Genomic DNA, 69,841 nt, shown 5'->3' with positions numbered 1-69,841 from the left:
TCAGAGACATTTGGTACTACCTAAGGCCACCTGGAAGCCAGTGACAAAGCCAAACCCCATCCCATGTGGAAGAAAGGGGTCCTGGAGGACAGGAATGCCCCCCACCTTCCTACCCTGGAGTGAAGGATCAGAGATAAGTGGCCTCCATGGAGCTGAGAGTTAATACAGGAGAGCACTAGAGACAAGAGTAGACCTGAGTCTGCTCTGCTCTCACACCCTCTGTGGGCCTCGGTTTCCCCATCTGGAAAGGAGCCTGGCCTTGCAGACACCAGCACTTTGGAATTCCTGACTCCTGGGCCCCAGTCATTCCCACAAGGCTGCCATGCCCAGAAGGTCTTGTCCTGGGCCTAGATCTGGGTACTTACATCAAAATTGCCCACATTTGAGGTTCTAAGGTTGAGGTTGGTCCTGCAGAGAAAGAAGACAGCTGCTTGGAAGTAGCAATTATATGAAAACATTGATTTTTCAAGAAACTAGCAGAAGTCTCATCAATAACTACACCTTCAGGAAGACTTCTCTTGAGCCTGGAGGGATTAATAAGAACAGCACTGATCCCCATGTATTGAGCACTAGCTGTTTACCAGAGGAGACACTAAGACTTTCTATAGCAGACACCATCATACATTCAGATACAAGTTTTGCCCCTGCTAGCTGGGTATTCTTGGCTAAAATGCTTAACTTCTCTGTGTCTCTGTTTCCTGCACTACAAACTGGGTACACAGGGCTAGACTAGGTAATTCAGGAGAAGCTGGTAGAAATAAGCCTGACTTGTGGCAAGTGCTTCATTCTTCCTGCATCCCCCAGGAAGGAGCCTGGGCCCACATTGCTGGGAAGATAGTGGTGGGAGAGGTGGTGAGGCTGAGGCCCTGAGTCTTTGAATGACATCCATACATAGATGGCTCTGCCTGACGGTCCAGATTCTGCTCTGCCCTCAGTAGGGAAGAACCCAGAGCCACATCAGGAACCCAGGCTGCAAACACCCTTACTTGTCCAGCTTGGCATCAATCATCAGCTTATCTCCCTCCACAGAGAACATGGCCAGGAGGTCTGTGTCCTACAGGAAAGAGGAAGACAGTAAAACATCACTGCAGACCAGGTGGTGTCAGGTTGATGACATCTTTCACATGCTTCCGGTAACACCTACCAGGTGGCTAATGGACTTGCTCCCTCTGAGGGAGCAAACCTCTACTGTCACTGCTGCTGTCAGTCACAGTAAAGGGTGAGGATTTCTCAAAAAACAGTTCCTCAAAATCACAAATGGCATGGGGGTGCTTGTGAAGGCTCTGAGCTATCTGGAGAGGGGACCAGGTTGACCTGCAGCCTGTGAAACCTCCTTAGCAGACCCAATTATATGGGATTAGACAGCATCACTGCCAGTCACACTGCCCTGCCACCAGAAGTTATTACTCAACGCCCTCTCCTGAAGGTGCCTTGTGGTAAATGTTCAGGGACAGAAAAGACAGAATAACGGTCATGCAAAAAAGACTTTCATGCCTGAGGCTTTGAGATCTCAGGTTCAATCCCTAGCTCCACCAAAAGCCAGAGTTGAGCAGTGCTCTGGTTAAAAATAATAGTAAATAGAGACCAGGAGGTGGCACATCCAGGTTCAAACCCCCGATCCCCACCTGCGGGGGGAGGGGGGCTTCACAAGCAGTGAAGCAGTGTCTCTTTTTCTTTTCCCCTTTCTATGTCCCTCTTCCCTCTCAACTTCTCTCTGTCTCTATCAAAATGAAAAAGATAAAAAAGAGGGGACAGTAGTATCAATGGATTCATCATGCAGACATTAATCCCCAGAAATAACCCTGGTGACAATTATAACAATAATAATATAGAAGAAGATATAGAAGAGAGAAAAAAACATTCTTCCTTTGCTTCCTTACTTCCCTCCAAAATAAAATAGGATAAGTTGCTCTTGTGATAAAAAGTGAACTCTCAACAAATTCACAGATATGACTAGTAATAGTAACATGAGGAATTGGGGTGATGGAGAAGATCTGGAGGTCCTGATCATGACCTGAGGATGGAGGATACGCAGGAGATGGTCAGATGAAGGGAGATGTGAGAATGACCCAGGAATCAGTGGGACAGGCACATGCACATGCATCAGCAGGTAGGCAGAAGAGAGGCTGACAGGAGAGACGCAGCAAGCCTAATGCATTGTGGGTGCTCATTTAACCACCTAGAGACACACACCTGGTGCCCAGGCTGTGAGGATAACAGCCAGCCCATATGAGGTTCTGACAGCAGGTCAGGGACTGAACATCTTACTACCTCCCTGCTGCCTTCCCCACATGCTAGAGGAAACTGAGCCCAGAGACGGGGAGCAAGTCACTCGAGGTCACACTGCTCTAAGAGCTAAAGACTGGATTGGACCATATCACAGTCAGCACAGTGGGGCCTGCAGCCCACAGGAGACCCCAGGGCCATCTATACCCCATCCACTTACCACATCGATGAGGCAGATGGTAGTCTCTACATCATTGGGCTGGGACACAGTGACCTCAGCGGTGGCAAATACCTTCACCAATGCCTCATCCTTCTGCAGCGTCACAGTGGGTGGGTTGGGAACCTGAATCCTGATGGTGAGTGGGCGGGACTCAGGGTATTGCTGGAACACCTGTGGGTGGGCATTAGGTGGGGTGAAGGGCCTGGTGGTGCATTTCCTGATGCCAACAGCCAAGTCCTGAACACACAGTGTGGGGGTCTTGTAGTGAGTGACACCTTCAGTTCAGAGCTATGGCCTAAACATGCAGACCCTATGCAAACAGGCATCCCCGGCAGGAGTCAGGCAGGGGCTGCTCACAGTGAGCCTCGCAGAGGGGTTGTGAGAATGAATGTGCTGGCATTTAGTCCCTCAGCATCCTTTTTTGACAAATGAGAAAAGTAAGGCTCAGAGCTATTACCACTCAAGGAAGAAGTCAGCAGGAGATTGGACCTTGGGGTGGCCCCACCATGGGCCCACCATGGGCACCCCTCTGTGATCCCACTCCTTCTGGCCTCCAGGTCTTTGCTATTACATTACTATGCAGGGAGTAGGAGGGGAAGCCCACCCCAGTGCTGAGCAGCTTCCCTTCCCATTGGAAGGAGGGTGAGGCTGAAGGTAAGGGCATGCAGTCCTCACATACCTTGGGAATCAGGGCTCCCAGTGTGGAAGTGGTGAGAGGAGGCAGCTCTTCAAACTACAGGACAAGGAAAAAGGAGGGTCATGTTAGTCCCAGAGTCCTCTTGTCCAATTCACACCCCACTGCCCACAAAGTGGGTGACTGCCGGTCCCTGTTCAGGGTGCCAGATGCCGGGCTAGCTCCGCGGGCGGGAGACCAACAGGTGACTACACCATGCCTCTGAGTCATCTGCACTACTATTTCTTTAATATCATCTTCAGACTGACTTTTTTTTCTAGACTTCAAATACTAGACATTGGAAAGCCTGTAGCACTGGGCAGGAAGAGGGGGCAACTGTGACTCTAAAGGCAATGAAAACAAGATGGTGCCACTATTTCTGCATGGATTCAACTGTCTTTGCAGTCTGTCGTATGCTTTACATTGGCTTGTTCTAGCCCTCCCCCTCCAAGAGAATTGGATGAGTCCTGTTAATTTCGGGCCTGCTTGGCCCCGCCCCAAGGGACCCTGGGAGAGGGTTCCGGAGTCCGAGAGTTCCTGAGTTCCCCAGTGACAGAGTTCCTGAGTTCCGGAGTTCGAGAGTGCGAGAGTGCGAGAGTTTCTGAGTTCGAGAGTAAGGGAGAGGGTTCCTGAGTTCCAGAGTAAAAGAGAGAGTGCTTGCGCCGCCGCAAAGAGACAGCAGAGTTCTGTTTGGTGATTAGTTTGTCTTAGTTTGTGAATCGTTGTTCCTGAATAAAGAAATACAGCTTCCCTGCCCAGCCGTTGTCTCCGCGTCTCTGTTCACCACCGTGAAGCTAGCCGGCCCGGCAAGAGCCCCGGAAATTTTAACAACAGCAGTCATGTTCTAAGTTGAGAATAAGACACTTAAAAGTGCAAGGGGGTTAACAATGCACTGGCACCAGGTAGACTCTCTTCCGGATGGAATCAAGACTGACTTCATTTACAACGGGAGAACATCCTGTTCTTATGAGACACACACTGAAGTTTATGGAGCAAAATATCGTGATGATTCAAACAGTCACGTTTTTAAAAAGAGATGATGGTAATAGATGATAGACGGATGGATGGACGACAGAAATAGATAAAGATGGAAGGAAGGAATGGTGGGTGGGTGGATGGATGGATGGATGGATTTATGGATGGATGGACAGGCTGATAAGTAGGCAGATAGATGGGTGAGCAGATAGCTACAAAACAAATGTGGTGAAATATTAACTAGTAAGTCTGGGGTATGATATTTAGATATTAACTAGACTGTTGTGTAATTTCTCTAAAATCTTTAATTTTTCAAAAGAAAAAATGGAGGAGAAATTATTTTAGAGCCTACCTAAGAGGGTAATTTATTGTGTATTCAAACATGTATTCTTAGTTGCCATCTGTGTTTTCCATATAAGTGATATATATATGATGCTTTTGTAAAGGACTGGAATAAAATTGGACTGGATGTAACTTTCTCTCCTCATGATCTGATGTTGTTTCATGTCTGTCAGAATCAGTTTTCCTCTAAACACAAAACTTCAGTCAACCCTAACATGGCCCACACTTGTCCATTTGCCTGGAGGTGAGGGGTATGAACCTCCTCTTAGGCTCCCTTTATAACAGTTTGCCCAAGGCCATGCAGGTTGGGAAGGACCATCAGAAGCTCCCGGCCCTAGCCTGCCTTCCCACCCTGGGGGCCCAGGACTCACTGTGCCATCTGTGATGTCGATGTTCAGTGCCCCCTGCTTCTGCAGGAGCGTCAGTACTGAGCCCAGGAAGTTGGCAGAGATGGCCAGCTGAGAGTTGGTGTTGTCACCCATGGGTGGCAGTTCTGGCATCTTCTGCCTGGGGTTCACAGCTGGCCGCCCCAAGGGGTAGTCAATGAGATCCCCTCCAGCCTCTCCAACTAGGGTCTGGGGAGGCAGAGAGAAGAGGGGTCACAGGAGGGCTGCCAGAAGACCAGTGGGACTGAGCTGAAGGCTTGGGAGAGGCCTCAAAGCTGCCTCCAGGTGGTCTTCTCGAATTCCACTAGGTCTGAGCTGGTGTTTCTAGACAGCCCCAGCTCAGCTTCAGATGGAACCTCTTTCAGTTCCCACCTTGTGACCACATTTAACTATGACTGCGGTCTGTCGCCATAAGCCTGCAATGTATGTTGGCCATCAATTCTCTCCCAGACTCAGTGTGTCCATGCACCTACTCCTAAAAAAGCTAATTCCTCTCTTCGACCTATACACCCAGGAGAGCGTGTGTGTGTGTGTGTGTGTGTGTGTGTGTGTGTGTGTGTGTGTACATGCACTCGCACAAAGGCCAGACTCAGTAGTATGCTGCAGCCAGCCCACACCAACACACAAGAGCAAACTCATTGCATCTCCTCTCAGCTCCACACTCAGTGACATGGCACCAGACACTTCAAAGGGGCTATAGTGGGGGGACTCCACCTGGGGAGTCTGCAAATCTGCAAGCAGCCAGAGCTGTTTTTCAATGGAGGAGGGCAGACGATGTCCACAGCAGAAACGAGGCTGTCAGGGGTCACGTCCCAGGCTTACTCACACCCACTAGCTGTGTGGCTCTGGATAAGTGACTTAATCTCTCTGTGCCCTATTTTCCTCAACAAGAGCACCTGTGGGGACAGAGTCAGTCTGCATGAGCACTCAGAATGTGCTTGGTGCACAGGAAGTATTCGCTGAGTGGGCTTGATCTTGCTTCCTAACATTTCCTAGGAGGGTTTCATACAGTCAGGAAAGGTTCTCTGCTCAAATGCTGCTTCTCAGGCACTTTGCAGAAACCCCAGGAAATCTGGCCCCAAGCCCTGACTTGGGCTGCTACCTCTTCATGCCCCAAAGCCCCAGCACTCACATTGAGGTCCAGCTCCAGGAATTCTCCAGTCACAAGCGGAAGGCTGGAGAAGGTGTACTGCACACTGCCCAGTATCCCCAGAGGAATCAGTGCTGCAGATAGAGGCAGGGTCAGAGGAGAGCCCCTCACCCACCCGGATGCTATCCTCCTGCCCCTGCTGCCTCTGGCTTCACAAGGCTGGGGTTCTAGACTTCACAGAAAAAGCAAGAGTTCTGGATTCTCATCTTAGCTCTGTCTCTTGCTTCCTGTGTGACCTCAGGTAAGACTCTCCACCTTTCAGAACCCTGGCATCCTACTCTGTAAAATGGGCTTAATGTAACTCCTTGTCTGATCTGGGGGAAGCAATTAGCACCTGTATCTTGCTAAGCTTTGGAGACTGTGGAAATGCTGTGCACTAGGAAAGATGTTCTAGAGCCTCATGGCTTGGTGCATCACTGATCTTGTATAACCCTGACAGCTGACACTGATCTTGTATGACCTGATCTTGTATGACACTGATCTTGTATAACCCTGACAGCCCTTGAGGGCTCTCTTTCCCTTTTATTCCCTCCCAAAGGGAAATGATTTTACCTGCCTGTGAAAGCCATCTCTAAATCTTTCCAAAATCCCCAGAAAAATGGGAGCACCATCACAGAGGGATGCCCTGTTGGGCTGTATAAACTGCATTGTACAACTCTGGTGCCGCCAGTATCCTGTGGTCTTTGTGGAAAGGGTTCCCTGCATGTACACAGTGCAGAAACTGCTCAGGCATGGGAGGCGAGCTTGCCTCAGAAGTGCTCTCACAGACTTTCTGAGTCAGGGCTGATGTTAGAGCCCAATTCTGAGGATTTAAACTCTCCCCCAGTGTTCCCTGCTCTTTGTTCTACAGCACCTCTGTGGGCAGAGGCCACGCCCTCACTGTATATGCAGGGTCTGGGAAAAGTCCCCCTAGATGATGGCTGCCATTACAGAGTCTGGGCTGGGACTTGGCCTCTGGACTCCCACTTTAGAGCAAAGCTCCTGGGCTCAGAGGGGAGGCTTTTCCTCTGCAGCTTGGTTGGATATCTGGGGACAAAAGAGGTGGGGTAGCCCCCCTCATAGTAGAGAAAGGCAGGAGGGACTTACAGTCCACGAGACCCAGCTGGTCGTTGACAAGTCCCAGCACCACATCCACAATGGGACAGAGCTGCGGGAAGAGACAACATGGAGTCCAGGGGAGGAGACAGCCTGAGCTTCCTGGCCACTCACCCCTATCAGACACTGTCCTCCCCACAGCCCAGAGGGGAAAGCAGGGCTCATTGAGAACCCCCACTTTACAGGTGGGAAAGCTGAGACTTGGGGTGGTGATGTGTCAAGTCACCCAGCGTGGCAATGACTGAGCAGAGGTTCAAGCCCAGACATGGTGACTCAAGCTCCATTCTGAATCTGCTCCTCTGTGTCCCTTGGAGTCCTGTCCATACTCCCAAGAGAATGTTGCAGCCCCTTGGTCTGGGGAAAGTCTGTTCCCCGCTCCCCATCCTGGAGGAGGCTCTTACCAAGTCAGGGAGGACATTGGCCAAGACTCTGTTCACTAAGTTGTCCACGAGGTTGGGGAGAAGCCTGAAGAGAGAGAAGAAAGGAAGGTGTCACCCTGTGTGCACACTTAGGGGTCCACCTCAGGCTGTCTGCCAGGTGAGAACCCCTGAGTGTCCTGGAAAACTGGTCTTCATGCTAGAAGGACAGGGCACATTCACCCCAGATATGATTGGGCAAGTTACCTGGGTAATATGCTTCCTCGTTAATTTATTCATTCATTTGTCCAGTCACTCATCCATCCATCCACCCATTCATGCTTTCATTCACTTATTTCATAAAAAAAGAAAAAAAAAGTTTTTCCAGCTTACAACTGGCCAGGCCCAGGCTGAGATACTCAATTACACAAATTGTTCCCTCATGTGGAGATGTAAATTTGTACACCTGAGGTAAGAACAGTCTTATAAAGTAAGTCCTTATTAAAGATCAAGTGAAAACAGAGAGATACAGCTTTTAAACACCCCCCCCCCAAAGAAGCCATTCCCTCTTGCTCATATGCCCCCTGGCTGTTTGCTACAGGTTCATGTGAGCTCCCGACAGAGAAAATGAATGGATCACTTTATCGGAGTCTGACACGGTCTCCAGTACACAGTTAGCTCAGCAATGTTTGTGGAAGGGAGGGAAGGAGAAACACTGGTGGGTAAAGTGTGTTCATGTGGCCCAGATATTGGTGAAAAAATAAGTTAATAAATAAAGACTGGGAGAGGCGATCCATGCTCCTGACAAGGAAAACAAGGCCCAGAAAAGAGACCTAGAGTAAATTCTAAGAGTGTCATCCAGCTCTGAGCCAACTTCCTCGAGCAGTTAGTTAAAGATGAGGAACAGCTGGGGGAGGAGAAGATACACAGATGGACAGAACAGGCTTATAATCCAAGAATTTGCTTCTCAGAGACCTGAAATAGTGAGGAGAGGAAGGGAAACATGATGTTCCTGACCTAAAAGCATCACTGACAACTTGACCTCTAAAAAGTCAGTTCTGTGAGCAGGGGTGTGGTGCAGTGATAGAGCAGACCCTTCACATGCATGAGGCCCCGAGTTCAATTCCTAGCACCACCTGAACCACAGTGGAGGACTGTCTTCTGGTCTGTCTGTATCTCTCACACAAATATTGCTTCCTCCACTGAACGCTGCCCTGTGGGTGCCTCCTATCCTCGGCTGTAGCCAGCAAATGCTGAGTCCACCAGACAAAGCAAAGAGTTTCTGGAGATCAAGCCCTAGTGAGAGCATTCTTCCTGGGCCTACTATGCATCTCAGTCCCTTTTTAAATGGACTGTCACACAGCGATAAGAAATGAAGTCATACAGGGAAGTCAAATAGAGGGGATAAAGACTATAAGCAGAGAAGCAGTTACAGAAGCCAGACCTTCCACCTTCTGCAACCCATAATGATCTTGGGTCCAAATTCCCAAGGGATAAAGAATAGGGAAGCTATCAGGGGAGGGGATGGGATATGGAGATCTGGGGGTGGGAATTGTGTGGAGTTGTACCCCTCTTACCCTATGGTCTTGTCAACATTTCCATTTTATAAAAGAAGGAGAAGAAGAAAAAGAAGGAGGAGGAGGAGCAGGAAGAGGAGGAGGAGAAATACATATCATAAAAGAAGAAAATGAAAAAAAAAAAGACTAGGGACCCTTCCAGTGGAGAGGAGGGTGTATGGAATTCGGGTGGCGGGAATTGTATGGAATTGTATCCCTCGTATCCCACAATCTTGTCGATCATTATTAAGTCACTAATAAGAAAAAGAAATGAAATGAAGGTCACACCGTGAGAAACTGGTGCTGAGGTTGAGTCCAAGCTGCTCCCTTCTCTGTGATCTGAGCCACAGGTAGGCCAGTCCCGCTCTGCCCCACCCCCCCACAGGCCACTGCCCTCAGGCACTCACCCACGAAGCAGCTTGACCTTGATGCCCCCCAGGAGGGTGTCACACCGCTCAATGACTAGCCTAGGGTAGCCCGTGCGGTCCATGGTGAGCCGGACCTTGGCTGTGATGTTTACCTCCACCGCGATGTCCAGGAAGCCAATAAGACTGGAAAGGGCATGTGGCAGGGACAGTCACATCCCAGCTCAGGCAGCAACTCCTCACCCAGGCCACCTGACACCTCTCCTTCTGCCATCCCAGCTGCCTGCTTGCCCCCAGCTCAAGACCCAGCAGGCATCTTAAGAGAAAACCCTCTCCCCTCAGCCTGTGAGTGCTTCCTTGACTGAGTCCAGAGGCCAGTGGATGCAGGCTGTGGGCAGGTCTGCTTCCCAAGGTGAAAGCGCACCAGCACCTGTCTATGTAGATGTGGCCTTGCCCAATGGGGACTAAGGACAAACACCATTCAGGGAGGTGGCTGTGGACCCTCTCCTGCTTGTAGCCACTACCTCTCAGAAAAGGTTCAGCAACGCCAGGAGGCTGGCCCTGGCCACAGATTGAAAAGAGTCAGGGAGATGGAGGCACAGCTTGCCTGGTAGGAAGCCTACAGTGCTGTGCATGCAGCCCAGGGTTGACTCCCAGTAAGCACTGTATGGAAGTGCTACGGTGCTGTGGTGTCTCTCTGTGTCCCCATTTAGCTCTCTGGAAAAGCAGCCCTTGAGCAGTGAAATCACCCATGGGCAGGGTCTCAGCTCACTAAAAATAAATAAAGTCAGGATTGGAGCCTAAACTGTTAACCTGCCTTCAGTGTCCTGGACCCACTACACAGGCTGCCTTCACTGCCCACGGGGACCCCGGGAAGATCAGGGGAGGCCCTACACACATCAGGGCCACATAAGGTCTTCTCTGTCCTCAAAGGGAGGACAGAGGCTGGGGTGCAGAGGGGGCACAGCCTACCCCAGATCTCCCCCGCAGGACATGGGGAGCAGGGCTCTGGCAAGGGCATGCACCTCTTTCCATTGATGGCCACACGGGTGTAGAGACTCAGATACACACCCACGCCTGGCAAAAGCCGCACCGACACGCGGGGGAGTGTCAGCTCCACGATGCGCAACCTGCATAGAGGGGTGAGGTGAGAGGGCAGCCGCCTGTCCACCCTCCGGACACCCCTCCTACTGCCCTACCAGTGCCTCTGCTTCACAGAGACCTGAGGTTGAAAGCCCAGCCTCCAGCAGCACAGAGAAGTCCAGGCACAGAAAACGCCACAGCCCACACTCCTGCTGCCTAGAAACCTACAGTTGAGAGTCGGGCTGTAGCGCAGCGGGTTAAGTGCACGTGGCGCAAAGCACAAGGACCGGTGTAAGGATCCCGGTTCAAGCCCCCGGCTCCCCACCTGCAGGGGAGTCGCTTCACAGGCGGTGAAGCAGGTCTGCAGGTGTCTGTCTTTCCTTCCCCATCTCTGTCTTCCCCTCCTCTCTCCATTTCTCTCTGTCCTATAGAACAATGATGACATCAATAACAACAATAATAGCTACAACAGTAAAACAAGGGCAACAAAAAGGAAAATAAATAATTATTTTTAAAAAACTAAAAAGAAAAGAGAGAGAGAGAGAGAAAGAAACCTACAGTTGGCATCTCTTTCCTTCCGATTTTTTCTTCTGTAGAAGATATTCCCTCAGCTTGTCCCCTGCCCCTCTGGCTGGTCCCCCCTGAGGCATTCTTCAGATTTCAGCTCAAGGTCCCCTTCCTCCAAGAAGCCTTTCCCAGGCTCCCCATTTCTCCCTGCACGTCTCTCTGCTGTGGGAATAGCTTGGCACTCTCCATCTACTTAATCATCGCTCCAGCCTGCAAGCTCAATGACCAAGTAAAACATGAGTTATCTTAGCCAGCGAGAGCTCACTTTTTTCTTGCTTGATGCCAACACACAGCAAGGGTTGTACATATTCAGTTGAATACTGACTATGAGGAGGAAGACGGTAAAGCATGGTTGAAATGATGATGGGTATATAGGATTTTAAACTCTTGGACTTTTTCTGTGTAAACTGTTTCATTATGACCATTCTATAAGGGAACCCAAGGCTCAGAGCAAAGCAAAGAATGACCCAAAGTCACACACACAAATATTGGGCTGTGGAAAAAATCATGACATGTTCTTCTGTTTTCCTGTTAAAATGTGTCATGACTTTGCCAACAACCTAGCTGAAGAGGTTAAGCTTGGGAGAAGTGTTTAGTGACAAGACCTTAAATCCTACAAGTGGGGGTAACCCCCAGCACCCAGAATCAAGCCCCAGGGTGAACGGGGCTCTGCAGAGTGTCCCTCCTCCCACACTACAGCTCAGGGCAAGTCAGCCCTGTTTGTAGGATCCTTAGGGAGCATGATGGGGGAGCCAGGCCCCACCTTACCCTGTGATGCCCTGCACGGTGCTGAGGATGCCGCCCTCGCCGAGAACACCCAGGACTCCCCCTCCTCCAAGAAGTCCTCCGTCACCGAGGAGACCGCCTCCACCAAGCAGGCCCCCTTGGCCTGACAAGACGCCTTCGTTGGCCAGAATGCCACCTGTGCCCAGCAGGCCGCCGGGGCCCAGTGCCCCTGTGGCCACCCCGGGGGGGAGCTCTCCGGGCCGCAGCTGCTGCCGCAGGTCCCGCCGGTGCAGCCTGCCCACGACGCCAGAGCCTTCCGCTGAGCGGTATCGTCCATGGCCCCTGCTCCCACCATAGGTGTCCACGTCACTGCCACTGCGGAGGTCCCTGACGCTGCCATCGGACTCCAGGATCTCGCCATAGCGGTACTTGCCGCCCAGCTGAGCCGTGTTTTCGTTGGTCTGGATGTGACCGTACTTGTAATTGCCACCCAGCTGGTAGCCGTTGGTATACTTTGGGGGGGGGTCTCGGATGTGGAAGTCATTGTAGCGGACTCCACCGACACCTCGGGGCAATTCAGCACGTCTGTAGTCGTCGTATCGATGTCGGCCGCCACCCAGAAGGCCACCACCCAGGAGGCCACCACCACCACCACCATCACCACCCAGCAGCCCCCCGCCATGGCTTCCACCACCCAGCAGCCCTCCCCCACCACCACCACCCAGCAGCCCCCCGCCATGGCTTCCACCACCCAGCAGCCCCCCGCCATGGCTTCCACCACCCAGCAGCCCTCCACCACTGCTCCCACCACCCAAGAGTCCACCTCCACTACCGCCCAGCAGCCCCCCACCACTGCTCCCACCACCCAAGAGTCCACCTCCACTACCGCCCAGCAGCCCCCCACCACTGCTCCCACCACCCCACGTCCCCCCACTGCTGCCGCCACCCAGTAAGCCACCACCAACCCCACCGAGCAGGTCATCACCCCCTCCACCCCCACCACCAAGCAGGCCCCCCAGAAGACCACCACCTCCTCCACCTCCACCTCCACCTCCACCAAGCAGACCACCCAGGAGAGGCCCACCACCATCACCACCAGCTTTACCCACGGGCACCTCTCTCAGGGCCGAGCGGAGGGCATCGCTCTGCTGCAGGGTGCCGGAAATGGCTGCAGAGAACCAAGACGTCAGTCAGCAGCTCAGGAACAGTTTCCACCCCAGCCCCAGGCACCACCCCAGGGCACTGCTCTGCTCCCCAGGCCCCATTTCCCTGTTTGTAAGAGGCAAAGGTCAGACGGTAAGACTCCTCCAGACCCATGGCCTAGATCTCCTGGGGAGCTCACTGGCTGCTGACTGGGGGCTGCTGACACTAAAATGATTGTTCTAGATGCAGTTAGATGTGTTTTCTTCCTCAACCTCCCTTCCAGCTGCTCTCCACCTTACAGTTTGAAAACCCACTTCCTCACACATTATCACAACTGCTTCTGTGCAGAAAGCCAAGGTCAGAATTATTGCCCCTGTTTGATGGATGAAGAAACCGAGGTCTTTGGTCCTCGGAAAATGATCTCAATCTTCATTTTCATGGCAGTTCTGGTCAGGAATGGAGATAGGGTGTATCCACATTTGTCAGGTCCCAAGAATCAGAGACAGGGGTAATCATAGTTCAAATTTTTTTAGGACATTTTACTGTGCTAAGATTTCAAAAGATGATCTCATGTGATGCTCAGATCAGTGTTCTAAGATGGGAACCATTATTATACCCATTTTGAAGATAAGGAAACTGAGATCCAGAGAATTTGTCATGGACTTAGGGTCACATGTCAGGACTGAACCCCAGGAAGACTGAGACCAAGGCCCAAGCTGACTTTTTTTTTTTTTAACTAGGTTTATGGTTCAATGTCTGTACAATGAATCCACAACTTCCAGTGGCCATTTTTTTCCTGGTTTTTATTTATTTATTTTTATTTAATAAGACAGAGATGGGGAAGATAAATAGAGAGGGAGACCTGCAGCACTACTTCACAGCTCGTGAACCTTCCCCCCTACAGGTAGGGGCCAGGGCCTTGAACATGGGTTGCTCCATATAGTAATACATGGACTCAATCAGGTGCACCACCACACAGCTCCTCCAAGCTGACTCCTAGTCTCTTCTCTCTACCGCTTCAAGTATAACACCCCCCAACACGGTTCTAGCACTTAGTAGGTGTTCATGCAACAGTAGCCAAAACGAAAAGGGGAAACCAAGTAGAAAAGCATCCACACATTCAGCTGCCATGGACTCTTCCAGTAAGGAAGAGGGTCAGAGTCAGCTAAACCCCACCTTCCCAGCCGCCACATGGCCCCACACCCAGCAGACCTTCACTCACCATTGCTCAGCACGTCTTTGGTGACTCTGAGGACCGTGTTCGTCTCTCCGTGCATGCCACATACAGCTGCCACTAACAGAGCAGCTACAATCCACTCTGTCCACATCCTGGCACTGCTTCTCTGTGAGGACACAAGACATCAGGTATCTGTGGCTGCACCAGCCTGGCCAATGAAAGGCATGAGACAGACACACACAGAGAGAGAGAGAGAGAGAGAGAGAGAGGGAAAGAGATCCAGGAATCACAGCAGGGCACTAAGGCCCAGAGACAGGGAGCATGGACCTTAGATCACACCATGGGGTGGGAGGCAGAGTTTCTGGTACCATTTCCTGAATCATTTCAAACTGAAATGCATCTGGAGATACACACCATTAACCAAAGTTTTCTAGAAGCTGATGTTTGGTTATCTTCTAACATCAAGTTCCAAAAAGAAAGAGGGGAAATTGGGGAGTGAAGGGAAGGCATCCAAAACAGCAAACCAGCAGCACACAGGCTCTGGGGATATCGCTCCACTATCTACCTGTCTGTTCATCCACAGGCCCAGCCAACCAGCCAGCCTTCATTTACCTTTCTTCTCATCTATCCATCATCCATCTCTGGTTCAGGAAACCAGGAAACCCCCTGCCCCACACCAATCTTCAGTGGAGACAGTATAACACCATGTGCTAAGATGGAAAGCTCTGGATCAACGTGACCTGGGTTCTGATCCTTAAGCAAGAGGACCTTCTTTGAACCTCTGCTCCCTGGTCACTAGCACGCTGCATCCAGTGCACACTGGGTAACAGACAGCAGCTTCTGGTATTGTCTGTGGGCTGTATTTCAGGTCTTAAGACGTGGATGTGAAGTGTTATGAGCTTGGCAGGGTGAAGCATGCATTCAGGATGCTCTATCAGCATATAGGGAGACTATGTCTTGCAGCCTGCATGCCTTCACCCTGCATCTCTCACTCCATCTGCCCAGTCCACCTAGTCACCAGCCTCTGAGAAACAGTGCCTGACACAACTTCCATCGGACCATGCTGAAAACGCTGGGTTTCAGCCCCACCTCATTTACGCGCCCTCTTCCTCTCCACCACCCCACCACACACACCTGACACTTCTCTGGAAGTTCACAAAACCTCTGAGTTTTTTCTTACTCCCATATACTCTGAAGATAGTATCAGAGGCATTTGTACTAGGCACTGCTATATACCATCTCCACTAGAATATGAAGTACTGACATGTGCAAGAATTTTTCTCTGGCCCCCAGAAACAGCCCTCTGGTAGTGTGTACCCTACCATGTACAAGGCCCTGGGTTTGAGCCCCAACACTGTGTGAGAGCACTAGGGCACAGAAGGGAACGCCATGGACAATGTGGTAATGCCATGGTGTGTGTGTGTCTCTCTCTCTGTGTCTCTCTAGAATAGAAAAAAATGGGGAAGCTAGCCTAAAAATGGTGGTATGGCCCATGCACAAGGATAGCTGCAAAAAGAAAAAAAAAAAAAAAACTCACATCTTCACCTCATTCTAACCACCCTGCCAGAGGGTTCTGGGATTGAAGCTTGGCCATCACCTTCACTCAAGACATGAGCCCCCAGGAAGGGCTTCTGGAATCGGCAAGTAGGTAAGTCACCTCCGACGGAGCAAAGGCCCTCAGTCACCAGCAGCCCCCAGAAGATGAGTCCTCTCTCTCCAACCAAAGAGCTGAAGTGGTGTGATCCCTGAGATAGTCTTCCCCACTAAGCCTGCAGGACAGGCTCAGAGAAGGGCCCAGCTGGCCAGTCTCATCATAAAGTCCCAGGGCTCATTCTCCCACTGCCAGCCCAGACACTGGTCAGGGAAAGGGCTCCTTCTTACCCCCAGGAGGTCCCTGCAGCTCAGTCTAGAGAGATCCCGTTCACCGGGTCCTCTGCTTTTTGGCTGAGTCAGTCGCAGTACGGGCTTATATAAGCAGCAGATCACCAGCCTTGCACCAGAGAGGGGAACACCATGTAATTATGAGACCGGAAGCCAGATTTTCTCGGCAAATCAGTCACTGAGCTCCCAAACCACAAAGGTTTGCGGTTTGCGTCTAATTCCCAGAACAACGTTCATCCCCGGATGGTGTCACATGAGCTGGGGTTTATCAGCCCCCGGTCTGGGCACATTCCTGGAGACCCCAGAGAGGCCCCCAGAAGGCAGGACTGGAAACACCTACAGGTGCATCTGGCCTCCGCCCTTAGGCAGGCCGCCCATTCCAGACAGCTTGGGCTGCAGGCAGGACCCACTGGACCAGCCCTGCTCAGCCTCAACTCACCACACTCCCTTCTCCCTTCTTCCTGCCTCCCACTGTGAAATAGATGTGATGACTGCCTCGAAGGAACAACTCGAGGACCTGAGGAGACTGACAGGCATCTGGCTCTTCTGGCTTGCAGCTAAGATGGAGCTTCTTTGGGGCTTCTTTCAAAGCAATTTGTGCCAATGTTTCATTATGAAATGTTTGTACATGCAATAAAAATGAAAGAACTGTAAAGTGAGTGCTCACATGTTCACTACCTTAACCTCCAAAACTATATCTACTATTAATATCTTTTTATCTTGATTGACCCCACATCTATCCATCTTTACTAATTCATATTTTTATTTGTTTATTATTGGATAGAGACAGAGAGAAATTGAGAAGAGAGGGGGAGATACAGAGAGAGAGAGAGAGAAATACCTGCAGTCCTGCTTCACCACTCACGAAGCTTTCCCCCTGCAGGTGGAGACCAGGGACTTGAAACTGTGTCCTTGTGCACTATAATCTGTGCGCTGAACCAGGTGGGCCATCACCTGGCCCCTTAATCCATCTTTTTTTAAAAAAAATTAATATTTATTTATTTCTCTTTTGTTGCCCTTATTTTTTTATTGTTGTTGTTGTTATTGATATTGTCATTGTTAGGACAGAGAAATGGAGAGAGGAGGGGAAGACAGAGACGGGGAAAGAAAGGCACCTGCAGACCTGCTTCACCACCTGTGAAGCAACTCCCCTGCAGGTGGGCAGGAGGGGGCTCGAACAGGGATCCTTATGCCAGTCCTTGCACTTTGTACCACGTGCGCTTAACCCACTGTGCTACTGCCCAACTCCCTCTTTTTAAAATTTTTTTAAAATTTCTTTATTGGGGAATTAATGTTTTACATTCAATAGTAAATACAATAGTTTGTACATGCATAACATTCCCCAGTTTCCCATATAACAATACAACCCCCACTAGTTCCTCTGTCATTCTTCTTGAACCTGTATTCTCCCCACCCACCCAACCCAGAGTCTTTTACTTTGGTACAATACACCAATTCCAGTTCAGGTTCTACTTGTGTTTTCTTTTCTGATCTTGTTTTTCAACTTCTGCCTGAGAGTGAGATCATCCCAAATTCATCCTTCTGTTTCTGACTTATTTCACTTAACATGATTTTTTCAAAGTCCATCCAAGATCAGCTGAAAATGGTGAGGTCACCATTTTTCATAGCTGAGTAGTAGTCCATTGTGTATATAGACCACAACTTGCTCAGCCACTCATCTGTTGTTGGACACCTGGGTTGCTTCCAGGTTTTGGCTATTACAAATTGTGCTGCTAAGAACATATGTGTACACAGATCTTTTTGGATGGGTGTGTTGGGTTCCTTAGGATATATCCCCAGGAGAGGAATTGTAGGATCATAGGGTAGGTCCATTTCTAGCCTTCTGAAAGTTCTCCAGACTGTTCTCCACAGAGGTTGGACCAATTTACATTCCCACCAGCAGTTCAGGAGGATTCCTTTGACCCCACACCCTCTCCAGAATTTGTTGCTGTTACCTTTTCTGATGTATGACATTCTCACAGGTATGAAGTGGTATCTCAATTTTGCCTTTATTTGCATTTCTCTGACAATCAGAGACTTGGAGCATTTTTTTATGTGTTTCTCAGCCTTTTGGATCTCTTCTGTGGTGAATAGTCTATGTCCTCTCCCCAATTTTGGATGGGGTTATTTGTCTTATTGTTGAGATCTGCAAGTTCTTTATATATTCTGGTTAGTTCACCAGGTAGTATGCCTTCATTGCTGTGCACATACAACTCAGATTTGAGCTCCAGCAACACATGAGAGTTGCTATGACAATGGAGGAAGCTTCTTTGCTATTACATCTTCTCCTCTCTCCTCCCTCCCCCCCCCCTTTTTTTTTGCCTCTAGTCTCTGAGGCTCAGTGCTGGCATTACAAATCCACTACTTATGTTTATTTATTTCCTTTTTGTTGCCCTTGTTGTTTTTATTGTTGTTGTAGTTATTATTGTTGTTATTATTGATGTAGTCATTATTGGATAGGACAGAGAGAAATGGAGAGAGGAGGGGAAGACAGAGAGGGGGAGAGAAAGATAGACACCTGCAGACCTGCTTCACCGCTTATGAAGTGACTCACCTGCAGGTGGGGAGCTGGGGGCTCAAACCGGGATCCTTACTCTGGTCCTTGTGTTTTGCGCCACGTGCACTTAACCCACTGCACTACCGCCCAATTCCCTGGTCTTTTTTTCCCCCCTCCTTTTCATTTTATAGGACAGAGAGAAATTGAGGGGGAGGACATATAGAGAGAGGGAAGGACATCTGCACACTTGCTTTACTGCTCATGAGGTAGACCCTCTGCAGATGAGGAGCAGAAGCTCAAACCCAGGTCCTTGTACTTATCTTTGCCCACAGTACTATATTCACTTAAGCAGGTGTGCCATGACCCAGCCTCCTCTCCTCTCTCCTTTCCATCTGAATGGGGGTAAAAGTAACCTGAAGCAGTGAGGTTGAGCATGCTCCATCCCCTATGACACATACACTGAAGTTTTATACACAGTGAAGCATGCAAATGTTGCATGTTTATTTGTTGAGCCTTGACAGTGTTATACAGCCAGGTCTCCCACACCTTGCCTGGTTTTCATCAGCCCTGCATGCTCTTTCTTGCCCCTTTCCAGCAAATGCCTGCTCCCATGTTGAGTGGCAGCCACTGCTCTTTCAAGACCTACAGGGCAGAACCCAGATCCCTTCCTTGGCCTTTAAGGTGGACCTGCCTTCCTCACTCCATCCTGCCCCCTCGTGTACACAGTGCTGCCTTCTCCTTTTAGACCCCTCACCCCAGCCTCCCAGCCTCTGGGCCTTTGCACGTGCAACCTGGTCATCTAGAATACTCCTCTCCAGAACACATTGGTCAGAGGAACTAGGAAAAGCCAGTGGTTCTGGAGAACCTTCTGTGATAAGCCCCAGCCCATGCCCTGGCCCCTGCAGCCCATGTCAAACCAGGCTTGCTCTGGCCAAGTGAGCCCCAGTAGATGAATGAAAGCTCTTACTGCCTGGGCAGGGAGCCCACTGAGTGCCCTGTGCTCCCTAGTCTTCAGCCCAGCATTAGCCCTACTCCCATGTCTAGCAGGCACCCCTCCTTACCATCCTTACCATCCCCACCTAAGGACTAACTCCCTGGTGGGGTGAGGTAGATCCTGTTATACTCCCACTCATGTTGGGCTGAGAATGAATGTGGCCCCACACTCTGCAAGAAACCCCCTGCCCCCTTCTGGGCAGGGATGGCATCCAAGTTCAGAGCATGCCCACTGGCCCCTGATCCAACCTCTGGACTGTTTGCACACCTGCAGCAAAAGCACTAGACAACTAGACCTTGCATCTGGGTGCTGGGTTTAAACACCCACTCTCACCAGGTTTCTATCTATTTGGTTTTTGAGGTGGTGACCAGAATGACTGTCTCAAAGGTTGCTGAGGTCATGTGACTTAGCGAAGATTAGGGATGCTTCCTGACAAGCAAAGCAGCAAGTTTGCCAAAGTCTCCAGGGACGCTCAGGTCCCAGCCTTCACCGCTTGTCTGTAGGGGCTGAAGAGGCCCCGATCTTGGGGCCCCCAATCACACACACACACACACACACACACACACACACACACACACGTCTCCATACTCCATCTGCCCTTTCCACCTGGGACAGTCACTTCTCTTGGGCTTCAGTATAGCCACCAGAGAAATTGGTATAATCACATGTTCCCAGCAGGGTTTGGAGCACAGCATAGGAAGCATCTGGAATGCATCTGGAGCCTCTTGAGAGCTTATTACACTGCAACCCCCTCCCCACCCAACTCCCCATTGCCTGGCAATTAGTGTGATTGACCAGAATGTGACTGACTAATTAGTGTGGTGACAAGAATGACTGTTTCAAAAGGTTGCTGAGGTCAAGTGACTTAATAAAGCTTAGGGATGCTTCCTGATAAGTAAAGCTTGTCAAATAGCTATTTATTTATTTATTCTTGCCACCAGGTCTGCATGATTCTACTACTTCCAGTGAACTCCTTTTATTTTTTTCCTCCAGATAGCCAGGGAGAGATGAAGAGAGAGCTAGAGGTGGAGAGATAGCATAGCACTGCTCCACCACTATCCCTTGCAGGTGTTCCCATGTGGGGGTTGGGTGCTCTAACCCAGGTCCTCCCATGTGGTGTGTGTGCAGTACAGTCCAGCTGCCCCCTGGGGCCCAGAGGATTAGTGGAGCCCTGGCGCCAGCAAGATCACCTGGCTCAGCATCCAAAGCACCTTTGTCTGCAGCTGGAGGAGCTAGGCCCTGGGAGGTGACTCAGTCAAAGGTGACTGGGCCACACAGGGGCCTAGTGAGAGTTCATGAAGGGGGGCTTCAGGGAAACAGAAAACCAAATCAGCCATCACCACCTGCCCCTGCGCTCAGTTTTTGCCTCACCTGCACCCACCATCAGCCACCCAGGTAAGAGGAAAAGGTCTTGCTTCCTCCCCAAATGCAAGTGTGGAGGCTTAGAGCCTGTGCTCTGCAAGTCAGGGGCCCCAGGTTCAAGCTCCGACCTTATCACCTCCTGCTTTGAGGCTTTGGACAAGTCACTTAACCTCTCTGTACCTTAGGTTGCTCCACTTTATAATGAGGGCTAAAAAAGTTCCTAGATGAAGTAGTTCAGTTCCAGTAAAACTTGGACAGGTTGGATTATTGCCATAAAGCAAAAGACTCTGGGGACAGAGGATGAGGATGAGGATGAGGGTGAGGGGTGTGTCTTACAGGATGATGAAAAGGGGCCTAGGCTGGGTGAGAGTGTTTTTCAGACACCTATCATAATGAAATGAGAAATTGTACCCATGTGCCAACAGCTGTATTGTAAAGCGTTAACCTCCCAATAAAAAAGATAGGGAGAAAGAGAGAGAAAGAGAGATCCTAGAAAGCAGGATGCCTTAAGGAATCAGTAGCATCATCTATCTCACACACTTAGGACAGTGTCTGGTCCACTATGTGTATAATAAATGCTACTTTATCAGCATGGCAGTAGGAAGCCTAGGCTGAATCAGGGACAGAAGGGTCAGGTTCCAATCTTGGCTCTGCCTCAGTTTATGTGTATGTGAATAGGGTGGTAATGCCTGCCAGTCATGGTCCTTGAGCAGGCTGAAGAGCATGAGGCATCTAAGAAAGTCCAGGCACAATGAGTGATCAGGGGAGGCCAGTGCACTGCTGCTGCTCTGAGAGCAGGCAGAAGTGAAGCAGATTTTTGTGGGAGGCAGTGACCAGCTGGAGGGGAGGCACAGAGAGAAGTGGAGGCTGCGCATGCCTTGTATTGACACTGGGGGAGGGGGGGGGAACTGCTCCAGGAAGAGGGAGGGGTATAAAGGGCTGCCAGTTTCTAGGCACCTCCCACTTCCCTGAGGGCACCAAGCAGCTTACAGTGCCTGCCCCCTTCCATCTTCAAACGACCTAAAAGTGCAACCAGAGCATGCCTACTTCATAGTGAAGAGCAGCCCTGCCGGAGAGAGCCATGAGGCTGGGACACAGGCAGCCCTCCCTGCCACACCCTGGAGTCTGGGTGATGTCTGTGGGCAGGGAGAGTCCAGTCACTGTCAGAGGCAAGGAGAAAGGATGGGCTTAAGGGGCTGGGCTGGGAACGAGGAGGTAAGGAAGCCAGGGAGGGTAAGAGGTGAAGAGATTGTGCTGGGGTGTGGTGAGAAGCCGGGAGCAGATGGAGGCATGAAGAGGAGGAAGAAGGCAGGAGAACAGAAGCGGGCTAACTCCTTATGGGCAAGTTACCAACCTGAGTGCTAGTCTAAGCCTCAAAGCATTATTACTGTCACCCTGGAGATGTTGGTGGAGAAATCCGGGCTCAGAGAGAACAAATGACATATCTGAGACCACACCCTTCATCAACAGCTGGGATGGGGTCTGAATACTGGCAGCTAACTGGAGCCACCCATTTAACCACCATGCTGGGCCAGGTGGGAGCCAAGAGATGCTGGAAGTGAGAAAGGGGTCACACATAAGCCCAAACAACATCACTCAGTATTGTCTTCCAGGTAGTAGGTGATGATAAATGTAGGGTGGACACATGGAAGGTGGGAAGGAAGGGTAAATGAATGATAAATAGGTGGGTGGGTGGGTGGATGGATGGATAGACAGATGGATATACAGATATATAGATAGATGGATGGATGGACATATAGAAGGAAGGGAAAAAGAGAGGAAAGAAGGGAGGGAAAGAGGGAAGGAAGACAGATACAAAGTCATCCCTTGTGGTTTATAGACTTCTAGATGGGATCCAATTCTCCCATCTCTTTGTCCCAAATCCCATAAGCAACTTCACTGGCATCTGTTCACTCAAGTCCATGCATATCAACTTGCTGCCACCTCTCAAGAACAACGACGCCCATCCTGATCAGTAAGGGTGAGTCCAGGACCAAGAGACAAGACCCCAGTTTCCATTATCCCTCTGCCACCCGGTGGCCCAGGGCCAGTCAGGTCCCTCTGCAGCTCCAGCTTCTCTACTGGTACCATAAGCATGTGGCTTTGCTCTGAGCTGTGTCCAGAGCTGGTGTGCAGCCAGCAGAGATTCCTTCAGGACAGGGTTGGCCTTACTTATTCTCGCTTTCAGGTGCTGGCTCTTTTTGTTTGTCTGCTTGCTTTCCAATTTACCTTCAAAATTCAGCTCAATCATCAGCTCTGAGAAGCGTCCCAAAGTCAGACAGAGACAAAGACTCAGACCAACAAGAGTATGGAAAGCAAGGTATTTAGAGAAACAGAGAGAAGGAAGCGCAGGGAAAGGCAGAAAAGACAAAGATCCAGGCAGGGGTGGAAGGAGGCAGGACAGAAAACAGGATGCCAAGACCAACAGGTAAGTTTGGGATGAAAAGCTTCAGTGACTAGGTCCCAAGATCCTTTACCTTCAGGGGCCCTACCTGGAGTTCAGAGAGGGCCCCAGAGGCAGTGCTAAGGCAATCCTGAGTGACAGGGGAACAAACCAGCCGGGAGGTGCTGAGTTAGAAAAGCAGTTTATTGGAAGCTCAGGACTTGCCACGGAGGCTGCAGAGCTCCCTCCAAAGCTCCCTCCATGGCCAGTCTTGCAAACTCAACCCCCAGTCGGGGGGCAGAGCAGCTGGGCCAGGGACAGAGTACCTGGGCGGGCCTGGTAGACAAGGTACCCTTACAATGACACAGGCCAGAGACTGTGAAGGAAGATGAGGCAGAATAGGTGAGTGGACAAGACTCTGGCAGTCGTTGGAGAGTCAGTGGTCACCACTAGCCTCAGGATGTAACGGTCAGCACCACAGCATTCTGCAAGGGGCAACAGTTCCCAGTTAGGACCTCCAAGGCCTTAAGGACACAACCCATGCCTGCAGCCCTGTGTGTGCCCTGCACCTATCCTGGGTAAACACTTCCTGAATGAATGGATGAATGAATGGATAAACAAATGACAGTAAGCATGGGACAGGTCACACTGACTTTTTAGGACTTAAGAGGCTCAAGCTCAAGTGCCATTTCTACTGCAAATATACAATGTGACCTTGGGCTAAATATGTCCATCTTCATCTAAGAAATGATTTTCATCTAAGAAGTAACTCCAGAACAACCCATTCTGCTCACCCCCCATACTTGCTCCTAGACCTAAAATGTTGCTTAATCCTCCTCACCTACTTCCTATTATACTTCCCTTAGTCACTCCAAAGCTAACCTTATCAAAGTAAGGACTGCAAAATAAGGGAAAGAGACTGGCATACTTTAATGATGACTCTTTAGTCACTATCAGGCCACCCCATCAGCTGGGGCCCTATTCAGGGAGTCCTGGGATTCCTACACAGACATGATGAGCCTAGACCTCGAATAGATCCCTCTCTCCATTATCACTGGTCATCTCCATCAGGAACAACATAAAGGACTGCTTTGGAGGCCCCCATGGGACCTTGCCCTCAATGTGGATCAACAATGGTAGAGAATGTCCCATCCTCCAGGGTTGAATAACATACTCTACCACCTGAAGAAGATGGGTCCTGAAATTTGTGCAACTCAGAATGTTCTTACTGATGACCACAGAATGCAAGTTTGGACCTACAGGGATGCAGAGGTTACATAGGCTTCTATGCTGAATATGGGCCCCAGATCAAATTGATGGGGTTTATAGTCAACAATATTTATACACTTTTCCCGTATTTGGGAGCTACTCTCTTCCCTGATCCAGCTTTCTAGCCCTTTTTCCAGCCATGACATCATCTCCCCAGACAATAACTTGGATCCACCTGCATAACAGATGTCAGGCTCAGGCAAAAACTAATAAAATCATGGGCCCTTTGGAATATACCTAAAATAGACCTACTAGCTATTTCCAAAACAGAGACCCCCCCAAATCTTCATCTGCAATATTCCAGCCTTTAGGTCTATGATCCGTCAACAATTTCTATGGCTTTATATGTTAACTCTTTTTCAGTCACCAGGTTCCAGATGATACCATGGTGCCAACTAGACTTCCCTGGACAGAGGACTCCCCCAATGTGTCCTGGAGCTCTGATTCCTCAGAGCCCTGCCCCACTAGGGAAAGAGAGAGATAGTCTGGGAGTATGGATTGACCTGTCAACACCCATATCCAGTGGGGAAGCAATTACAGAAGCCAGACCTTCCACCTTCTGCACCCCATAATGACCCTGGGTCCATACTCCCATGGGGTTAAGGAATAGGAAAGCTATCAGGGGAGGGGGTGGGGGATGGGATATGGGGCTCTGGAGGTGGGAATTGTACCCCTCTTATCCTATGGTCTTGTCAGTGTTTCCATTTTATAAATAAATTAATTAAAAAATTAAAACTAAAAAAAAAATTTTATTTGATGGAGGTCTGTGCAGCCATGTGGCATGTAGCAAGAAAAGAAGTCACCAGCCGCTGGCCATGCTGCCAAAGACACAGGATAAGGGAGACTACATGTATCCCCATCCAGGACCTGGGGAACTGGGGGACCGGACTTCTGTGAATGTAAGACCATCCTACAGGCCAGGCATCTGTCTGATTCGAGAAGGATGAACTCTAGGACTGGCTAGTGACACCTCTTGGGGGCAAGTAAGGGAAAAGTAAATATTCTGATGTCAAATCTTTGCCACATAATCTGTGATTCTCTGAGCAGTTCAGAAAAGGGTGCAGAGGCACTCCACCAATGTACTCAAGACCCTTCTAGGCCTCACCTGCATGGGAAACTCACCTCTATGATTTCCAGAACAGCATTGGCGAAATTGACATTCAGAACCTTAGGTAGAGGGATGCCGACACCCAGGTCCACTGTAAAGAGGGGATGGTTGAAAGCAAAGATGTATAAGGGCCTGGCTAGGACCTGATGACTCTATGGAACCCCTCTCTTTCAGCTATTTATCTTTTTGAGGACTTGGTTTCCCTATAAGCAGACTCCTGCTTGTGCTCCTAAACCCAGATGAAAGTGTTCCTGTTCTAAACTGCCATCATAGCTCCCCTCAGAAAATTCTCTTCCCTTGCATGCTGAGTCATCTATACCCTAATCACTTGTTTATCTCATCCCTTCCTTCTGCACTGAGAGGCTGAGGAGAGGGTCCAGGTCAGACAGCTCTCAGAGTCTGGCTCTAATCAATTGCTGGTGCTAATCAAGGTCATCTGAATGGAAACATGGGTGCCTAGGCTTCTGCATCTTACATGTGGGGATCAGCCCCTCTCCAGTCTTGCTTGGTGTCTTTAGCAGAGCACTGGAGAGAGACAGGAGATCCCGCAGTCCCAAATTCAGGCACTCCCGCACGCCCAAGAAGACAACATAGGCCGCCCATACCGTTGAGCTTTGGCATGTATGCCACCCGGAGCACGTCACTGAGCCATTCTTCTAGCCGGGACGCCTATAACAGAGCACAGAGAGGACTGGCAGGCATCACCTCCAAGGGAGAAGTGCCAGCCCTGTCTTGGGAGGGGAATCTGGGACTCCAAGAGCCCCGGCGGTTCACCCCCCCAAACCCAAAGATACAGCTCCTGTGTCTCAGGGCCTAGTGGGGTGGCATGTCTATCAGTGACCCCAATCTGTGACTCAGAATGGCTTCCCTCAGGACCCCAGGAGCTTGGATGCTACCTCCCTAGAGAAAATGCCCGTAGATCTAGAAGGGAGGGAGGAGAATGTGCCCAACTTGTGCAGAGCTAGGCAGTCTTAGGTCCTGTCAGTCTAGAGACCCTTAGAATGTCCTAGAACCTGAGGCCACTATGAGACTCCGGAACCTCAGAACACTGTGTGAATCAGGAAGCTAAAGGGCTCTGTGGGCCTGAAATGTTAGGACCTTCTGAATTCAGGAAGTTGATTAATTATGTGACATTCCTGAATTTGAACTCTTGGGAGGCTCTCAATGCTTACAACCCAGTAAGAAGCAAGCAAACTGTTTCTAAGACTTGTGAAAACTGGGGCCAGGTGGTGGTGCACCTGGCTGAGCACACATGTTATAGTGTGAAAGGACATAGGTTCAAGCTCCTGGTCCCCACCTGCAAGGGGAAAGCTTCACAAGTGGTGAAGCAGTGCTGCAGGTGTCTCTCTGTCTCTCTCCCTCTCTATTACCCCCTTCCCTCTCAATTTCTGACTGTATCTATCCAACAAATAAATATTAAAAAAAAAAGACTTGTGAAAACTATGGTGGTTATCTTTGAGAGGTGAGAGGGTAGGGACACTGAACTTTGGTGGTGGTATAGTGTAGAACTATACACTGTAATCTTACAATCTTGTAACCCAGAGTCACGAATAAAAAAATGGGGGGAGCGTGTGAGTTTCCAAGACTTCGGATAATCAGGAGATAACTTTCCTAATATGGTTACTATTGTACTCACGCATACACATATGTACATCACAGATGGACACAGACACACTGTGTATGCACCTGTCCTGATGTCTGTCTACTCTGGCTTGTTGGCACAGAACCCTGACTGAGACCACCCCAGTCACCCCTCCCCACCCTCCACCTGAACCTCACCACTGCCAAGCTGCTCCCCACCTCACCCCCTGCCCTAGAACTTACGTCGAAGGAATGGGAGAAGGAAGAGGCCAGTTTGACACTGAGGCTAGTGGAGAGAAGAGAGATGTGAGAGGCCCCAGCTCCCACCACCACAGCTGCAGAATAGTGTTCAGCACCAGCCCATCTGCAGTCAGCCTCACCCTGGATCTCTGGAATCAGGAACCAGGGGCATAAGGCCACCCCTGCTTCTCTCCAGCCTCGACTCAGAAACTCCAGCTTTCCTACCTATGAAATGGACCTGTGGGAATCTACTCTCCTATTCTGACATCAGGACTCTAGGCCCAGAGCAAGTGGCTGAACACAGGATGAAACAGTCCACTGATGGGGGACAGCTGCCCTGATGCAGACAGAGGGCAGTACCTGGGCACCTCCATCTTTCTCCTGAAGGGCTGAGGCATGGCTGCCAGCAGAAGGGGAGAGAGTCTGATGGTGCTGAGCTGGACACTGGAAGGCGGTCAGGGCAGCACTAATGGCTACAGCTCAGGACAGACAGACCAAAGATCCCTGACAATGCTCTCACATTCAAGGGAATGCCAGATAGGCCCCAGGCTAGAGCCCTGGACCTGAAGCATAGAGACCCCAGGGCACTGACTTGCTCCCAGGACAATCCGCTGTGCCCCCTGGGCTCCACATACTGCTAAGTACCACCTGTGCGTGAGGAAGGGCCAGGACCACCAGCACCACCGTCTTGGTCATGGTGACCATCATGAGGCACAGTCACCCCAGGGGTGGAGAGAGCAGAGAGCAAATGAGGCCACCTGAGTAGCCATGTACTCCCCAACCCTCAAGGACTGTTCTCTCCCCAGCCAGCCTCTGGAATTGCTAACTTGGGAGTTGGGGCCCCACCACCAGCACTGGGGGGGGGGGGGGTGATTGCAGGGTGGGAGTGAGCAGCCTCCCTGCTGCCTTATCTGTAAGAAGTGCCAACACCTGGCCCTCTCCAGCAGGTCTCAGAGACAAGGAGGGTGGGTGCTGGTGAGACCACTATATAAGGTGCCTCCCATAAGGAAGGAGGCATCGTGGTCATTGATGTCCTGTTCCTGAAAACAAGGCCCCACCTTACCGTTCCAGGGACAGGGACAGGTGCAGCTTGGTGGCTGAGGGAGCCAGCTGGGCATTTAAAGTCATAACCTGAAAAGGAAAAGGAGACAGACATCACCCCCAAACTGTGTGCTCAGGTTCATGTTCAAAGGTTTTGGCATTAAGAGAGGGACTCAGGGGTACAGGGGCTTGGAGACAACTTCAAGCCAGTCAACAGTAAGTGTAGGGGAGATGTCCCCAATGAGGTGACACCTATACTGAATCCCGAATGGCAGAGGTAGTGAAGGCAAGGTGGGAATGACACTCCAGGTGGTGAACCCCACATACAACATAGCCAGGAGGGGAGACCTGGGGGCTCTGAGCTATGGCAGCTTAAGGCACACAGATGAGGTAAATGGACACAGAGGATAAAATGGGGGTGGAGCCCCAAATGCCAGGCTCAGGTGCTGGGCTTGGGGGAGACAGGGCAGAGAGAGCAAAGGAGGGGCCTCTCTTTGGCTATATTTGTGTCTGGGGAAACCAGCAACAGTGAGGAGAGGGGAACAGGCTAAAGGCTTGGAGCCCAGGGAAGCTGGAGGCCATTGGGGGGTGTTTGAGCATGGGGAAACTGGGGAGACAAGAGAGCCTGAGGAAGCAAGGGGGACCCTAAGTGACCACCTACATCTCAGCGCAGACAATGGCAGTGAAAAGGGGCACTTTTCCACCTGGAGATTATGGGGGAGGAGAAAGCCCCCTCCAGCAGCCTGGAGAGCACCCCACTTGGAATCCCAGTGCCTCCCCTCACCCACTCACCCCACTCAGGTCAAAGAGGGATTCAGGGATCCCACTGGGCTGGTAGAACTGCACGTGGATGGTAGCCGGGATGGAGACGGTGGCCTTCTTGCTCTGGAGAGTGACTGTGGGAGCTTCCTTTACCCGCAGGGAAAGCAGGAGGTTCTGGCCAGCAGGCAGCTTCCCCAGGGTCTGGAGAGAGGCAGGACAGACAGAGTTAGCTGTCATCCAACACACACCTAGTGAGCAAATGCAGTACACAGGGTACAGACAGGTAGAGACACACCAGCCCGAGCACATCTTCTCAGAATGAAAACTGTCCAGAGCTCCTAGGAACATACTTAAATAGACTTCTCTCCAACCTAGGGTCCCTATTCTCATTGGCTCTATTTCTACTCTTTGGCCCCTGATTAAGAAACATTTTGTCTTGCTTTATATCTTACTACCTTCCAGACACCAAGTTCCAGAGGCTACTACAATCCTTTCCTGACCTCCCTGGGCAGATGACCTTTTCACTGGGTCCTGGTACCTCACCTATCCAGAACATACTTAAATATGTTTTCACTGGGTCCTGGTACCTCACCTATCCAGAACCCTGCCCCAGTAGGAAAAGATAGAAACAGGCTGGGGTATGGATTGACCTGCCAACACCCATGTCCAGTGGAGAAGCAATTAAAGAGGCCAGAACTCCCACTTTCTGTACCCAAAAGGAATTTTGGTCCATACTCCCAGGCGAAATGTTAGGAGAAGATGACCAGAGCACTCTGAACTCCAGTTCCACTGGGACCTGGGACATTTGTGAGCAGAAACTTTTGTTTTTATACCATCACTGAGAGGGAAGAGAATGTTGAGAACACCTGAGGAAATTAGGTGCTGTTTCTCTTATCTGACAGGGAAGAAGAAAAAGAAGAAAGCCCAGAAGCTATAATAGGTATAGCTGTGGCTTAGAAAGGAAGTGAAAGGAGGACCTTAGAAGTAAATAAAAATGAGCAAAAATAAATAAATAGATAATACACACACACACACACACACACACACACACACACAATAATCCCGTATCTATGGCCTTAGGAGAACTATGGCAGCTACCACTGAAGTGGATGGGGGGCAGAACTTTATGGTGGAAGTGGTGTGGAATTATACTGCTTTTATCTTACAATCTTGTAAATCACTATTAAATCACTAAAATAAAATAAAATAAAATAAAGATCTGCCATGAGGCTCATAGACGTGTCCCCCACCACCTGCCTAAGCACTCCATCTCATCTCCCCGGCTGGCCCTCATGCTCTTTCCTCACATTGTGCCCCCAGCCTGCCAGGCCACTCCTACCTCAGGGCCTTTGCACATCTGCATCCTCTGCCTGGACATGTCATCCCAGGCCCAAGAGAAGTGGCCAAGGGAAGCTGGGAAGGTGGGTCTGAGCATGGGGAAACTGGGGAGATAAGAGAACCTGAGGAAGCAAGGGGGACCCTGAGTGGCCACCTAGGTCTCAACTCAGACAATGACAGTGAAGAGGGGTTGCCCGTGCTGAGTCATGGGGCGCTTCCCCACCTCCTGCTTCTCCTTCAGCCTGCTACTGGAAGGTCACCTCCTCAGCCAGGCCTCTGCACTTTTGGACTAGAGAGATCGCACAGCCCCCAGTACAACACACTTTCATGTCTACAGTTCAATTCCCAGCACCACTATGAACCAGAGCTAATCAGTGTCCTGGTCACTCACTCACTCAACTTGCTCACACATAAAAATAAGTAAAGAATTAGTCTTTGTCAGTGGGGCTTAATCAGTCTAGGCCATCTTTTTCAGACACACAGAGAGACAGAGACAAAGGGAGAGAGGGGAAGATACCAGAGCTCATAAGTGCCCTTCAGGGTAGTGTGGACTGTGCTTGAACCTTGGTCTCAAATCTTGATTTTTATGTTAAATCCATAAATAAATATGTAAACACATACACACAAGAAAGAACACAACCCTCGAGCTCCTAATCTGTGTATGTCCTACCCATTTATTCTAAGTTAGTTGTCCCCCGTTAACTACACACTACACACTTCCTGAAGTGTCTCCTTGTCCTTTGTTTCCCAAGACCAGTGCCCTGTGTCTTCTCTCTAGAGATAAAGATGAAGACAGAAATGAAGTAAGACAGTTAAAGAGAACTTAGTAACCTGTCTTCTGCTTAGAACAAAAAAGCACAGGGCAAACCTCAACTGACTTCAGGGGCAGTTAAAATCCTGATGTTTTCCTGTCTAAGCAAAATCTGCTATGGGAAAGAATAAGCTATAAATATATATATATATATATATATATATATATATGTATTATTTTTTTACCACTGGAGTTATCATTGGAGCTCAGTGTCTACATAATGAATCCACTGAATCCACTGCTCCTACTGGTCATTTTCCCTTGTTTTATACATATATATTTCAATTTTTATTAGGATAAAGACAGAGAGAAATAGGGCCAGAGAGGGAGCAAAAGGAAAAGAAACACCTGCAGTCTGCTCTATCACTCATGAAGCTTCCCCTTGTAGGTGGGACCAGGGCTTCAAACTCAGGTCTTCACACATGGTAACTCATGTACTTTACCAGTTGCACCACCACCCAGTCCCTCATTCACACTTTAGTATGAGTTTCCACCCCCACACTTAATGGCTGTCATCTGGAGAGAGCATGCCATATTGAGGTCAGTCCTGGAGTCTCTTCATGCTCACCAGGAAGGAGTTACGTGAGGAAGCCCATGACAGAGAGTACTCACCTCAGGGACCAAGGCGGCCAGGTCTGTGGTTGTCAGTGGGACTTTGCTGGGAACCTGGACCCAAAACCAAAATCAGGGGTTAACACAGAGACAGAAGAGGGACCAGAAAGAGAGAAAGAGAGAGAGAGAGAGCATTGTTCTGTCCATGCCCTATCCCATTGCTGCCAACTGCAGATACATATCTCTGAAGACTCTTAGACCCTGTCTCCTGGCCAGGGGTCACTCAGCACTTACTCTCTGCTGGGCACATGCTAAGGGCTTGCCTGCTGTCTCTCACTCCCACTCACAGCAGCTCAGAGCACAGAGGGCTCCCATAACTTCCCCTGCACATGGGAGACGCATGCCCAGGGGCAGAAACTGGCAGGTGAGGGCAGCAGGGTTTGACCTGGACACGTTATTGCCAGAGCTATGAAACCACTGATCAGAACCCACAATCTGAGCATCTGGCCCCAGATGTGTTTGCCTTCTTGCCCAAATGGTATTTTCAAACAAACAAAAAACCTGGTTACTGGTTTCCAGTATTTATAACTAGAACATTTCATTTAAATGCCCATTAGTAGGTAAAAGTCCAGAAAGTCTAGTCACACTAGGACAGACCTCAGTCCCCCTAGGGAAGTTGATTGGCAGTTGCTAGAAAAATAGGAGCAGGTTTCCCATTTCATAGCGATCATGCCAGGTCTGCTTCCCTCATTTTTTTTTGTTGCCTTTTTTTTTATTGTTGCAGTTATTGTTGTTGTTGGATATAGGACAGAGAGAAATGGAGAGAGGAGGGGATGACAGAGAGGGGGAGAGAAAGCTAGACACCTGCAGACCTGCTTCACCACTTGTGAGGCGACTCCCCTGCAGGTGGGGAGCCGGGAGCTTGAACTGGGATCCTTACACAGGTCTTTGCACTTCGTGCCAAATGCACTTAACCTGCTGCGCTACCACCAGACTCCTCCTCATTTATTTTTATATAGAGAAGAAGAGAGAGAGGAGGAGGAGGAGGAGGAGGAGGAGGAGGAGTAAGAGGAAGAGGAGGAGGAAGAAGAGAAGGAGGAAAGGAAGGGAAAAAAGGAGCAAGGGATGGAGAGGGAGGGACCACCGCACTAAAGCTCAAACCTGGTATGTCTTGAACCTGGGTCACACGCATAGCAAAGCAGCTCACTAATCAAGTGAACTGTTTTCCCTGCTTGCTATTGAAGAGCAAAGGCTACCACCTAAAAGAGCAAAGGCTACCACCTAAAATAGCCAGCTATTGAAGAGCAAAGGCTACCACCACCAGAGACAGGCCAGTCTGCAGGTTAATGTCAACCCTGAGCTGCCCATGCCTGCTCCTCAGAGCAGACCTGCTCACATGGGACAGGCTCATAAACATGCTTTATCCTGGGTCGGGGTTGAGGGCCACACCCTCAGCGCCCAACTATCATCCCTGGAGTGGACAACACCGAATGGGTTCCCACAATATCCTACATGTGATCACATACTGACCCATATGCTCAAACACACACCTCTGAACACTCAGAGTCCCTACCTGGTTATGACTGCCTGCGCCCCAGGTAGACTACATCAGCTTTCCAGTTCAGGACCCCATTCCAGCCTCCCAAAGGCTGTGGAGTGTCCTCTGGATGCCAGCTACAGAAGTGAGGAATCAAGCCCTGCTCCCCTGGCCTGAGCTGCAGGTACCTCAGAGTTCCTAGTTTCCAGAAAAAGCTGAGCCCAAGAGGGAGCCTGTGAGTGAGGCTTCTGGGGGGATGCAATGTCAAAATTGGTTAGGTTGTGAGACAGACCAGAATGGAAGCAGAGAGACTCAGGAAGTCAGAACAAGTGCCGAAATAACCTTTGGTATCAGTCCAGTCCTGTTTTCATCTCTCCAAACCAAATCTGCTCTTTTGGAAGTCATGCTAATGTTAGCCACTCACACTTTGGTGTAAACTGGAATTTGACTCTAAAAGGGTTCAATCAGTAAGGGGACAAAAAACTGGCCACATTTCACATGCCCTTTCTAGTGGCTGAAAGTAACGTCCTGGGGCTGAAAAGACAGCATAATGGTTATGCAAAAGACTCTCATTCCTAAGGCTCAGAGACCCCAGGTTCAGTCCCCCCATACCACCATAAGCCAGAGATGAGCACTGCTCTGATCTCTCTCTCTCAATCTTTCTATCTCTTTTATTAAAATAATAATAATAATAAAAAGAGTAACATCCTGGAGCACCATGTTAAGAAGGATTTAAAGGACCCTTTCAAGTTTCCCCAAGAAGAGGACCATCATGGATCAGCAATATCCATGCAGGATTAAAGTGGAGACAGGCACAGACAGCTCTCTCCAGCACAAACAAGAGGCTGTGTCAGGTCTAGTCAATGGCGACGATGAGGTCGCCTGGAGTCACAGCAGACAAGTCAGGCCCACACTCACCAGGCCAGGGGTGATGTCTATGTCCAGGGCTCCATTGGTCTGCAGCAGCCCAAACACAGTGTTGAAGAGGTACAGAGGCACAGTCACCTGGGAGGTGTGGTCTTCTTTGGGGGGCACCTTGACTGGGTGGGGCGGCTTGGGGAAATCGATGATGTCGCCTGCTACACTCTTCACAATGGGCTGCGGGGCCAGAGACGGAGCATGGGGGTGTGGGTCTCAGGCTGAGCCCCTTCTCTATCAGATCATACCCAGCACCCTCTCCACCCTCACCATGGAGGCCTCAGAGGGGACTCACATTGATGTCCAGCTCTATGTACTGGTTGGAGATGATAGGCAGGGTAGCCAGAGTGAACTCCACAGACCCGAGAGCCCCAAGGGGCACCAGACCTGAAGGAGATGGGGGTGTCACATAGGCTCAGCCCCAACCATAAGAGTTCTGCTGCTTGACTGATGTCTGGCCCTGCACTCCTCTAAGCTCTGTTGTACAGACACAAGAAAGTCAGGAGGTCACACAAGTCACAGTGTGTCAGAGACTGATGTCTTGCTTCCCACAGCTGGTGTCACTAAAGGCATTGCTGCCCTGTTGCTCTCCTGCTGTCATTTATTGAGACTTATCTGCCCCTGGCTTCTGTCCTTGTCAGCTGTGTCTTTCCATACTCCTCAAAGCCCTTCTGTAAACAGCAAAGGTGCCTGTGTCCCCATGAGGCTCAGTGATACTGAGGGCCTTGGGCTCCTGACCTCAGCTCTCTAGACCTCAGTCCTCTTGTCGGACTAGATATAATAGCATCCTGCTTGTATTTCTAACACTTGCACAGGAAATAACCAGAAACCCTAAGTCTCCACTCCCCAGTAAACCGGTCTCAGCCCAGCATCCCACTTTTAGGCCCATTAAATTGGCAACCCTATCAGTCTGAGATGGGAAAGATACCAGAACTCTGCCCCTTCTGCTTCCCTTGGTACCCCACCATGGGAGGGGGAGTGGAAGGTGAACCCCAACTTACTTAGCACAGTCCCCAGGAGCTCATTCACCACACCCAGCACACTGTCCACCACGGGGCACAGCTGTGTGCAAAGGGGGGAGGGTTACAGCCAGGTCAGGGGAGGCTGCATGATCTTGCAATGACTTGCTGTGTGCTCCCAGGTTCAAGGTCAGACAAAATTCAGAGGTGGATGGTGGCACAGGAGGAGGAGGCAGAGGAAGGGCTAGGGTGTGAAGTGTCAAACTGTAGCTGTGGAGGCTGGCTAGAGTGATCCCATGAGAAAGCCCCAGGGGGTACTGGAGAAATGGGGCAACACTTCCCAGTGGCCTCATAGGGCCTGAGAAGAAGCCTTCCCTCTAAGGGAACAAGGCTACTGCTTTCTCCAGGGTCTCAGACCACCTGCTATCCAGATGAGCACTGAGAGGCCCTAGGACCCTAGGACACAGAGGGCCATGCCCCACACACACAGCAGTCAGGTCAGGGCTGGACTCTCACAGTGCGCACAGAGTTGTGTGTACTGAGCCATGTGCAGTGCACAGAGAGGGAACAGGGAGGTCAGGCTTCCAGAATGCACAGGGCCCAAGTCCCAGGAAAACAAGAAGCAGTGGGGAGGGAGGAGCCCCTGGCACCAGCAGGGTGTGAGCTACAGGGAAAAGGTACCCCGAATCCCGGAACCCAGGTGGTGGGTTGCATAAGAGAAGGCAGAAATCAGATTGCTAAGAGAAATCTCCAATCTCTAAATGCTGGCCACTAACTCTTGTTCTCCAGACTTCTGGGAGTCACACAAAGCCTGTCCTGAAGCCAACAATCCTGGTAACCCCAGTAGGGGCTGTGACTAGGAGCCCCAGAGTTGGGTGAGCTGCCCCCAAGATGGAACTGGACTGCCTGCTTGCTGCTGGAGCTACCCTCCTTGCCCTAGGCTTCTCCCCTCCTAGTTTCCAAAGCCCAGGGCTAGCCCATGTCACCTCCAGAAGGTGACTTCACAGGGTCATCAATGGGAGCCAGGAGCCCCACTACCCTTTGCTGGCTGTGCATGACCCATCCAGCAAGCCCTCCCACCTCCAGCCTCTGTGAAATGGGGCTTCAGCCAGAACAGCCTTTCCCAAATGTGGGTCCTGCCCCTGGGGGAAGCCAGGGCAGCTGAGGCCCCCTGTGGTCAAGCAGCCTGGAGGCATCACCGATCAAACGTGAAACCTGAGTGCTCAGACCCACACACCTGTCCCTACTTTTTAACCTTTTTTTTTTTTTTTTAACTCAAAGCTCATTTACAGAGAAACTATAGTCAATAAGAATGCAGGGGACCAGGTGGTAGCACATCTGGTTCAGCGCACATGTTACCATGCACAAAGTCCTGGGTTCAAGCTCCAGATCCCCACCTGCAGGGGGGGACACTTCACAAGCAGTGAAGCAAGTACTGTAGGTGTCTCTCTGTGTCTCTCACTCTCTATTTTCCCTTCTCCTTTCAATTTCTCTCTGTCCTATCAAAAGAAAAGAAAAGAAGAGAAAAGAAAAGAAAAAAAAAAGACTGCCTGAAGCAGTCTTTGGGTTTGTTGTACAGGCACTGGGCCCCAGAGATAAGCCTGGTGGCAAGAAAAAATTGAATAATGATGATGATGATGCAAGCAGCAAAGACAGAAGGAAGAGAATATCCAGGGATTCTAATTAGGAGACAGAACTCGGGTCACCCAGAACTGTAAACCCGGGCTGCAGGGTGCCAGACTCTCAGGTGGCAGCTGGGAGGTGTGTGGGCAGCCAGGATGGGATTAGCTGGTGGGCGTGGAGGGGAAGAACTACCTAATCCTGCTGGCGCCTGGAAGGAAGGCAAGCAGGGAGGGAGGGCGGCCTGGCCTGAGGCCCCACACTCACCAGTCCAGGCAGCACCTTGAAGAGTGTCTGCTCCACAACCCCGAAGAGCGGTGCAGGCAGCAGCCTGGATGGAGGGAGGCTCATGAGGGTTCAGCTAGCTCAGGGGGCATCCCCACCCCAAGGGACAGGGCAGGCGGGGGGGGGGGGGGGGGAGCAGATAGCTCCTGTATCCTTTCAGTGGGGCTAACTGGGGCTTTTGGAGCCCTGGGTTTAAATCTTGGCTCAGCCTCATGGTGGGACTTGGGGACAACTTCTGTCTCTCCATGTGCACAATGCCCACCTTATAAGACTATCACTGCTGGTTTATACATGTCTTACTGTACGACTTGTGGTCAATAAACCCTCGTACCTTTTGCCTGACATGCACAGACAAATGACACTGGGCCTAGGATACTGCCCGGCTTACGGTGAGGATGCAATAAGTATCTGTTGCATGAATGTCTGATTGAATGAATGGATGAATGAATAAATGAATGGGAAGCTTGGAGATTGCAGAGTTACAGAGGGAGGGATGGCCACTACAGAACTACAACCACAGGATACCTTGCATCCTGGGCACCCACCCCTGCCACCCCCACACCCCTCAAGCTCTAAGGAGCAGACAGTCTATAATGCAAGGGCCCCAGAGACCCTGCCTAAGATATCCTTATAAAGATCCTGTTGGAGAAGGAAGCTGCCCTTCACCCTGATCGACTTGAAACCTGTCACAGAGATGGGGTGGGGGGGGGGTTCATCCTGGAATGCAGCAACTAGTGGGGAAGGGGGGTAGGTGCCACTGGCGGGTGGGTACAGAGTGCTGGGAAAGTGCTGGATATGACAGCAGGAACCAGATCCTTGGAAGTGAAGACCCCAGGTGAGTGTAGGGAGGTCGCTGTGTCCTGACAGTGGGGACAAGAGACAGAGACGTGTCAGTCTTCTGGCTCAGGGAGTTTAGGTCCTTGGTATGCAGGTGAGGACAATGCGGTCCTGGGGTCGCACAGCCTGTCAGGGTCAGAAGCTCGGTCTTTAATATGCTCAGAGCAGGAATGAGGCTGGGTCAGTGGCAGGGTGCACAGAGGCTTCCCTAATTCCAGCTAGGAGATGGGGTGCAGAAGTTCAGGAGCCAGAGGAAGGGGCACCCAGTAATGGGGATGCAAACTACTAGCTGGGCCAGCACTCAGTCACTGTCCATGAGCCAAGTAAGCAAGCTGACCCCTTGGGAAGCCGGGAGAGGACAGACCCCGCCCACCCACTACACAGTCTGCGGGGCAGACCCCGCCCACTACCCGGGAACCGCTGGCGCACGCGCAGCAGCCCACTGTACTGCAGCCGGGACTCACCCCGAGAGTAGGCTGATGTGGCCCAGCAGCGTGCTACAACGTTTGAGGATGAGAATGGGCGTCCCCCTAGAACTCACGCCCAGCGCTACCCGCGACGACACGTTCACCTCGGCAGCCAGCTGCAGGAGGCCCCCCAGGGGGCTGCGAGACCTGTGTTGGGGGCGTGGCCAGCCCGCCAGCCCCGCCCCCGGCACCCCTTGGCCCTGGAGGTCCAGCCCTCCTCTCAGCTCAGCTCCCGCCTCAGGGCCTAAGTTTTTAAAGATTTTTATTTTATTTTATTTATTTATTCTGAATAAAGACAAATTGAGAGGGAAGGGTGAGATAGAGAGGGAGAGACACTTGCAGTCCTGCTTCACTGCTTGTGAAACTTTTCCCCTGCAGGACCAGGGTCTTGGACCCGGGTCCTTGCACTTGGAAATGACAAGTGTTCTTCTAGGGGGCAATTCCAGGAAAAAGAGATGAAGGCCCTTGGGGAGGCGTTGCAAGACCGTGAAGAGGGCCAGTGAGTAGGGTCCGTTTGGGAGGAAATAGGAGAGATGGGCAACTGAGCAGGGGCCCCCAGGAACAGAAGGGGGCATGGCCCCTCGGGTTCACTCACCCAGAGCCGTGCAGGCCCACCTTCGTGTGCAGGCTCAGCTGCACCCCAAACCCCGGCAGCAGCCTCAGCGACACCTTTGGCAGTGTGAGCTCCTCAATTTTCAGCCTGGGGTGAGAGTTCCCCAGCAGGGGGCCACTTACTCCTCAACATCCCAAGGGCCATCCCTTTGTGCCTGGACCCTCCCAGACCTAGCACTATGTGGGAATTCCCTATTCTCTGGGGGGTGTCTCCCTGGGACCCCTATGATTCATAAAACCACCTGTGGATTTATCTGCTTCACCTCTCTGGACCTCGGTTTCTTCATCTGTGAAGTGGAACCATCTTCACAAGCACTTGATGGCGCCCAGCACACAGTGACTGTGTGGTCACTGAGCCATAAGGATTAGCTGCCCCATGGCTTCCATTCATTCAGAAAAGCTTCAGAGCATCCACTGTGTGTCAAGCACTCTTTATAACACTGGAGACTGGCAGCAACCCTGGTCTGGGGACTTCCCACAGAGAACTCCCCACACCACACCCACTGCCTGCCCACAGGTTGCAGGGTCTGTCTCTCTTGCATGCCCTGGAGCCACCAGGCTAGCGTTCCTGAAGCACATGCAGCAGGTCCACAGATAAGGGGCCGGACTGCAGGGACTCACCCAGAGAGCTCCTCCACAACGCCAAAAACCCCTCCATAGCTCAACAGGCCGCCTCCTCCAAGCAGTCCTCCAGAACCCAAGAGGCCCTGGTTCACTGATGTGACAGTCCCCAGCACATTCTGCAGAATGGGTCCCCCGACCAGTGAGTTCTGTATAGCTGCAAGGAGATTGGAGGGAGGAAGAATCAGGTGGGCAAACAAGGGTCCAGGAAGGGATAGAGACTTGCCCAAAGCCACACTGCTGTGTGATCCTGGGTCACACCAAAAACAGAGGGCAGAAGTGCCGCTGGAGAGGAAATGCCAGCCTCCCGGGCTTGGTCCAGCTGTTGGAAGCAACTTCTGCTACTCTCGGGCACCTCTGGCTGTTCTGTGCAGCTCATGAGGGGGCGAGGCAGAAGGGTCCCTACCTGCCTTCACAGGGGCTGAGCTGGCAGCTTGGGCACTCCTCACTGCTGTCCTCCATCCCTGTGACTGTCACCCCTGGCCATTGTTCCCCAGAGCAAAGGAATACCTAGCAGGGTTCCCCTACCCTAGCAAAGTGGGGCAGAAACACTGGTCCAGCCAGCACCCTCCCTTTGTCCTCCTCAGCCCAACCCGTCCCCATCACACACACCTTCAGCTTCTGCCATCCAGCCCACCTCTCGGAAGAAAGCCAACTAAACACCCACAGGAACCTGCCAGCAAGGCTTTAACCCCTGCAGAGACCCAGCAACTCTAGTGGCCCCAGGCTGTCCTCTCTGAGCAGCCAGAACCACAGGCTGCTGTCACCACCCCCAGCAGCAGGTCTGGTTGGTGGCACTGTGAGGGATTGGCACCACCCCCTCTGCTCACCTTTGCCGAGCTCATCCTTATCAATCCGAGCAAGTGTGCCCACCGTCTCTAGCAGCCCTTGGCATGGGGTCACCAGGCCTCCAAGAAGAAGCAGGGCCCACATACCCAGCATGGTTGGTGCACACCTATCGGGGAACAGGCAGTTTAACACCCTCCTTTGGCTCCAGTCTTTCCCCCACCCTGTGCCCGTCACCCCCTGACAGTCCTCTGTGTCTCACTATAAAGCATGTCACAGCCCAGTACAGCTCCCAGCATGCTCTGCAGTCTCCAGGGAACTGCCCAAGCCGCTCCCTCAAGGACTCATTTCACAGATGGCAGAACTGAGGCTGAGTGTTCGGCGGAGACTCAACCGGGGCCACAGAGGTCATCAAGGTTATAGCCCAAATTCAACCCCAAGCCATCCTCCAGGGCTGGTCTTCCCTTTCTGGAACAAGGTGGGGAATCCTGTTTCTTGGGCCTGCTTTCTACTGGCTCATGAGGTGTGGTGCATTGGAGCAACCCCACCATCAAACTCCTCCTGGCCTAGCCTCTCTCCCTCTGCCATTTTCCAAGTGATGTAGAAAGGGATGAGACTTACAGTGATACCCCCTGTCCATCCTCGGAATAGAAGCCAGGTGGCTAACTCACAAGTAAGGTCCCTACCTGCCACTCTGACCTCCTGGCTTTTAAACATGATGAGCCAGCCCCTTTCCACCTCAAGGCCTTTGCATGCTCTGTTCCTTCTGTTCAGAAGGCTGTTCCCTGGCTCTTTACACGACTTGACTGTTCCCCCTTCAGATCCAGGGTGCATGTCACCTGCTTAGTCAGGTCTCCCTCCTCCATCTGGTCTAAAGAAACCAACCTATCTGTCACTGCACTGGCCTAAGCACTCATGGGAAGGCATGTGCCACTGTTTGCATTGTGTGTCTGTGTCACTGCCCTCTCCTGACTCTCCATAGGGACAGGGCCCATGTCCAGGTACCTATGTGTTTTTGAGTACTGGAATGAGTTGAGAGGGGATGGGGCTCTGACTGCACTTCAGTGCCAACCCCTACCCCTGGCATGGCCTGAGTGTGCCCAGAGAGGGCCCCTGTCTTTCCTTTGCACAAAGATGCATGCAGGTGCAGCACGAGCTAGTTGCGATGTTGACAGTGTTCCTCTCCCTCTTCCTCATTCCCAAATAGCCTACAGAATCTCACATAAAGAAAGATTCCCACTGTGGGAAACTAAGGGGTTCCCTTGGAAAAAAGGAAATGGACATCCTAGGGCCCTATCCACAGAACAATGCTGCCCTCACCCTGCCTCCACTGTGCCCCCCCAACTCTAGTTTTCCCATCTGTACAATAGGGTTTCTCATGCATCCCCCCAGGTGCCCACAGTGCCCTCAAGTGTGAGCTCCTTCTGTGCTCACTGTGCAGGGCAGGAGCGGGGGGAGACACAGGGGGTGGCAGGGCCGCTGGCTGAGGGTCTGGCCCAGTGTGGCTGCACAGGTTGCCTTACCGGCTCCTGCAGCTCCACGAGGGTAGGGAGGGGGCTCCTGGCCTCCTGCTGGCTCTCACTTTCTGGGGCAGGGCTGGCCTTTATATGCCCACTCAGCTCTGGGCACACAAAGGGGGCACTGCAGCCAGGAACCCGTCAACGTGTCATGTCAGAAACAAATTGCGGTTTTCCCTGCCACCCTGAGCTAAGCCTTCCTTCTGGGGGGGAAGAGTGAAAATGGGGTAGGGGAAGGGCTAGGGTCGGTGCCCAGAGGCAGGAGAAAAGGTGGGGGGGCTATAGAAGAATCTCTGTCCCCCCAGGACAAGAGGGTGAGGGTTGGAATTTGCAGCTGGGCTCCCAGGATGCCCCATGGCACAGGACCCTCCCTGGCCCCACTGGCCCCCACTAGGACCTGGAAAGGGAATAAGAAGTTTAAACTGGGCCCAAGAGACAGAGAGCACATGTGTACATGTATCCATAAGTTAGGGGAAAATATACATCTTAAAGCAAAAGTACACAATAGTTTGAAGTGACCCAATAAGTACAGCAAGCAAGTAGAAAGACCTAAAAAAGACACCATAAAGTATTAAATAGTTTCTACTTAGACCTAGATACCCTCCTTACCTACTTCCTGTTTCACTTCCCTCAATCACTCCAAGGACAGCCTTGTCAGGCAAGTAAGGACTATATAGCTGGATAGGGGCAAGAGGCCAACATACTTTAATGATGGCTCCTTTGATTACTACCAGGCCACCTCATCTGCTGGGACCCTTCCTAGTCAGGGAATCCTGGGATGGGCCTAGACCTCTAACAGATCCCTCTCTCCATTACCACTGGTCATCTCCATCAGGAACAACATAATGAACCCCTTTGCCCTCAATGTGAATCAACAATGGCAGGGACTGCTCCATTCTCTGAAGGGAGGTTGGGCCAAAATCCTCTACCACTGGAGGAAGATGGATCTGGCAATGGGTGCAGCCTAGAATGTTCCTAGCTATGACCACACAATGTGAGCTCAGACCTACAGGGATGCAGAGGTTACACAGGCTTCTGCACTGAATATGGGCCCCAGATCAAATCGATGGGGTTTACAATTAACAGTATTTATATACTTTTCCCATATTTGGGAGCTACTCTCTTCCCTGATCCAGCTTTCTAGTCCTATTTCCAACTATGACACCATCTCCCCAGACAATACTTTTGGTCCACCTGCATTTTAGCTGTCAGGCACAGGCAAAAATTAGTAAAGTCATGGGCCCCTTGGAATATACTTAAAGTAGACCTACTAGCTTTTTCCAAAATGGAGACCCTAAATCTCATCTGATATATTTTTGCCTTTAGGTTCCTGATTATTAAACAATTTATTCTGCTTTATATCTTAACGCTTTTTCAGACTCCAAGTTGCCGATGCTACCATGATGCCAAACTGACTTTTCCAGGCAGAGAACCTCATCGATGTACTCTGGAGCCCCGCCTCCCCAAAGCCCTGCCCCACTAGGGAAAGAAACAGGCTGGGAGTATGGGCTGACCTGCCAATGCCCATGTTCTGCAGAGAAGCAATTACAGAAGCCAGACCTTCCACCTTCTGCATCCCATAATGATCCTGTGTCCATGCTCCCAGAGAGTCAAAGAATAGTGAAGCTTTCAAGGGAGGGGATGGGATATGGAGCTCTGGTGGTGGGAATTGTGTGGGATTGTACCCCTCTTATACTATGGTCTTGTTGATATTTTTTATTTTATAAATAAATGTTTTTTAAAAAGAAGCTTAAACTGCCGGGTGCTGTCCCACACCTCACAACCCAAGGCCTAGTGTGAAGAATAGCATAGGTCTGGAGAAAGTAATTCTGGACCCACTGGGGAAGGGCACATCAGCTTTGTCCCCACCTCCAGTACTCCATGTCCCCAGAGCAGGCTGCTTGTCCCCTTCTTAATGCTGGTGTAGATGACAGCAGAAAAAATTTACCCATGCCCTCCCTCCTTCATTCCTCAGCAGGCCTGTGGGGACACGGCTGCAAACAAGGGCAGCAAAATGCCCTGAAGGTGACCAGCAGAAATGCAAGGCAGTTTAAAACCATCCTGATGGCCACTGTTTCATTAGAAAAGGTCGGAGAAAAGCAGCTGACATTGGTTTTAATACAATTGATCATTTAATCCAGTATAATCAGACGGTATCATTTCACATACAGTTTACAACCATTAGGGAGACACTCTACATCTCTCTCATGCTGAGACCATGAGGCCTGACTACACACCAAGCTCGGACTCACCACATGGGAGCCACTGGCTGGTGTGCTAGGCCCTGAATGAACAGACGAGACATGACACAGCAGGTCGGAGGGGACAGGAATAAAGTAAAGGATGGGCTCAGGGTTGGGGGTGTACCTTAGTGCGGTGGTCAGGGAAGGCCTCATATGGGAAGTCAGGTACCTTTTGATCTGTTAGGAGGAAAGAGGAAGAGAATCCAACCTGCGAGGAAAAGACCCTGGGGCACTGTGTTCCTGGAACACCAGGGAGGTTGGAGGGCACATGGGACCCAGAAGTACTGGTTCTGATTTACAGGCTTTGATTTGGGCCAGCAGCTCTTCTGCTGGTTCTGGTTCAGGTAACTCCTACTCCAGGCAGCACCTCTGGGCTCCCTTAGCCCCTGAGCTTCCCTCTCCTGGGGTCTGTGACAGCTAGGCTATAACTCTTTCTTTTTTTCAGGGGTTGTGGGCCTGTCCCTTGCCGGACTTCCTGAACTACCCCCTCCCCACCTACCTCCATGAGAGGAGGAGGATCAGTGCTATTCACCTCATTCAATGCTTGACCTCTGACCTCCTATCCATACAATGTTCATTCTGGACAGAGCCAGGTAACCCAAGCACATCATACTTATTAAAAAGTTGACTTCCTATTCTTAGCAGCACAATTTGTAGCAGCCAAAACCCAGGTGTCCAACAACAGATGAGTGGCTGAGCAAGTTGTGGTATATATACACAACGGAATACTACTCAGCTATAAAAAATGGTGACTTCACCGTTCTCAGCCGATCTTGGATGGACCTTGAAAAATTCATGTTAAGTGAAATAAATCAGAAACAGAAGGATGAATATGGGATGATCTCACTCCCAGGCAGAAACTGAAAAACAAGATCAGAAGAGCAAACACAAGTAGAACCTGAACTGGAATTGGTGTATTGCACCAAAGTAAAAGACTCTGGGGCGAGGGGGGGCAGAGAATACAGGTTCAAGAAGGATGACAGAGGACCTAGTGGGGGTTGTATTGTTATATGGGAAACTGAGAAATGTTATGCCTGTACAAACTATTGTATTTACTGTTGAATGTAAAATATTAATTCCCCAATAAAAAAATTTTTAAACTTGACTTCCTTTTTCAGTGTTGGGTTCTCACCCCTACACAATCCCACCACTCCTGAGATGACTTTTTTCATTCTTTCATTTCAGGCGTGGGGGGCAGGCAGATAGGGAGAGACACTGTAGCACCTCTCCACCACCCACTGGAGCTTCCCCCCCCCGGGGGGCCACCCATGGTTCGATGTGATGTTGCAGTTTCAACCCAGACCTCAAGCACGAGAACACAAAGACATGTGTGCACTACAGGCTGAGCTATCTCCCACCCCACCCTACCCCTGGGACAAATGTCTACACTGAGATGAAAGGCACATGCAGAGAAGGACCCCGCTTTCACATGTGCAGTTCAGTGGATAGGTACGGACTGAGTTTTCCAGAAACCCCCCTTCCACCCCTCAAGGTCACTGTCCCCCAGCCTCAGGCAGCCACTGTCCTCATCTCTAACAGGATGAATAAGGTCCGAATGCTCCCAGGTGTGAGAGGTGTGGATCTGCAGGTGTGTGCCCTGGGGGTGGCTTCCCCTCCACTCCGGGCAACACATCTGAACTGAACGAATGTGCCATCTTTGTCGTGCACTCAGCTATCCTGGGAACAGGCCTCAGTGAGCTGCTGTGTTCATTCTCCCACCAGAAGACTCTCGGTGTTCCCACTACTGCTCACAGGAATGGAGCAGCTGTGAATACCCACCCTGTCTCTCTGTGAGTTTTCATTCTCCTCTTTCTCAGTGACTGTCAGGAGGGGATCTGTTGGAGTGCAAGCATGTGTTTATCTGTCCTAGATGCTACTATGGTTGCCCAAAGGCACCCTGTCACTGGACACTCCCCCCAGCAAACTGGGGGTGTGGTGGGGGCACTGCGGTTGTGTATCCTTGCCAGCATGGGGCATGACTGACCTTTTAAAAATTTTTATTAGTGGGAGTCAGGCGGTAGCACAGTGGGTTAAGTGCACATGGTACAAAGCGCAAGGATTGGTGTAAGGATCCTGGTTTGAGCCTCCGGCTCCCCACCTGCAGGGGAGTCGCTTCACAGGTGGTGTCTGTCTTTCTCTCCCCCTCTCTGTCTTCTTCTTCTCTCTCCATTTCTCTCTGTCCTATCCAACAGTGACAACATCAATAACAACTACAACAATAAACAACAAGGGCAACAAAATGGAATAAATAAATAAATAAAATTCAAAAACCTCTAAAAAAATTACCAAAGAGAAAATGAGGTGCTGGGGAGACAGAATAATGGTTATGCAAAAAAAAAAAAAAAAAAAAAGTTTAGTGCCTGAGGCTCCAACATCCCAGGTTCAATCCCCAGAAACGCTACAAGAAGAAGAAGTCATAAACCAGAGCTGCGCATTGTCCTGGGGCAGGGGTGCGTGGGTGGGGGGAGGAAGCCTTGCAATACCTTTGAAAATAAAATAATAAAGGACAACTACAGAACGGTTTCATTCGTATGTGGAATAGAGAGAGTTGAATAGGAATGTGAAAAAAGAAAGTCCTCTAAGACTGCAGGCGAACTGTAGTGGTTATCTGTGCGGGTGGGGATGGGGACTCGGCTTATGTGACGGGAGTAGTGTAAAAAAGACTATACTATAAACCATTACTCAGTAAAAATAATAATAATAAGTAAAGAGAGAAAACGGTATCATTTAAAGTCGTGGAGGACTGTATACATTAAAAGCACTGTGTGTGTGTTTGTGTCCTTTTTAAGACATGTGTTTGAGGGAGAAGAAAGAGGGCAAATCTAGCCCACCTATGGAGGAGGTGGTTAATTAAATACATGTCTCTGGGGCTGCCTTTGCAACCTTGAGTTAGCAGAGTGAAGACAGGGGTCTTGGCAGATCTGGGGGGCTCTCTGGGCAGTCTAGCATGCAGTCTCTTCAAAGCCTTGGGTTATGTTGGGGAGCCAAGGATGTAGTTGATCAAGGAAGGACATGAGAAGATGCAGCTCTGCATGTTAGCTCTGTAACCTAAGGTACAAGTTATAGAATCAGTACTCCTAAGTTCAAATCTAGGCTATTTGTTGTTCACTTGTTTTCATCACAGAGCTTCACACCTGTGTGATTTTACCACTTCCGGCTTTCAATCACAGAAACAGGGAGAGAGAGAGTGAAAGAGAGATATCGCACCCCCATTCCACCACTTATGAAACTTCCCCCTTATGCTACCTGGTTCAGGGAGTTCATACCCAGTTTGTTGTGCAGTGTAAAGCTCTACCGGGTGAACTGTTACCCAGTTTTTGTTTTTTAAGATTTAATTTTTCATGAAAATTTATATATATGGAGAGAGAGAGAGATACCAGAGCACTGCTTAGCTCTGGCTTATGGTGGTACCAGGGATTGAACCTGAGACCTGTGTGGCCTTGGGCATTCAAGTCCTGTGTTCTAGCATGTTAAGCTATCTCCCTGACCCTCAAATCCTGGCCTATACTCACTATCCAATGGCTTATCTCAAAGACTTGCAGGCTCCCCATCTGAAAACTGACTCCTATGAAGGTGCTCCCCCCTCAACTGGTCTGGTGTGAGAACCAGTAACCTGGAAGTGGACATTAGCACATCAAGGAAGGGCTCCCGACATGTCAGAGGAAATTCAGATGGTGGGAAAGTTCCTGGAAGGCCTGCCCAGAGCCACCTGAGCTGAGAGCGGACGAGGGGTGTGGGGGCTGCTGTGAGCACAGACTCAGGAGCAGGGTGGGACCTTTACCTCCTGGACTGGGCTGCCCAGGGCCCAAGGTGGACAGCTGTGGGGGTTCACCATGGCAGACCAGGCATGCTCCCTTCTTGAGCCTGTCACATGCCCTCCTCTAGGCTACAGTGACCCTCCTCCTACATGTGGTGTGAAGGTGCAAAGTGGACAGGTAGACCAGTTGCAAACACACAGTGCTCTGGACAGATCACTTTGTCCCTGAGTCATCACTTCTTTTTTTTATTTTTATTTTTAAATCTTTATTTATTAGATAGACAGCCAGAAATGGAGAGGGAAGGGGGTGACAGAGGGAGAGAAAGAGAGACACCTGCAGCCCTGCTTCACCACTTGTGAAGCTCTCCCCCTGCAGGTGGGGACCTGGGGCTTGAACCTGGGACTTTGAGCACTGTCATATGTACACTCAACCAGGAGCCATCACTTCTTTATCTAAGGCTGAGAGATTCAGTCCTAGGAGGTGAGATGTGTCCACAGCATAAAACTGCTGTCATCATGCCCTTAGGGGCTGAAGGCAGGGAGGGAATCACAGCTCAGGGCTCTCCTTGTCAGCCCAAGATCAACTCAGGGCCTCTGACCACTCAAAGAATCTTGAAATCACATTACATATCAGAGTACCCAGCCCCTTTCCTGTTCCCAGATGGGAGAAAGAACTGAGGCCCAGAAAGGAGCTGTGGTTTGGTTGAGGATACCTAAAGTGCCCCCCACCCCACTCCCAGCAGGCCCAGGTGAGAGCAGACCCCCTGACTCTAACAGCTCATGCATGGGATTGGAAAGGGTGGTGCTGAGCCTACTGGGTGAGTACCCAAGGGTAAGACGGGATTTGGGGGTGGGGAGAGGGTGTCACTGGTATACCTCAGAACAGGCATCAGCCACCCCTGGATTACTCTGGCGTCTGTATCTGCCAGGCCAGTCTCAAGGGAGCCATTGTCCCAGAGATGGGTGGTGATGAGAGCTGGGATTAGGGCTGACTGTGATGGACAAGGGGATGGTCCTGGCATCCGGGCCCAGGCATGAGAGAGGATGGGAGGATCTTTCCTCCTCTGCGGCATGGGCCTGAGCCAGGAACAGGACAGGCAGCCCTGCCAGAGACCCTTGGGTTCTGGAGTACTAGCTTCCAGTTCCAGCACAACTCCACTCAGACCCCCGTGTGAGCCTAGACACAGATACCCCCATAACCCCCCATTACACATACTCAGACACAAAGAATCCCCCCTCTGGAGACAAGGACATTCTGACCAGGCACATCAGCACACACAGACACATCCCCACCCCAGGGGCTTCCTGACTGGAGTACCCACTGGTCACAGCAAGCTAGGTGCATCTGCTTTTTCAAAGCTGTGCGTGTTTTATACACATATCCTAGCAGATAACATTGGCTTCCAGGGCTGGTTTATTTAAAATGCACTTGCAGCATATCATAGGTAGTCCTGCATTTGTTTCTAACAGAAGTCAGTGTCAAGAACAGTACCAGTCTCCATCCCAGGAAAGGGGGTGGGGGATGGAGAGCCTCACATGATGCTGCCTGTCAACATGGAAACCCCTTCTGCAGGGACTGGGTGCAGTGAGCCAGGTAGCACAGAGACGACAAGAGGCACCCAAGGGTTTTCATACAAAGACACCCAAAACCTAACACTCATGTCTCCATAGCAACCCAGCCACCCAAATCCATGCTGTTGATATACTGATACTTGACTAGAAGCACACATAGTGGGGAATAGATAGCATAATGGTTATGAAAACAGACACTCATGCCTGAAGCTTCAAAGCCCCAGGTTCAGTCCCCTACACCGCCATAAACCAGAGCTGATCGGTGCTATGGTAAAAAAAAAAAAAAAAAAAAAAAAAAGACACATAGTGGTCTCAAGCAGTGACCCTGGTCCCCTACTCTAGCACACACTGGCCTGTTCACTCCTCTCTCTCTCTATCTATCTATCTATCTTTATTTATTGGATAGAGATGGCCAGAAATCAAGAGGGAAGGTGAAGACAAAGGGAGAGAAATAGAGAAACACCTGTAGCCCCTTACAAAGACTTCCCCCGGCAGGTGGGGACCAGGAGCTCAAACCCGGGTCCTTGTGCATTGTAACATGTGCGCTCAACCAGGTGTGCCACCATCTGGCCACCCTCTTGTCTATTCTTTGTCTCAAAAACTCCCCATGGCTGACACTTGCTACACACTTAGTGTGTGGAGGGCTCTATACTAAAAGTCTGTTTATGATTTGACTCACTGAATCCTTGTGACCCCTTGCTGAGGTGGGTGTGTCACCATCTCCATTTTATAGGTGAGAAAACTGAGGCTCAGAAAAGTGAAATGACTTTCCCAGGACACACAGCAGTTTGGAGGGGGGAATCAGGCTGGGAGTCAAAGCAGTAGACCCCTGAGCTCAGTTCTATGCCCCGTGTTGCCCCCTTGCTGAGCCAGTAACCTGGAGCCTGTGGTGCCACTTCTCTGAGCCTCAATCTCCTCATCTGTGAAATGAAGGCCGTCCTCACCTCCAGTAACTACTGTCAGGGTTAGAGGAGGTGACACAGAGACAGGTCCTGGGGATACCCCAATCTTCTACAGGCTCTCCGTTAATCAGACCACATAATCAATATATATGATCAGATGAGCTTTGTCATTTGTTAAACCCTGTCACCAAGGACAAGGGGGTTGCCCCTGTCCTGGGTGCCCTGTCTTCCCCATCTGTAAAGTCAGGGCAGCAAAGATCACCCTCTGTCCTCGTGGGTCATTGTGGGGGCTGGACAGGATGGTGCAGGCACAGTCCCGAGCACGGCACTCAGCAGGTACTCCTCCTATGGTGGAGCCTGTCCCTAAGGCTGCTACCAGCTCCCTCAGGCCCACAATGGTCCTAGACCCCAGAAGCCACCAAAGAGAATGAGAAGTCTTGTGTTGACTTGCTGTAAATAAGGAGGCTGGGGAGTCTTGGGTTTGTAAGGGCCTTTCTCCTGTTTATTGCCCAGGCCCCAGCCCAGAGCCCACCGCCATTCCACTCTTCCTTATCACAGAAAGCAGCCGCCAGCAGTGGGCGGGGTCCATTTGGCTGCACTGGGGCTCCTCCATGGGTGCAGCTGCTTGGTGGTGCGCAGGCAGCTGGCAGATGGCTCCTGCCTCCATCAGTTCAGCTTCAAGTCCAGGACCAGAGTGTTCTGCAGGAGGCAAAGAGCCAATTGGGGCAGTAGCAGCAATGAGGGAGCCACTCAGGTGCCTTGTCCCAGCGTGGTGATTAAAACACCGAGAATGACAAGCTCCTGGTCACCACCTGCAGAGAGGAAGCTTCACGAGCAGTAAAGCAGTGCTACAGGTGTCTCTCGCTCTCTCTGTCTGCCTTTTCTCTCTCAATTTTTCTGTCTCTATCAAGAAAACACAAGAGAAGAGGAGGAAGGAAGGAAGGAAGGGAGGGAGGAAGGAAGGAAGGAAGGAAGAAGGGAGGGAGGGAGGGAATGAAACTAGCCACAAGCAGCAGCAGATTCACTGTGCAGGCTCTGAGCCTTATCAATAAACCTGATGGTAATCAAAGAGAAAAAAAAATGTAGGGGTTGGGTGGTGGCACATTCCCTACAATGCACATGCTACAATGTACAAAGACCTGGGCTCAAGCCCCCAGTCCCCCACCTGTGGTGGGGGGAGCTTCATGAATGCTAAAGCAGTGTTGCAGGTCTCTCTCTTTCTCTCCACATAGACACTGCCTCTCAATTTCTCTCTGTCCATATCCAATAAATAAATAAATAAATAAAATTTTAATTAAAAAAAGAGAATGGACTAGACTTCACCTCTCTGATCAAGTTTTCTCAGTGATCAGATGAGGACAAACACACCTCCCAGAGTTGAGAGCACAAATGAGCGAAAATGTACACAGGACACCAAAATGCTCATGCTTGGCCTGCACACACATCTCTCCTCAGAACACAGCCCTGAGGGATCACCCACTGCTTTCCCGGAGCCATCTCAGTGGGTCATCACAGTAGCTCTAGTGCATCCCATGAAAGCAACAGAAAAAGAGAAGCAGAGAGAAAAGTGAAGTCTTAGCCCAAGTGGACAGAGGGAGAGAGTAGCAGGATGCTGGCTTCCTCCTGGGGTGGCCCAGCTTCAGATGGGCACAGTCCTGACCAGGGGCTGAGTGAGGCCCCACGCCCTCCTCAGCCTCTCCTTCCATGAGAGGAGATGGGCTTCTGCTCATCTCTCACCAGCCAAAAGTACTGATTGTATGGGCTCCTCAGCACCTCGTCTCACCTCCGCTACATCCAGCACTGCCAGGTTGTAGTTCATGTCCAGGAAGTCCGGGAGGGGGAGCCCAACCTGGAGCACATCTGAGAGATACAGTAAGACTCCTTTCAGCCTGACAGCTCTGTGGTTGATTAAACAGTGGCTGCCTGGAGCTGGGGAGTGGGGATGGTGCTGTGATTGACTCATGATGCCTGCCAGATGTGCAGGCTGAGACCACAAGTAGCACTGCACTGGGGATTTATACCCTAGATATGGGTCTAGAGCCAAAGCCTGATGTGGGGTCAGGGGTCAGAATCCAAACTGTGGCCCCAAGTAAGTGGTATTAGGTCTCTGTAAGTCTCAGGGATAACCATAACCTTATAAAAAAGATTGCATTCATGTCAAGGCTTTCCACTGTGTTAGCCTCCTCCCTGTGGGTCCAGTGGAGGGACTCTGGGTCACACAGGTGGCATCCATTTCTCAGCAAACTCAAAGCCTGGTGGGAGTCTCACCTTCAACCTTTGGGACATAGCCTTCTTGGAGATAATCAGTGATGTAGTCAGTCAAATCCTTCTCCTAGAAGAGAAAGGGAGAAACAAAATACCCACATTCCATGATTCAAGCCAGTCCAACAGATGCTTGTTGGCCCTCACTCTAACTGGGTCTGAATGAGCATTCAAGACACAAAAAATTGTGTCCACTAGCACAAACACTGAAGCTGCCTCTGCTGGGCTGTGGGCCAGTGCTGTCATCCTCTGCTCAGTCCCTGTGCAGTGAAATGGAGGCTTCTGGTCACAGTAGAGATGTGAAGGGTCCAGGAGACTCCTGGTAGCTCATGGACCCCATCCCTCCACCTCCTCCAGAAAATTCAGCCTTGTTCAACCATTATTACAGCCTTCCTGCATCCCTTTTTTCCCATCTGTGGAAGCAGAATGTGATACCCCACCCCCACACTCCCCAGTTTCCTTGAGGATCCATTGAGTTGGGATAAAGCACAGAGTGAGCACTCAGACAGTGCTGCCTAACCTCTGTGGGGGTGTCAATGTTCACATCTGCCAGGTCAAGTTCTGGGCTGAGCCCTAGACAAGCCATATCAGGCTATTCCTATATGTATTCATGTTTCTCAGATCAATCTAGAGGAGGTAGAGGAGGTGGTCAGATTTTTATTCAGAAAGTGAAACAGGAACTCAAAGGCCTCCTGAAGGCCACTCAGCAGGTGAGCAGACCCGAGCCCTGTGCTGGCTTCTTTTATTCACTCTGCTTCCAGTTCCAAGCCTTCCTTGCCCACAGTCCCAGCCTCACCCTCACAATAGACCAACCACCTGGATGCTTACATTGAAGTTACCAATGGAGGAAGACTCCCGGGACAGGCTCAGCAAGCTGGGGGAGAAAGAGAAATATGGAATGGGGAGGTCTACCAGAGCCCCTTCATCTAGCCTTGAAGAAAAGGGATCTTGGGGCCAGGCAGTGGCTCATTCAGTAAAGAGCACATATTACCACAAGGACCCATGTTTAAGCCCCTGCTCAGGGGAAAAGCTTCACAAGCGGTGAAGTACATCTGCAGTTGTCTATCCTTCTCTCTCCATCTCTAGCTCCCTTCTCCTCTCAATTTCTCTCTGTCCTATCAAGTACAATAGGAAAAAAGTGTCCACTGGGAACAGTGGAGGTGTAGTGCCGGAACCAAGTCCCAGCGGTAACCCTGGTAGCAAAAAAAAAAAGAAAAGAAAAAAGAAAGAAAAGAAGAGAGAAGAGTAGAGGAGATGAGAGGAGGGGAGAGGAGAGGAGAGGAGAGGTGATGAGAGGAGGGGAGTGGAGCGGAGGGGAGAGGGGAGGGGAGGGGAGGGGAGGGGAGGGGAGGGGAGGAGAGGAGAGGAGAGGAGAGGAGAGGAGAGGAGAGGAGAGGAGAGGAGAGGAGAGGAGAGGAGAGGAAAGGAGAGGAGAGATGGAAGAAAATCAAATATCCCTAACCCCTCCCTGCCCCTCCATCCACAGCCACCAGCCCAGGTACTCCTAAGTCTGTTCTTTCAGGCTGCCTGTGATGGGGTGCTCACCACCTGTTTCCTACAACTCAAGCCACTGGGCTTGCTGGTACCTCCTTCCACTGGTTGTCTGGGACCCTCAGTTATACAGAGACTTGCAGCCTAACTAGTTGAAGACCCCCAAGTGACATGGAGGTCTGGCCTGTTCCTGGAAGAGCAGGTGACCTGAGATTGATAAGTGGGTTGGATTTCACTGTTAATCTCTGCTAACAGTTAGTAAGCTAAAATTGACTTGAGAAAATGAAAAGACAGCACCCACCACTCGTTGCTTATCTGACCCTTATAAGGAAGAATAAATTAAGGCTGATCATAGATTTTTGTTCTAGAAGGAAGTCCCAGGAGACCACAGACCAGGAGGCTGGACCATCTGAAGGTCCAGGATCCCTCCTTGCTTACCTCTGAGTCAGCTCCTGCTTTTCCAGTCCTGCCCCCACTTCCACCTTCTTAGGGGGAGACTGATTGGAGTGAGAACCCATGCTCCTACTGTGGGTTTCAGTGGCATTTCTCCCTTTGTGTAAAAGTTGGTTGGGTCATGTTGGGCTTCCTGTGGCACTAGGCAACATGCCCTCACTTGGCTTGATAGTCAGCCCCATATTCCTGTAGGACACTGAGTTGGAACAACTCACCTTGCTCCTCTCCTGCACAGCCTCCAATAGTGCTAACACACACTGACACCAGAAGAGGGTGCCCAGAGTCTATTCTACTAACAGCTCTCCATTTCATTTACTTGGGTGTAAGGAGAGGGAGAGGTCACACATGCATAATTCCACTACTCCCAGGTCAATGTTTTCATCTTTTTCATTTTATAAAGACCACAACACTGTTTTGCCATCTATGGAGCTTCCCCCAGTGCTGTGACCTTCCTCCAGTGTGGTGGTGTTTCTACGCGATACCAAGGCTTGAACTTGGGGTTTTAGGCATGCCAAGGTGTGTGCCCCACCATATGAGTTATCTCCCAACAGCTCCCTGTTCCCATTCTCATTCCCAGGCATGAACCCCAGGGCCAATATATGACCTAGTCCTGGCCAATCAGACCATTCCAATCCCCTGAGCTGCTCATACAATCCATATTAAGCCAGTGAGAACAGTCTCGATAATTTTGTTAGAGAAATTGGGCTTGAGATCATTTTGCTACCATGTAGAAAGATGCTGCCTAAGAATTTAGCCAAAAGATATGGATGGCTACAGGAAGAGGGAGATGGATTCTTAAGAATTTTGGGCTCCTAGACAGAGCCATGCTTGAAAGGAATCTTTCAAGTTTTCAATTATATGAGTCAAAATATTCCCTATAAGAGGAATAGCCTCTTGCAAAAGAATCTAGGTCTCATACAAGTCAGATAAAAGGTTATAGCAAATGCAAAAATTAGGGACCTATTTACTGAATGAAAAGCTAGAATGTTGAAGTGGGAGAGTGAACATGGTATATTTAACTAGCACCTCCCATGGAGACAAAGCTCTACCACTGTTAGCTGTTCTGATATAAGGAAAGACTCCTGGAGGTGGCATTTGAGATGAGCTCTGACGGGGAAGTGGCATTTGGATGGCATGAGCAAGACTCCATTCATGGAGAAGGAGGCATGTGCCCATGACTTTGTGTAAGATAGCGTAGGGGAACAGCAGGAGCAGCGGCAGGAGAATTTGAGAACTGGAATTCTAGAATTGGGGAGCCACTGAGGGCTCTAGATCAGACATGGTGACAGAGCATCCTGGCAGTGCATGCTAAGCTGCATAGGTCATGGGGAGACTCTGGAGCAGGAAACCTGGAGCTGCTGGTGATGATAACCTAGGGTGCAGGGGCACGAGCTGGGGCAGCAGACTCCTACCTGTTAAAAGATGTGGTCATGTGCAGCTGGTTCTTGCGCACTGAAAACTGAACTTTCAGGTTGAAGTGCTGGTGTGGGGGGGAAAGGAGTGGTTGCCCATCAGAGCTGGGAAAACCAAAGCCTCTGCCACCTTCCCAACATCGTCCCCAGGTCAGAGCTGATGTGGCCATCAGGTCCGGGCCTGGCAATTTCCCTTGCTAGGGCCTTGTAACCTCCCTGTGCTGACCCACGGCAGCATATCCTCCCTGAAAAAGCACCTGGAACACTCACAGGGCCCTGCACCTGTCACTGTGAGGCCACTGATTGTGGCTAGCTATTCACTCTGGACTTTGGGATGCTCACACCACCAGCAATTCCCAACACTGACCCCACTCCTGCCTCCCCTTCTAGTCAGCCATCACCTCTCCTGGTAAATCCCCTGGGATTGTTTTTCAAACTGGATTGAAGGGGAGTCTCTAGGCTCTCACAGTCTCCTAGATGAATCCTTCACTGCCTTTTATAGGTACAAATGAGTGTTGGAAGGCAGTAGGGTGGTGTGAGAGGGGGAAAACTAAACTATTGACTCTCCACCTGCGGATCTTTGCAGTCACTCAAAGATTCAGTAGCAGCACCAAGGATCAGACACGTGGGGTGATGCTGAGGGAAGTAGGGTCTGGAATCACACAGCCTAGATGAGCTAAGAACCCTTCATTCTCACCCACCAGTTGTGGGAAAGAGGTTCCACTCACAACTTCCAGGAGGAAGAGAGACACCGGCTTGCCACGCCGCCGTGCCACAAATATCTCCAGGGTGCCATGGAGATGCAGCAGGCTTTTGCCCATCTTCATGGTGACCTTGGGGGGCTTGTTTATCTTGATCTGGGTCACCAAGGGCTTCGGCTTGGGATAGGCCTCAGCCACCTACAGAAACCGAGAAACTGCCCTGAAAATCCACCCTCAGACTAGTGGACTCAGTTGAAACCAAGAGACCATCATCAAACATAATTTGTACCTTGAGTATGGAGAAGACAACATTCAGGCCCAAAGCAGACAGCCTGGATATTTCCATTTTGCACATACAGTACTTTATGGAGAGGTTGGGCTGATTCACCACTAGCAAGGGTCATGGGGCATTGAAAAGCTGCCTCCCAAGTCTTTGTCCTTTCAAATGGAGGAGAATAGGGCAGGACAGATGTAGTGATCATGGGTGGTTGGAGTACTCACTGCAGGGATGTGGTCAGCCAATGTCTTCGTGGTTTGTGGCAGCTTCCCAATCTACAAAAGTGAAGTTCAGGAATATTGAAGTGTTCCCTGATCCATCTGAGAAAGCATCTCTTCTGGCTCAACAGTCTGTCCTCTCATGCTCCTTTCAAAACACTTATTACTTAGTGGTTAAAAAGATGATACACTCCTGAGTAGCCCAGACTGGCATTCTCATGCACAAAGCTCTCGACAAAAGATCAAATGCTGAACAAATGCTATTGGATAGGGAAAAAACTGATAGATAGATGGAAGAGTGGGTGGCTTTGATGCATGGGGAGAGCTAATGAATTTATAGATAGAAATATGAGAACAAAGAGAAGACTGAGGAAAATGGATGAATAGAAGAGTGGGTGAATGGATGAGAGTATGGATAGATGGATTGATGGGTGGATGTATAGGGTAAGCAGATGTATGGGCCAATGAATAGGATTCATAAATGGGAGGATGAATGGATGGGAAGATGATGGGATACTTACTGAGAGAACAGATGGTGGGTGGGTTGACAGATGGGAGGAGGGTGGATGGGAAGGTATATGGATGTGTCATGGGTGCTTGGATGGGAGGATTAATGACTGGATCAGTGGGCTGGTGCATGGATGAATAGATGAACAGATCAGTGGATGGACAGTAGAGTGAGTGAACAGGAAGATCGATAAAGGAGAATTAAATGTTTGGGAGAAGTGGCAGGTGCAGAAATTCATGTATTTGGTAGTATCAGGCCCTATTCTAGATGTTGCATGGATGATATGCAAGGATGGATACTAGTTGGAAGGATAGATCCTGGGGCATGAATAGATGGTAATGACATAGATGGTGAGTGGTCATGTTTGGATAGAAGGAAGGTGGATGGCCAATGCACAAGACTTCTGCATGGATGCGTAAGTAGTTGGTTGAACAGTTGGAGGAATGGACAGTTGGAGAAATAAATGGGTAGATGGTGGATTAACAGACAGAGAAGTGAGGCATGGAGATACTAAGGCTATAAACCCAAATCTGTCTTAGTATTTTCCAGCCCTAGGGTTACTCACAATTCCGTATCTCTCCTAGTCTCTGTATCACTCCTTCTCCAGGAGAGAACTATGATTACAGAAGACAGAGGTATGGGAATGGGAATCAGGAAACAGGAGAGGACAACATGCAGGTGCAAAACAGACAGCCTGGCTATTTCCATTTTGCACATACAGTACTATATGGAGAGGTTGGGCTGATTCGCCACTAGCAAGGGTCACAGGGAATTGAAGGGGGACCACCTGCCTTCTTATCCTTGATCTTCACATCAAAGGACTTCTGCAGAAGGGTGAGCTCTGCAGTGAGGAAGGCAGCTGAGAGCAACAGCTGTGAGGATCCTTCAGCATAGCCCTCAGGCAGCTCCAGGGTCTGCCCATCAGCAATCTCGATGGCACTACCCCCTTGCTTCTGCACCTCCGGCTAAGAGACAGACAGCAGATACTCAGCCTTCACATCAAGGGCCTGTGGCCAAGTGTGAGTCTCAGTCATTCTAATTAATAACTCTCAAGCCAATCCCAAGTCAGCAAGTCATCAGATGTTAGAGCCAGAGCAGGCTATAGTGGCCCAACTCTTCCAGCAACCATATAGGTAGATGGAGGTAGACTAAGGCCTGCGAGGAGGTCCCTCCTAAAACTGGTGATGTAGTCCCAGTTATTCTGACTCTTTCTTGTGGGAACCCACATTTATGTACAACACATGTTCTCTTTCATTGTTAGGAGGAGGCAAGAAGTAAACATTCAACCTGCAAGAACCATCCTGGATGATTCTTCACAGGAAGGCTTCCTAGAAATCTTGCTATCATTCCTGGAATACTCATCCCACCTAGTCACCTGGGTGTCCGGCAGGACCAAACTGCACTACCAAACTGTGATGAGGCCCTTGCCAGGTCTTGTGCCCAAGTGGAGCTCAGTGTTCCCTTCTGCACAGTGGCCCATCATTGAGAGAAACAGATTAGCTCTGGAAGGTGTGAGTGTGGAGTCAACAGTCCTGATGGTCGGCATAGAACTTAGGGTTCATGTGGAGAGTAGGAAGAGGGAAGGGAGCTAGTGCTGGGAGCCCGAGAGCACACCCTCCATAACCCCAGTCCAGCTGCCTGCCCTGTTTGGAGCAGCCCTCCCTGTCCAGCCTGCCAGTGGTCCCTGTTACTTACACTGAAGTCCACTTGGATGTTGCTGGCTGTGGGAGTCGGGACAGATGCCAGAAGGTATTTGACAGTGCCGAACTGGCCCACGGGCCCGGGGTCTGTGCAAAGACAAGTGTCCACTCAGAAGAATGCCAACCCAAGAGGATCACAGAGAAACTGGGAGCAGCCAAATGGCCCCTGAGCCTGGCCTGGATACCAGGAACCCAGGCCCTCCCTCTATGTGGCCCAAGTTGCTTAGCACTTCTGGGCCTCTGTGATTCCATTGTGGAGTGGGGGCTAATGCCACCTGGCCTGGACATTCACACCTACCACATCTCTGCAAGCACAGAATTTAGCCTCTGCTGTGCTATGGCAGCTCATCTCTCACAGACTGGTGTGAGCAGGGCTGATCACTGTGTCATACATGTGGACAGGCTGAGGCTCAGAGACTAACTTTCCCTGGGTCACACTGCTGGGGATACAAACCAGTTTCCTTCAAACCTAACCATTGGGATTTCCTCTCCCCAACACTGGGGAACCCTATAGATGGAGGTAGCAGAGCCTATTGGTGGAGGAAAGAGATGTGTATCACTGGTTCCTTACTGGGTATCAGGAGCATATGCAGGATGCAAGGTTTGTGGGTGAGAACATTAGGAAAGGGACAAAGAGGCAAGAGCCCCAGAGAGCCTGGACAGAGGGGATAAATAGACACCTCGGTGGCAGCCTTCCTTTAGCCTGGGGCTGTACTGGAGCTGGCAGTGGGATGGGGAGGGGGCAACAGAGCCTGGCCATCATGGCATCCCCATGGGCACACTCACTGTACAGGTTGGCCCACTTCTTGTTCACATATACCAGGACTTCATCGATGGCAGGGCACATCTAGAAGCAGAGAAGGTGCAGGGCTTAGGGGACCTCTCATCCTCATGGAGGACCTCCTTCCTCTCAACTGGATAGCATTTTGTGGGGAGTCCCAAGGACCCTGACTGGGGAGGGGCAGGAGGGGGAGATCGAGGTCACAGGCCATGGAGTAAATTAATGGCACACAGCCTGAAAATCAGGGCTGATTCTCTCATCAGGGCAGGACTGGCAGGTGGTGAAAACAGACCTCAACATCCTCCTCCTGTGCTCCTGACAGACAGCACTAGCTGATCACAGAGCACTCTCCCCTGAGTCAGCATATCTACAGCACCCATGGTTAGGGTGGAGGCAGGGGTGCTTGCTTGCTGTGGACACTCACCATGCCAGGGAGAACTTTGTGCAGGGTGCTGTCCAAGAACTTGTTGACCACCTTGGGCAGCATGCTAGACACAGGGCGGAGGCCAGGAGGTCAGGCATAGGCAGGTGGGCAGCCGGGAAGGAAGGACAGGGGAAGCAGGAAGTGAGGAAGCGGGCCCTGGAGACACTGGGGACCCAGCCCTGCCCCAGGCAAAGCCCCTCACTTGCTGGGCAGGTTGGCCTTCACGTTGACCAGGATGACCTCACAGCCCTCGCTCTTGAATGTGGGGAGGCCTGTCTCCTCGTCCTGTAGAAGCCGGTTGGTGGCTGTGATGTTCAAGACCACGATGATCTCCATGTTCCCCCCCATGAAGCTGGAGGAGGGGCAGGCAGGCATTATGGGCATCACTGCCTCATTATGTGGCTTCTCTCCTGTCTCCTCTCTGCCCCAAACCTCAGCAGCTCTGAGAGCTGGAGAGGGTGGGGGAATGTCTTCTATTTCCCCACCTCCTCCCTGGACATACTCATCTCTTACCAGTGAAGGTCATGCTCATGGACACCAGGAGAGAGAGGGGAGTGGGCCTTTCAAAGTCACAGAACCAGCCTTTCCTCTCTCCTCCTTGTTTTGGTGAACTAACTACACATTCTTCAAAACCCTAGTCATCTGTCAGCAGCTCGCAAAAGCCATTTCTTTTTCTTTTTCTGCCTCTGGGGCTATTGCTGGGGCTCAGTGCCTGCACTACAAATCCACTGCTCCTGGAGGCCTTTTTCTCCATTTTGTTGCCCTTGTTGTTGTTCTTATTGTTATGCTGCCATTGCAGTTGTTGTTGGATAGGACAGAGAGAAATGGAGAGAGGAGGGAAAGACAGAGGGGGAGAGAAAGAGAGACACCTGCAGACCTGCTTCACCGCTTGTGAAGTGACTCCCCTGCAGGTAGAGAGCCAGGGGCTTAAACCGGGATCCTTATGCTGATCCTTGCACTTTGCGCCATGTGCGCTTAACCCTCTGCACTACTGCTAGCCACCCCCCTACCACCATCACCTAAAGCCATTTCTAATCACCACCCCAACACTACAGTGCTTTCTCTGTCCTAGTCCTGTCCCTCAGTCTGGAACTATCTGTGCTCGGGTCTGCACTCCAGAGAAGGTAGGAGCCATGGTCACGTTATCGCAGACCACACCACCTGTGTGGTGCACAGTAAGCACTCGGTAAGCATGCACATGAGGGAGAGACAAGGAGATCTACCCCCCTGCACACCTCCCCCCAGGATGTGCTCACCTCTTGCCAGTGATGGTCATGCCCGTGGATACACATTGGAAGATGCCCTCCCCAGGCACGACGTTCAGTGTGATAACCGGTGTCAGCACATCCTTCACCTTCACACTAAAGGGGACAGACATCCCCAGTAGTGAGGCCCAGGCAGGTGCTCCAGTCACGGTCCTCCACCTTACCAGCCCACATCACAGGGACAGGCCTGCCTGCCTTGTGGGGTGACTGTGAACCTCCAAGAAAAGGCTGAATGTGAACCAGTTGCACGCAGAAAGCTCTTGCCGCATGTGACTGGGATAACTATCTTAAGGCATGGCCTTGGGCTGCTTCCTTCCTTCCTTTCTGTGGGCCTCAGTTTCCCCATAAGCAAAATGAGTGGGTTTGCTCTGATCAGGATTTCTCCATGGGGCCACTGTCTAAAAAGGATCTTTCTTTGGGGGAAGGGAGAGGCTGTCCTGTGTGTGCAGTGACAGCTACCTTCACCCTCTAGAGACACCAGACTGCCACTCTGCAGGCTGAATGACCAAAACACTCCTGTGGGCTTTGTCAAGCATCCCATGGAGGCAGAATGGCTTATGAATAAGAGCTACCCATGGAGATGCAGGGCAGCAGTGAGGTGGCTCTTAAGCAGTCGCTGATGACTGACCACAGTTCTGCTTCCTGCTCAGCTCAGATGCTACCCAGAGTGCTACCTCCAACCCCCCACCCCCACACACACTCCATGCTTCCCACCAACCCCCTCTGGCACCTGCAGAGGGACCAGTGACTATTCCCAGCGGCAACATCTGGGGATTTCCCATTCACTGTCACATGCACTCACTCATGAGTGAGATCCAAATGCACATGGGGGTGGGGTGGAGAAAGACTTTTATTTATTTAAATGTATTGTTTATTGGACAGAGACAGAGAGAAATCGAAAGAGGAGGGTGATAGCAAGCAAGAGTGAAAGAGAGGCACCTGTAGCACTGCTTCACCATTTGTGAGCCCCCCCGCCCTGGAGTTGGGGACCAGGGCCTTAAACCCAAGTCCCTTCACACTGTAATATGCACTCAGCCAGGTGCACGATTGCTTGGCCTTAGAATGGCTTCAACACCATTTTCTCCTCCCAGTGACCCTGCTCACAATAGGACAGAAACTGTCTGCAGTGGGTACCTCAGGAGGAGGGGGTCCCAGCAAGAGCAGAGACCTGCCCAAAGACACCTAGAACAGGTCTCCACACACTGTCCCAGCCCCCCTCCTTCTGCAGCAGAGGCACTATAGTCCCCACTCCTCCTTACTCAGTCCCCTCCTCCAAAAATCCCCTCTCACTCTTTGATGCCCTTGATGGGCTTCATCCCTGGCCGGGGCTGGCCTGCCTCAGCTGCCATCTTCTCCAGGATGTGGCTCTCGTCCATGGCACTCTGGACCTCTGAAAGGAGAGACCCGCAGACACACCTGGTGGGCCCTTCTGCTTCCCTGACCGTCAGTGCTAGTACCCCCAATCACTGAGAAGTGGCACCCAAAGTCATGTGCCCACCCCAGGCTGGGTGATCTGGGGATTCAAGTCACACACTCCTTCTGCCCTCTTCCAGCTTCACAGGGGAGACAGAATCACCAACAATGAGAGTGATGTGGGGTGAGAGCTGCAACAGACACAGACAACTGGAGGAACCACATGAGAGTTTGAGCCAGTAGAGGAAGAACTGGGGAGGGCTTCCAGGAAGAGGTAACATATAGTTTGGTCCTTAAGGGAGGAATGAAGATAGAAATTCTCACTAGGAAGTCACAGGGTAAATGAAATGTTTGGGACAAAGATGCTGGTGAGGAAGAAAATGGTCTGGTGCAGGAAAGGTGACCAGTTCAGGATGTCTGAGGGTAGAGAGGGACATGAGGGGAAACCAGAGAAGTTAGCAGGGGGTTTACCACAGAAGCCCAAGCCTTGAAACCCAAGATAGAGCAGCAACTTCCCCCATTAGTCCAGGGAACCATCTGTGAGCTCGATAGAACACAAGTTCTGTGCCCCAACTCCAAGTGGTGCCATGCCAGAAACATCTCCACTATAGCCACTGCTAATTCTCAGAGAGGGGACACACAGAGCAAAGGGAAGTGTCATGATCCCTTGGCTCCTGGATGTGACTCCTTCCCCTTGAAGTCACACAGTCAAGGGTGGAGGTGGTGAAGTGATGTTAGTCTCATGCTTCATTTGGCCCAGCTGGATCAAATGAATTCACAATTACAGGTGAGCATCACAGTGAGAGCAGGTGGCATTCTGCAAGGTCACACAGCAAATTGCTAGAAAATCAGAGATTTGCTTCATGCCTGTCACCCCTCAACCCACTGTGGCCACCAAGCCTTGCCGAGGACCAAGGGGAAGTTCTAAGGATGTAGTATGTATTTTTTTAATTGCCACCAGGGTTATCGCTGGGGCTCAGTGCCCATTACTACAAATCTACCACCCCACTAAGCGCTTTTTTTTTTCATTTCTCTCTCTCTCTCTCCCTCCCCTCTCTCTCTCTCTTTCTCTCTCTCTCTCTCTTTCTCTCTCTCTCTTTCTTTTTTGTTTCTTTCTTTCATAGGACAGAGAGAAATTGAGAGGAGAAAGGGGAAATAGAGAGGGAGAGAGAAAGACGAAATAGACAGGGAGAGAGAAAGACACCTGCAGACCTGCTTCATCATTCATCAAGCATTCCCTGGTGAGGAGAGGGAGCTTGAACCCAGTCCTTGTGCATAGTAACATGTATGCTCAACCAGGTGGGCCACCACCGAGTCCCCAAGATGCAGTGTTTCCAGCTCTGCATCCAGTTTATTACATGGGGGATCTTGGGCAAGTCATCTATTTTTTCCAGACCTCAGTTTGATCCCTTTGTGAAAGGGAATAGTAATTATAATGACAGATTGCTTTAGGGTTTGTTGGGATGCCACAGCCATGTAAAGATGAGCAAGCACGACCCACGACAGACACCCACCCTCCACCGCTGGATTCCACAGCATCCCCAGCTCACACACCATGGTTCATGATGTCCATGCCCAGCCGCAGCTGGGCCCCAGGGTCAGCTCGAGAACCAGTCAGCAGGCCACAGAGCGCCAGGCAGAGGATCCGAAGCATGGCCCCACCTGTACCATAGGATCTGGTTTGGGGGCAGCCCACCAGGTCCCAGGGCTCCTGGGGACCTCCTATCCTAGGGAGCAGGCCTCTCCCATCCCCACCACCCTGGGCTATTTTCAGAGGAGCAAGAGATTCTGGGCTTTAGCCAATACACCAAGCCTCACCCCTGCTTTCTTCAGAGGACTCAGAACATTACTCACTTAAGCAAGTGTTGGAGCCAAGGTGCCGTTCAGTGGTAGAGCACACACCTTACACTTGGAGCCCTGGGTTTGAACCCTGGCAGCAAAAGAATACAGTATAGGCTCCTAGAGTCACCCCTCCAGGTCCCCTCATGTGCCCCAGACAGTCTGCAGGAGGGGCTGGTGGGAGTTCAACTGAGGCCTGTGTAGAACAACACAGTGCTGCAGGTCAGTGCACTAGCTCCTGCAGGAATTAGGGCACCCTCTGCCCACTTCCACCTCCAGCTCAGCCTCACTTCTACATGGAACCCAGAAATTCCAACTCAAGCCCCTTAAAGCCCCTGAGACAGAGCCTGACCCAGAGGAAAACTGAGTTATATGCCCAGGGCCTCATAGCCGGTGAGAAAGAACTAAATAAGGGCCTCTCAGCCCTAACCCTTCAAGGTTCCTAGGAAAACTCCCCCACCCGCACCCCAGGCCCCTAGCAATCCCTCCCTCCTACTTACCAAGATCTGCACTGCTCCCAATCAGAAGCCACGGGTTTATTTCAAGTTTGAGCTGTGGCTGAAAAGAAGCAGGGGAGAGGGAGAGCCACAGGGCCTGTGTGGCCGGGAGGGCCAGATCCAGCTAGAGTCCTGCAACTGGAGGGCTCAGGATGGTGGCTCCTCTGGTCCACACACAGAGGGAAGCACCTGCTGAGCCCCCTTCCAGTGGGACCCTATGCATGCATACATTTACTCATTCATTCATTTATTCACTCATTCATTCATGTCATACTGATTGCATGCCTGCTGTGTGCCAGGCCAACAGACTACAAGGCACACATGGCACAGATAGCTCCTAATCTCAAAGAGAAGCAACAGAAGTACACACGCACAATGGGTTAGCTGAAGGCTACGGACTGGGAAGGAACCAAACTGCACAAATCTCGGGGGAGAGCAGAATAGATAGCTCAGCCCACTAGAGCACCGATTTTCATGCCGGAGGTTCCAGAGGCCTCAGAAGCCCCAGATTGAACCCCTGTACCACCTTATGCCAAAGCTAAGCAGTGCTCGGATTCATATTCTTTCTCTTTATCCCTCCCTCCCTCCTCTCATAATAAATAAATATATCTTTTGTTTTAGGCCAGGGGAGACCACTCAAGCCTATAGTGAGTGGCACTGCCATCTGACTGTCTCCCCTCAGTCAGCTTTGACTGTACCTGGACTGGGGAACAGTTACTCTTGGTGTCCCCTCCAGCATGTGAGATGCAGAGCCGGGCTCACGTTTCTGGGCACAGCAGTCTCTGAGGAACAGCAGAGTTGGAAGGAGCTTGGGGATGTCTTCCTTAGTCCCATCCACCTACCGGTGGGAGAGACTGAGCATCACCTAGCCTCCTGGTCCCTGGGCCAGCATGAACACTGGCATTAAGGCCACTCACTGGGCAGGGTTTCATCCTCTTAGCATCCTAAGTGACCTGGGGTGACGTGGCGGTGTGGGGGGTTCTGGGACAAGTGGTTACATTGGGGTCTTTCTTTCTGACTGCTGGCATACTGCCTAGGTATCCCTTCTCCGTCGAATACCAACCCTATCCCCATCGGTAACCTGCTTACCCCTTCAGTCCCAGTTTCAGCCCTGCCTCCTGTATCAGAGTCTCCTCTCACCTCCAGTATGTCCCCATCTTTGGCTGGCCCCAAAGATGACACAGACTGTGATGGGATTGAGATGCATGGCACCTACTCCGCACTACCCCCACCCCAGGCTCACAATTTCCCCCACATGGAGTCCCCTCTCTGCCTGGTACAGGCTTCCACATGGCCCTTGCTGTGCTGCTCAGATCTACACTTCTGCAGTCAGGCCTCCCCAGCCTTTCCTTGGCATCAGAAGGAGCCCAATAAGCCCCTCAAGCCAGCTCCTGCTTTTTGTCAAACCCCTCAAGTCTGAAGATTGCAAGGTCCACTGCAAGCGCCACACCCCGTCTGCCCACCCACTTGTGGTTGTGTGACCTCGAGCAGGCCCCTTCTGCTCTCTGGTCCTCAGTGTGGTAGGGAAGCTGCTTTCTGGGTCAAGCCCCACAGAGGCATGCCTGCCCTTACCGTGTGGAGTTGGGGCGGTCCTGCAGAAGACTGACCCCTGTCTCCAGACCCTGGACCAGGACAGCCCTTATATTCAGGAGCCTGATTAGTGGCTTGGATCATTAAGGGCTTAATAAGGCCCAGATAATTATCTAGAGGCCTGGGCAACAGGAGGCTCCATGCTCATGTGACACCTCAGCCTGTTCCAACGTAAATAGCACAGAGGACAAGGGAGCTGGGGAGCTGGGAGGCAGGGGTCTGGAGAGGCAGGCACTGGGGAAAGAACATGGGCACCCAAGAGGGCGTCAGCTCTACCTCCTTTCCTGGACCCTGGGCCTCTGCAAGGCCTGCACAGTAGGCTCTTTCAACACTGTGGCACACCTATTGAGTGGCAGGCCTGTACAGGCTGGGGGTCTCATGGTGGGCAAGGCAGATGGGACATGACAGGCATCTAAGAGACCTCCAGGAGCCAAAAAAGCATACTGCCAGGGCATTCTAGGCAGTGGGGGAGGCTGGTAAAGGTCATGGGGTTGGTCAGAGCAGGGAGTCTGGGAGCTGGTCCCAGAGGCGAGTCTAAAAGGTCAGCTCTGTGTGGGGACTTGGAGGAGCTGACTGGGCCCCTTGGATCTATGCCCTCTGAACCTCCCATGGGGACACAGGTTACTGATGGCCCAGTGGGTGCTCTCCAGAGAGACCCTCCTACTCTGGAAAAGACACCTGAGATGGTAAATACTAGGGGGTTGGGGGATGTTCACTCGAGGTCCCAATCTGAAGGGCTGTGGAGACCAAGCAGTCTGATGGCTGCTCTAGGGGGCTGAGGCCCAGAATGACCAACTCCTGCTCTGAAGGAGGACCTGGAGGACCCCATTGGGGAACCGTGAGCTTGACAGGCAGTGATGGAGGTTGCTAGAGGTCTTCCTTGCCCACCCCACAGGGATCCCCCAGAGCCAGCAGGTCCAGGGAACTACAGTTCACCCAGGCCAAAGGTCATCAGGACTGGAGCCATCACTGCTGATCTGGAGGAGCTAGTCTACAGATAGCATCATTTTATCCCCTGATCCACCTCTTGCAGACAGAGGGATACACTGACCTCACCACCTCCTCCTGCCCACAACCCTTGCCCCCCTCCTCTGCCCCAGTGTGGCTGTGGTCACCGCCTCCCAAGACCATGCTGAGTACTGGAGAGGGGAGGCAGCTGGAGTGGGATGGGGGGACTCCAGCTGGAGGAGACACCTTTGTGTGGGCTCAGGGGCCTGGGCTCAGTCCCAACCAGGCCTGTACAATCTCTGTGGCCTTGGCAAGCTCCCTCAGCCTCCCTGGGTTGCTGTTTCATCCTCTTCGTGATGGGGTGTGTGTGGGGAAGGGTGCCAGTATGTTCATATCTCAGTGAGTGTCTGATAGGCACTAGCTCACATAAACTACAGCACAACCCTGTGAGAGGGTCACTTTGCCAATTTCCTCCACTTCACTGGGAGAGAAACTGAGGCTCAGAAGGGTGAAGCCACTCACCCAAGGTCATGCAGAGGGAAGGGCATAGCCAGAGGTGGTATCTGGACACAAGGGCCTTCAGAGCCAAGGCCAAGTCCTGTTAAGGCTTACTCAAGGGAGTTCCTGCCTGCCACCCTACCATGACCCCCTGTACCTAGCTTTCCCTGCGTGAGTTTTCACAGTCCCCTCCCCAATGCTCCAGACTCCATCATCCTTCAAGACCAACTGGGACTTCTCCCTCCAGGAACTGTGCCAATTCCCCCTCTTTCCTCCTCTCCTAACAGGTCTGAATACAGAGATCATCCTGAATCTCCCCAAAGGCCCTCTGGGGGGCCAGCAAAGGTACCTCCACACAGCATCCCTGACTCTGGGGACCAATCGCTAGGCACTGAGCAAGCACTGCTGCAGCTCCCACGAATGTGTGAAGTCACATGTGTGTGCTGGCCCCTGGGAAGGGTCAGAAAGAGATGCTTGGAGGGAAGCCACAGTCACCAGCAACCTCAGTTTGAACTTGGAAGGACATCAGGGCAGAGGAATTCGGGTATGGCCAGGACATGGGACAGCCAGCTCAGGTTCAGGGGTAGAGCAAAGCAAAGACACAGGATTAGAGAAGAGATGTGCAGGGCACGCATCCAAGGTAAAGAAGGCCCGCACACGGACAGGTGGGATATTTGCCAAGGAGCCAGACTGGAGAGGACGTAGGCCTTCCTCCTCTGCTTCTTGGATGGAGTCAGTCGGCAATTCACTCCTCATCAATCTGAGTGCATGCTTCCACACATGACACCCCAGAAGTTCCTTCAGCATTTTACCCTGTACATGAGCATGCTCAGTCTCCATAGAGGGCACTGAAAGGACATGTGTGAGGAAAGGGCTTCCCGAGGCCTCCATCACATGAGAGTTAGAGGTATGCATAGGAGAACTTTAGTGAAACCTATCCCAATGAGTTCAACGCACAATCCCTCAGGCCCAGGGGAGAGTGCAGCAGCTTCTACAACATGCTTTCATGCCTGAGACTCAGTGGTCCCAGGTTCAATCCCTTGGACCACCTTAAACCAGAGATGAGCCATGC

The 69,841-nt window shown here is 51.1% G+C and overlaps 3 protein-coding genes across 3 annotated transcripts in view; all 3 read right to left on the bottom strand.

Moving 5' to 3' along the window:
* BPIFB4 (BPI fold containing family B member 4) overlaps positions 1–14,191 on the bottom strand; it is a 24,259-nt gene extending 10,068 nt beyond the window's left edge. Inside the window, exons 1-13 of the mRNA XM_007522684.2 lie at positions 14,086–14,191; positions 12,826–12,888; positions 11,763–12,285; positions 10,370–10,474; positions 9,387–9,530; positions 7,469–7,532; positions 7,059–7,119; positions 5,955–6,046; positions 4,808–5,011; positions 3,126–3,179; positions 2,447–2,617; positions 987–1,054; positions 366–408 (exon numbers count right to left, since the gene is read on the bottom strand). Of these exons, the coding sequence (XP_007522746.1) occupies positions 366–408; positions 987–1,054; positions 2,447–2,617; positions 3,126–3,179; positions 4,808–5,011; positions 5,955–6,046; positions 7,059–7,119; positions 7,469–7,532; positions 9,387–9,530; positions 10,370–10,474; positions 11,763–12,285; positions 12,826–12,888; positions 14,086–14,191 (1,698 nt within the window). The remainder of the gene's footprint in view (positions 1–365; positions 409–986; positions 1,055–2,446; positions 2,618–3,125; positions 3,180–4,807; positions 5,012–5,954; positions 6,047–7,058; positions 7,120–7,468; positions 7,533–9,386; positions 9,531–10,369; positions 10,475–11,762; positions 12,286–12,825; positions 12,889–14,085) is intronic.
* A 9,149-nt stretch (positions 14,192–23,340) lies between these two features.
* BPIFB3 (BPI fold containing family B member 3) lies at positions 23,341–40,666 on the bottom strand. The gene is made up of 15 exons (XM_007522711.2): positions 40,546–40,666; positions 39,716–39,872; positions 39,078–39,182; positions 38,480–38,620; positions 37,161–37,224; positions 35,316–35,376; positions 34,610–34,701; positions 34,315–34,494; positions 31,920–31,973; positions 29,189–29,359; positions 28,419–28,486; positions 27,359–27,401; positions 26,140–26,203; positions 25,549–25,625; positions 23,341–23,642 (listed from the first exon to the last, which is right to left on the bottom strand). Exons 1-15 carry the CDS (start codon positions 40,655–40,657, stop codon positions 23,613–23,615), a joined length of 1,419 nt encoding a protein of 472 aa, XP_007522773.1. The 5' UTR covers positions 40,658–40,666; the 3' UTR covers positions 23,341–23,612.
* A 10,338-nt stretch (positions 40,667–51,004) lies between these two features.
* On the bottom strand, positions 51,005–65,051 carry BPIFB6 (BPI fold containing family B member 6). Its single transcript, XM_007522685.2, has 15 exons — positions 64,952–65,051; positions 63,275–63,374; positions 61,976–62,080; positions 60,922–61,071; positions 60,720–60,783; positions 60,301–60,361; positions 59,510–59,601; positions 58,606–58,779; positions 57,313–57,363; positions 56,839–57,009; positions 56,111–56,178; positions 53,583–53,628; positions 52,761–52,824; positions 52,276–52,352; positions 51,005–51,191 (listed from the first exon to the last, which is right to left on the bottom strand). Exons 1-15 carry the CDS (start codon positions 65,049–65,051, stop codon positions 51,159–51,161), a joined length of 1,356 nt encoding a protein of 451 aa, XP_007522747.1. The 3' UTR covers positions 51,005–51,158.
* Between the last annotated feature and the right edge of the window lie 4,790 nt (positions 65,052–69,841).

Source organism: Erinaceus europaeus, chromosome 1 (genome assembly GCF_950295315.1).
Source record: "Erinaceus europaeus chromosome 1, mEriEur2.1, whole genome shotgun sequence".
Taxonomy (NCBI): domain Eukaryota; kingdom Metazoa; phylum Chordata; class Mammalia; order Eulipotyphla; family Erinaceidae; genus Erinaceus; species Erinaceus europaeus.
The sequence above is the reverse complement of the archived record's forward strand: the minus strand, read 5'-3'. Positions and strand labels throughout refer to the sequence as shown.

What these genes read in the sequence shown, in the direction of transcription:
- BPIFB6 (XM_007522685.2), bottom strand. Translation starts at nt 65,051, where the DNA reads ATGCTTCGGATCCTCTGCCTGGCGCTCTGTGGCCTGCTGACTGGTTCT. An exon ending in CATGGACATCATGAACCATG is followed by an intron (nt 63,375 to 64,951) that starts GTGTGTGAGCTG and finishes CTCTCCTTTCAG; the next exon opens with AGGTCCAGAGTGCCATGGAC. An exon ending in ACAAAGTTCTCCCTGGCATG is followed by an intron (nt 60,362 to 60,719) that starts GTGAGTGTCCAC and finishes CTCTGCTTCTAG; the next exon opens with ATGTGCCCTGCCATCGATGA.
- BPIFB3 (XM_007522711.2), bottom strand. Translation starts at nt 40,657, where the DNA reads ATGCTGGGTATGTGGGCCCTGCTTCTTCTTGGAGGCCTGGTGACCCCA. An exon ending in CACATCAGCCTACTCTCGGG is followed by an intron (nt 37,225 to 38,479) that starts GTGAGTCCCGGC and finishes CCCTCCATCCAG; the next exon opens with GCTGCTGCCTGCACCGCTCT. An exon ending in CTGTTCTGGAAATCATAGAG is followed by an intron (nt 23,643 to 25,548) that starts GTGAGTTTCCCA and finishes TGCCCCTTGCAG; the next exon opens with AATGCTGTGGTGCTGACCGT.